This window comes from Xenopus laevis, chromosome 6L, assembly GCF_017654675.1.
Source record: "Xenopus laevis strain J_2021 chromosome 6L, Xenopus_laevis_v10.1, whole genome shotgun sequence".
NCBI classification, from domain to species: domain Eukaryota; kingdom Metazoa; phylum Chordata; class Amphibia; order Anura; family Pipidae; genus Xenopus; species Xenopus laevis.
The window spans coordinates 6,616,189-6,688,277 of record NC_054381.1 but is presented as its reverse complement, the minus strand read 5'-3'; the positions used below and the strand labels follow the sequence as shown (position 1 = coordinate 6,688,277).

Sequence of the window (72,089 nt, the reverse complement as noted above, 5' to 3'; positions counted from 1 at the left end):
TAGCACTTCTCTAATAAAAATTGTTTATTCTATTGGCCATTCTCCAATAAAGGTGTTTCCCATATTTCAAACATATTGCATATCCAGGTATGCTATCGCCTAGTCATTTTAAAACGAATTGTCAGAAATGGGACTTTGGACCACTTACATCAGTAGGCAACTATAGGTGTGGGAGCCGCAGATGTATAACATGCAAGTATATGAAGGTATCTAAGAAATTTAAGTCGACAGTAACAGGTAAAGAATTTGACATTAAAGGATACATTAAGGGGCCGATTCACTAAACTCGAGTGAAGGATTCGAATGAAAAAAATTCGAATTTCGAAGTATTTTTTTGGTACTTCGACCATCGAATTGGTTAAATTCGTTCGAATACGAACGAAATCGAACGAATCGAACGAAAAATCGTTCGACTATTCGACCATTCGATAGTCGAAGTACTTTCCCTTTAAAAAAAACTTCGACCCCCTACTTCGGCAGGTAAAACCTACCAAAGTCAATGTTAGCCTATGGGGAAGGTCCCCATAGGTTTGCTAACCTTTTTTTGATCGAAGGATTTTCCTTCGATCGCTGGATTAAAATCCTTCGAATCGTTCGATTCGAATGATTTAATCGTTCGATCGAACGAAAAATCGTTCGATCGATCGAACGAACGTTTAGCGCTAAATCCTTCGACTTCGATATTCAAAGTCGAAGGATTTCAATTCGAGGGTCGAATTTCGAAGTATTTTTTACTTCGAAATTCGACCCTTAGTGAATCTGCCCCTAACTGTAACACCATATTTGTGATCTATTTGATCACATGTTTGAAGTGCCAGGAACAATAAAATGGGGTGTACAAGTAGGAAATTGAAAGAAAGGGCAAGCGATCATATGAGTCCGATTAGAAATCCCAGAGCAGCAGAAAAAAGCTAAATCACTAAACATTTGACATCATGTAATGGAGGGGACATCGATTGCTTTTCCATCCAAGGGATAGAAAGAGTAAGATTAGGAAATCAGATGTATGGACTCCCGATTATAAAATAATTCAAGATATCAATCGGGCAGGTTTGATTTTTTTTGTGATCAAGGGCCGCATGGGCTAGTTAATGTGGTCTTCATCCCGTCTGTGCCTATACCCTTCATTGTAATCCCATTGATTGGCCCTAGGGCCGAACAATCAGATTAACCAATATCATCCTGCATTTGGTGGGCATCTCAGGTTAAGGTCATCTCGTTTGGTGACCTCGCCAAATGAGCAGATCTCATAGTTCATGGCCACCTTTACTGCCCACATTTAACAAAATTTGGCAAATTTATTGGCAAGTTTAAATGGCTGTAACAGTTTCAGCTACTATGCAAAAAGAAAAAAACATTTCATCAAACACAAAATTACACAACATCCCACACTGGCGTAATTTTCCTGAAAATCTAAAGAAGTGTCATTCATAGGAAAATATTAAAACATGGATAGAAATGTATGGAAATCCATAGATAAATTCATACAAAGTTCACTGAATATCTATTGGCATTACATAAACAAGTTAAAGAAAATCCTTAGAAACCCATAAAAAGTTCCCACTGGATATCAGAACATCTTCCTGTTGTAGTGTCTGAGGGAGACATCTCAGTGCATTGTGCCTGATCCTGAGCTTTGAGAAGGAGCCAGCGCTTCCGGATGGAACTGCTTTGAGACAACTATTGTTTCTCCCCTTCCCATTGTATTTTACCACGACCTAGGTCATGCTGCCTAACCCCACCTTGTGGTAGAAATGAGAATAGCACCCAAGCAGGGAAAAGCAGGGTTTTTCCTGCTTTGATGCTGTTCTCATACTTTAGCAATGCAAACAATCCTTCAGCAGAGGTATCAGGGAGCTGCTATTTGGTTAGCCACCATTGTTCTGTTGATAGGCTGCTGATGGGCTTCTGGGGAGTGAAAGGAACTGGGGTGATATGACTCCAACTTGCAGTACAGCAGTAAAGAGTGACTGAAGTTTATCAGAGCACAAGTCACATGTCTGGGGGCACCTGGGAAACTGTCAATTGGTCTAGCACAATGTCAAATTTAAAAATTAAATATAAAAAAAATCTGTTTGCTCTTTCAAAAAACAGATTTCAGTGCAGAATTCTGCTGGAGCAGCCCTATTAAGTGATGGGTTTTGAAGAAGAACCTGTTTTCCCACAACAGTATCCTTCTAAGAGAAAATGATGATGAATGTGTAATGATAAATACATGCGGAGCTATATTGTGTAGCAAAATAGTTTTCCAACTTACAGAGCCGGCAAGACTACAAACATGTCCCAAAGTAATAATATTTAATGATCATTCAACTTTTTTAAAAATTCGGCACCATTTCTAGAAAGTATGAAATTCCCATTTGTAAATAGGTCATGAATATAAAACCAGAACACATTTCACACAGTATGTGCATTTTAGAACAACAACATCATAACTTCTTGGGATGGGTGCATGGTTTGGCCAGGGAGTGATTGAAAGGAGAGAAACTTGGATCCATGCTCTGGGCTACTCATGTAGTCCTCCTCCAATGGGATGCCAAGGCTCAGCCATGTGATTCGGATATTGATCCAGGTGCCAAAAAATATAACCAGGACAATTTGTCCCTCCACTTAGAGGAACGAGTCATTCACGATCCTCTGGTTTGGATTGTTGTATGAAGAAAGAGAAGAGGAAAAGAGAAAGGGATGCTGAAATCTCTGTTCCCACAACAGGATCATTTGTCAGCAATTACTCACTTTATTCATTGTCTCTTACAATAATCTTCCATATAATTTCCCCTTGATCTACATGGCATTCTGGATGGCTCAGGCAGGTGTGATAACGTAATAGGAATATCTTGTTGATCCTGTTTTGCATCCACCCAAGTCATTAAAGGAAATAAACAATGAGATCTGACGTGGCTGTCAAACATGAAAGAGAATTTTGCCTCAATGTGCCAATGATGTTGCCTTGAGGGGTTGCACTTCTTCCTGTTTATACTTCACTTGAACAAGTATAGGACCAAGCTTAAACCATAAACCTACCATAGGTGTAGCTAGTGGCTTTACTGTGTTTCTTGATGACCTCTTTGCACTTCTTGGGATGTGCTTAGTATTTTTCTTATTAACGCCAGAGGTAAAATCAGAAGTTTCCCTTGAAATTTACATTTAGTAATTATGGGAATTCGCTCAAAAGGCAGGAGCGGTGGCACTAGCAGTCTGGATATCCAGGAAACCTGCTCTTGGATAAAGCCTCCGCCACCTTTAAGGCAAATTAATAGCGATGGGCGAAGTTTTTCGCCTCCCATTTGCAGCAAAATTCTACATTTCGCCATTTGCACGATATTTTTTCTTTTATAAAAATACCTTTGGCTACTGCTTTACTGCTTAATGACCTCTTAGGGATGCACCGAATCCACTATTTTGGATTCAGCCGAACCCCCGAATCCTTTGCTAACGATTTCACCGAAAACCAAACCGAATCTGAACCCTAATTTGAATATGCAAATTAGGGTGGGAAGGGGAAACCATTTCATTACTTCCTTGTTTTCTGACAAAAAGTCACGCGATTTCCCTCCCCGCCCCTAATTTGCATATGCAAATTACGATTCGGATTCCGTTCGGATGGGCAGAAGGATTCAGCTGGATACGAATCCTGCTGAAAAAGGCCAAATCCTGGCCGAATCCCGAACCGAATCCTGGATTCCTACTATAGCTGAATGCTTTGTATTCTCCCAATAATTTGGCAATCCCTTGGACTGGGGGTTACCCTGGTAAGAGACCATCTTTCAAAAATATTTTTGTATTTTTCACTACTCATATTCTTATTTATTTGTTTTTGACTTCTTTAAAAAAAAATGGAGCCACGCACCAGTACTTATATGACATCAGAAACTCACCTGTATTTGGGTCCCTTGAACTTGTAAAAGTCTTTTAGCTGATTAAAAGGGTTGTTCACCTTTAAATTATTTTAGGTGTTATTTATTAAAATCTGAATGTTAGATTAGATAAACCTCCTAACCGTTCTATTTTTAAATGGTTTACAGTAGGGATGCACCAAATAAAGGATTCGGTTCGGGATTCGGCCTTTTTTAGCAGGATTCAGATTCGGCCGAATCCTTCTTCCTGGGTGAACCGAATCCAATTCGAATTCTAATTTGCAAAATGTATTTCATACTTACCGTAATTATTGTTTCCTGGTTACTATGGGCAGCACTCATACCTCTGGGTTACCCACGCCCCCGCTTTTAATAGGACAGAAACAATTAAGCTAATTAAATTAACCCATGATTATATATACACCCCTCTCCCCCCAGTGTCTTCTAAATCCGAGCTTTAATTTTTGGGAGGGTTCAGCTTAAGTGCTGCCCATAGTAACCAGAAAACAAAAATTACGGTAAGTATGAAATAAATTTTTTGTTTTCCCTGGTCACTATGGCAGCACTCACACCTCTGGGTCAGTACCATAGCAGTCAGTGAGGGTGGGAGAAAAAATGAAATAAACATCCTAACTTGCATTTATTTTGCAGATGTTACTGCTTCTAATACTCTCTTGCCAAATAAAGTATTACCTGGTGAAAACACATTAACATAATAATGTCTCAAGAATGTGTTGGCTGAAGACCAGGATGCTGACTTGCAAACTTGCTCCAACGTGACTTCTGCCTGAAACGCCCAAGAAGCGCTCAATGCTTTGGTGGAGTTTTGCCTTTACCCCTTTTTGGAGTTTGACGTCCTGAAGACTGATAAGCCATGAGAATACATTTTACTATCCATCTACTTAGCGTAGATACTGCAGTGACTTGTCCTTTCCTGTTACCGTCAGGAACCACAAACATTCTGTTACATTTTCTCCACTCTTTTAATCTCTTTAAATATTCCGAAATGCATCTAACTAGATCTAGCGTGCTCCATATGTTTTCCTGTTCTGAAGCAGGTTCTGGAAAAAATACTGGCAAGATTGATTCTTGATTTATGTGGAAAGTCGACACCACTTTGGGCAGATACTCTGGAACTGTCCTTAACACCACCCGAAGAGGTTGCATAACTGTAAAAGGTGGTTCTGCTGAAAGCGCTTGTAGATCACTTACTCTCCTTGAGGAGGTGATTGCCGTAAGAAAAAGAGTTTTTAGCGTCAGATTAATATCAGACACTTCCTCTATAGGCTCAAAAGGTCTGTTTGTAAGCACCTGCAATACCAAAGTTAAAGGGATACCGTCATGGGAAAAAATTTTTTTTTAAATGAACCAGTTAATAGTGCTGCTCCAGCAGAATTCTGCACTGAAATCCATTTCTCAAAAGAGCAAACAGATTTTTTTATATTCAATTTTGAAATCTGGCATGGGGCTAGACATATTGTCAATTTCCCAGCTGTCCCTGGTCATGTGACTTGTGCCTGCACTTTAGGAGAGAAATGCTTTCTGGCAGGCTGCTGTTTTTCCTTCTCAATGTAACTGAATGTGTCTCAGTGAGACATGGATTTTTACTATTGAGTGCTGTTCTTAGATCTACCAGGCAGCTGTTATCTTGTGTTAGGGAGCTGCTATCTGGTTACCTTCCCATTGTTCTTTTGTTTGGCTGCTGGGGGGGAAAGGGAGGGGGGTGATATCACTCCAACTTGCAGTACAGCAGTAAAGAGTGATTGAAGTTTATCAGCGCACAAGTCACATGACTTGGGGCAGCTGGGAAATTGACAATATGTCTAGCCCCATGTCAGATTTCAAAATTGAATATAAAAAAATCTGTTTGCTCTTTTGAGAAATGTATTTCAGTGCAGAATTCTGCTGGAGCAGCACTATTAACTGATTCATTTTGAAAAAAATTTTTTTTTTCCCATGACAGTATCTCTTTAAATCCCATGTGCCTGAAAAAATCCTCTTTGGAGGCCTCAAATGCATTACTCCTGCCATAAATGTTGCTATATTTTCCTCCTTGGCCCACTGAACACCTGTTAATGCTGAGATAGCGGAGACTTGTAATTTCAATGTTCTTAGACTCAAGCCTTTATCAAATCCCAATTGAAGAAACTCTAGTACGAGTAATTTCCGTAGTTATTTCCTTTGAAGAAAGCCATTGAGAAAACACTTGCCAGACTCTATCATATGTTCTGTTTGTTGCAAATTTTCTGGCCGACATCATAGTATTTATCACTGAATCTGAAAACCCCTCGTTACTCAATCTGTTCCTTTCAATGTCCAAGCTTTCAGGCACAACCTTTTTGGGCATGGGGGTTGACTGGTCTCTGCGTCAATAAGTTTACTCTGTGGGGAAGTTGAAAGGGTTCTTCCACTATCATTGACTTTAGTAACGTGTACCAAAACCTCCTCGGCCAGTCTGGGATGATGGCTATCATTTCTGCTCTGTCTGCCTTGATTTTCCTCAATACTCGAGGAATTAGAGGTATGGGAGGAAATATGTATAGGAGACCCTTGCTCCATGATTGATGAATCCGTTGCTATTGCTTGGGGACAATGATATCTCAAAACAAACTTCTCTATTTTGCAATCGGCTGGAGTGACCATCAAATCCACTCTTGGCATGCCCCATCTCCTCACAATCTGAGCAAATACTTCCGGATGAAGCTCCCATTTGTGTCTGTCTATCACTGATCGACTGATAAAATCTGCTATTACATTCTTCCTCCCCGGAAGATGCAGAGCTGAAATATCCTGTAGATTCTCTTCTGCCCAAACCATGATGGGACGAAGCTCTTTCATGAGACTTGGACTGCGTGTTCCACCTTGTCTCCTTATATAAGCTACTGCTGAGACATTGTCTATCTTCACCAGCAATGATGTTCCCTTCAAACGATGCTCGCAAGGCTGAATCGCTTTCCATACTGCTCTCAATTCTAACACATTGGCTGGTAGTGTCTGTTCTCTGCCTGACCACCGACCCTGTAGATACACATCGTCCATGTGTGCTCCCCACCCGAAAGGGCTGGAGTCCGTGGTCAAACCTTTCCAACTGATTTCTTTTAACACGTCATTGTGCTAGCTTCTCCTCCTTTAACCACCATTTCATTTCCTCCATTACTTGAGTGTGAATCCATATCTTTTGATTCCAATCTTGAAATTTTGGATCCCATTGACTCAAAAACATCCCATTGACTCAAAAACATTCTCTGACATGCCATCTTGCCCACTTCAACATTGGAAAGGTTGAATTTAGGAGACCCAGAATACTGCTTATTTCTCTGGCTGAACATGTGGATCTTCTCATGAGATCTTTGACTGTCTATTTTATCTTGTTCTTTTTCTCTTCTGGCAGCACTACCACTGCTTGATTCATCAGAAATCTGGCTCTCAAATATATCAATATATCTGTGTAGGCAGCAACTGACTTTTCTCTAGATTGAACACCCAACCATGATCCTGTAAATACCGGATAACATAATCTCTCTGTTGTTCTAGTGTGTTGGGATTCTGTGACTTTATCAATATGTCGTCGAGATAATGAAAAATGTATATGCTATTCTGAGACAATATTCAAATCGTTTTCATTTTTAATTATTGTTGGCTTTGAGTTATTCAGCAGCTCTCCAGTTTGCAGTTTCAGCCGTCTGGTTGCTATGATCTAAGTTACCCTAGCAACCATGCATCGATGTGAATAAGAAACTGGTATATGAATGGGAGAGGCCCTGAATAGAAAAAGGAATAATAAGAAAATATCAATATAAATGTGTAGCATTACTGAGCATTTGTTTTTTAGATGGGGTCAGTGACCCCCATTTAAAGAAGGCAAATAGAGATGGTATGTGCCAAACTACACACAAACTGTATCAACCTATATGTTCCCAATGGGAGCACCAACGGCTCAGTTGACCACAGGGTGTCAGTATATGCCCAGAATACAGAAAGAAATACACGGCAGCCAAATGCAAAAGTAAAGGAATCTGGAACAATGGTGATCAAGTTACTTTCCATGATTAAAGTCATACTCATTGCTCTGGCCACCAAGATTAGCCAAAGACTATACAGGTAAACGTATTAATGGTTTTGTATGGGTCTGAGCTGTCAGTTCATTAAAATCTTGATTTGTGGTGCAAGTTCAACCTGCTCCATATACATAGATCTCAGTCTCTAAGCAGAAGGGCCACGAGGCTCCTTGTTTTCTGGTGGCCTTCACCTTCTTCAGGATCTAGCAGAATGGGTAGTAACTGAACAGTTAAAGAAAACCAGTGGCTTTGTAAGTGTTTATCTACCATGATTGGTTTCACTTTATTTAAAATGAAAGGAGCATTAAAGGAACAGTTCAGTATAACAATAAAAACTGGCTAAATAGATAGTGTAAAATAAAAAAAATTCTAATATAGTTAGTTAGGCAAAAATGTAATGTATAAAGGCTGGAGTGACTGGATGTGTAACATAATAGCCAGAACACTACTTCCTGCTTTTCAACTCTCTTGCTTTCCACTGACATGATGAGGGGCCACATGGGACATAACTGTTGCTTTTGAATCTGAGCTAAATGCTGAGGATCAATTACAAACTCACAGAACAATTATGTCCCATGTGGCCCCACCTTATAGTCACAGACTAACTCAGAGTTAGAGAGCTGAAAAGCAGGAAGTAGTGTTCTGGCTATTATGTTACACATCCAGTCACTCCAGCCTTTATATATTACATTTTTGGCTAACTAACTATATTAGAGACATTTTTTATTTTGCATAGCCTATATATTTGCCCAGTTTCTATTTTTACATTGCATTGTTCCTTTAAAGGCTTAGGTAACCCTAAATTTGTCCTAAAATGAACATAAAATTGACACTTTATTTATACTGTCGTGTTCTGGGGTATTATACATAGCATTAAAGGAGAAGGTAAGCTATGGAGGCATTTAATAGATAATATATTAACTAAAATAGTGCAAGCTAGAATGCTATATTTATGCTGTAGAATGTTTTACCATATCTGAGTATACAGCTTTAGAAGTTCTGTTTGTTTAGGATAGCAGCTGCCATATTAGCTTGGTGTGACATCACTTTCGGCCTGAGTCTCTCCCTGCTCACTTATATCTCTGGGCTCAGATTACAGCAGAGAGGGGGGGAGGGAAAAGGGAGGGGGAGAGGAGCAAACTGAGCATGCTCAAGCCCTAGCCCTGGAGGTTTAAGCTGAAAACAGTAAGTCTGATACAGAAGCCAATGAGTACACAATAGAAGGAAAGAAATGTGCTGTTTCTTTTGACAGAGGACTCAGAGCAGCATTACTTTGAGGGTTTACTGGTGTATTTATATAGACCTTTCTGATAAAGCTTACTTACTTTTAGCCTTTCCTTCTCCTTTAACACTGTATTTATCCTGTTGTGTGTTCTGGGGTTTATATATGAAATTCACCCTGGTATACATTGAATGAATCTGTATAAAATGTCTTATATTAGCTCTTCTAAACAAATAATTCACCCTTGGCCTATGGTCAACTGTAATATTTTAGATGCCAAACACCTACTGATCCACAGTGGAATACATTGCCATCCAAAGTAGTGTTGGAGTGGTAGGGCCCAGCAGGTTTTTTCCAGTGTTCTGGTGGGCCAGCAAAAACTCTACAAAAAACTCTATTTTTGTAATGTTTTCTTGTAACAGATTTGAGTTGCAAATTTATGCTGGTTACAAGACGGAGTTAATACTATGAAGGGAACAAAAAGCCCACCAGTTGGGAGTAATTAAGAAGATGCACTTCAATAAAGGCTAAATATTGTACATGAAGCAGTGGTTCAGGGCTGGACTGGGCTGATAGGACACTGGGTAAAAACCCGGTAGCCCCCAACCCTTGTGAGCCCTGACCGACCAATACCCAGACACTTCTTCTACCCACCCTCCCGTCTGATCTCGCCTTCCTCTGGCCCTGATCCAGAGAACAGGTAAGCGTGGGGGGCAGAGGACAGTTGCGACTGGAGAGGGAGGACCAGTGGAGGGTTTGCAACTGGGGAAGGGGGGCCCCAGAGGGGGGTTGGGGGCCCTTATGTCAGAAGCCCCAGTGGGCCTTGAACCCTTCAGTTCTATGCTGTGGTGGTTTGAAGCTACAGGGCACTTTTGCTATTCATAGTGATGGGCGAATTTCTACTGTTTCACTTCGCCGAAAAATTTGCAAATTTCCCATAAAATTTACGAAACGGTGAAAAATCAAAAGTTCACGAAATTCAAACGTTTTCACAGAATTTATTCTCCGGCGACAAAACGCGGAAATTCACCACAAATGTATTTATTTATTAGCTATGAACAGATGCAAGCACTACAGGCTTAAGGGTGTAAAATTTACTCCATTAAGGCACAATTCATAATCCAGTAGTTGCCCCCCTTTGCTCGTACAGTATATCTGGGGCAGGACACAATGCTCTGCACATAAGGGAATCCTGTATATAACATCTCTGGATGCACCTTATGCTCACATGCACTCTAATGGAGCACCTTATAAGTTTGCTGTAGCCAAGGTGTTTTCCAATGAGACCCCATGTCCAGGTCTTCTCTCCCTAATGGAACTTGTGCCAAGAGCATTCATTTTAAGGTGCAAGAAACTCATTGCCCTGCACCCCAGATGTGCAAATATCTTGTGTCTGACAGCACTGGGTGAATGGTACAGGTTCAATGTGGTGAATAAAAACATGGCGCCCCTCCATCAGTTCTTTGCACTTTGTTCCCCCACCCCTATATCCACACTACAAATTCCTGTACTGTGCATTGTTATTTGAACAATTACTGCAGTGCAAAGTATTACTGACATGGTGAGGTGTCTGTATTCCGAGAGAGGGAAAGTACAAGGCAGACAGTAATGAGAATTAGCACTCACACCTGCACCCATGTAAAACAATAAATATTTAATCAACGCAAAAGAACAAACATTTTGGGTTCAGTGGATCCTTAAATAAACACAGCATGGGTTTAATTTATGTTCCTATTATAAAGAAACAAATAACACACCCAGATCAGCAAACCTGGCACTTACTCCCCGGCACTGTCAGTTCCCTGGCTCCGAGTCTGGCAATGGGCTGCGGATACCGATCTTTAGCGGCCACAGGGGTTTGTGCACCTGTCCCTGTTGGGAGGGACAGAAAGGCGATTCCCCCAAAAACATTTCTATGTAAACAGCCCAGTTATTTGATAGTCTGTGTGGTTTGAAACCTTAACTCTCTGAATCCAAAGCGAGTGTGGGAGCTGCTAATTGAGTGTTGCATGTGAATTAAGTGTTAAGCAGTGTTAAAAACCTTAAGGTGTTGGTGTTTGCTGTGCATGCTGGGAGTGCTTGGTGCAAGAAGGGAGTAAGTGCAAATAACTGACTGAGTTATCTGACTGAGACAAACAGCTTTTTCTTTTCTCTATTTGGGGTAAACTGGTAGATACATTAAGTGCATTTATTTTCTTTTTTGCTGGTAGCAAGCAGCATTTTTTCCCCTCTTTGTGCTAATTAAGGGAGGGGAGTTAATCAAGTTAATTCTGATCAGGTTTTGTGGTTTGAAACATTTAACTCTGTGAATTCAAAGCAAGTGTGGGAGTTGCATGTGAATTAAGTGTTAATCGTGGTTTTAAGGCGTTTGTGAGGAATTGCATTTGGGAGACTGTAAGTACCAGTGTAAATATGAGTGCAAGTGGGTTTTTTGTTATTACTCAGTGTGTGTCACATGTATGTGGTGTTGGAGCAGCAGTTCCAGGCAAGATTTACATGTGAGAGATGTGGGTTTTCATCTTGGAATCTGAACTGCAGACTCTAAGTGGGGAACTTGCAGCAATGAGGGGCAAACGTGGGGGAGGAAAGGAGGTCACAGAGCAACCACTGGCAGGGGCTAGTGGAGTGGGGGGAAAAGGAGGAGGGGTAAGTCTGTTTGTTAGGCAGGATTTAAAAGCTTATATAAAGGAGGAGGTTATGTTAGAAAATTAGACTTATGGGTAGAGTTCTTCAATTGTAAAGAGTCCAGCAAATTAATTGTAGGCTATAGACCCCCTAATGTAAGTGACGAGGAGGAGGCAAAGCTCCTGATGCAAATAGAAAAGGCTGCTAGTTGGGGGAAAGTAATGATAATGGGGGATTTTAATTACCCAGATATTGACTGGAGCAACAGTACTGCCAGATCAGTTAATGTAATGGGAACAAGTTTATAAACTGTTACACAACAATTTTATGGCACAGGTTGTTGAGGAACCAACCAGAAAAAAATGCTATTCTTGATTTAGTGATCTCTAATGAGCCAGAAGGTATAGTGAATGTGCAAATAATTGAACCCCTGGGTAATAGTGACCATAATGTAATTTAATTTAATTTGTCTGGTGCAAAAATCAAATATACACTGGGGCAACAAAACCATGAATTTCAGAAAAGCTAATGTTAGTGCCTTGGGGGCTGCCCTTCAGAGAACTGATTGGGGCATTAAGTTTTCAGCTAAAAACACAGAAATGAAATGGATGTCATTTAAAATGATATTAAATCATTTCTTTTCTTCAAGATACAAGATTTCTTTATTTGTCAATACAGACCATATACAGTTATACAGCGCGTTAAAATCACATTTCACTCAGCCCCCCATGGTGCATTTACATAAAGAAAAGAGCATTTTAGGATACATATAAGGTGACAGGAGCAGGGAACATTTACAATATTATTGTGTTAAGGACTGTAATTGCTTGTGGGAAGAAGCTTTTCCAGTGTCTATTGGTTTTAGTTTGAATACTGTGGAACCTTCTTCCAGATGGCAAGAGAGAGATCAGAGAATGAGATGGATGGGATATGTCTTCTGCTAAGATCTTTGCTCGGCGTATAATGTGTTTCCGGTAGAGTTGGGAGATGGGTGGGAGAGGTTCTCCTATGATCCTTTCTGCAGTTTTCACAATCCGTTGCAGTTTCCAAACCATAGCGTGATGTGGCTGCAGACACTCTCGATGTTGCCTCGATAGAATGTTGTGAGAATCGATGGGGAAGACTGTCTTTCTTTAGCTTCTGTAGAAAGTGGAGGTGTTTCTTTGTGATACAGTTAGTGTTTAGGGTCCAGGAGAGGTTGTCTGCCATATGTACTCCTAGGAACATCACACTGTTGACTATCTCAACTGGGGAGCCATCGATGAACAGTGGTAGGTGGGTAGCAGAGTTTTTTTTTAAGTCAATGACCATTTCTTTAGTCTTTTCGACATTAGGGTCAGGTTGTTGTTCTGGCACCAGTCTGCCAGATGTCTCACTTCTTTCCTGTATGCAGACTCATCATTTTTCCTAACAAGACCTACTACTGTTGTATCATCTGCAAACTTGATGATGTGATTTGCACTGTACTGGGCAGTACAATCATGTTTCAGCAGGGTAAATACTAGTGGGCTAAGCACACATCCTTGGGGTGAACCTATGCTCGGTTTTAGAACCCCTGAGGTGTGATCTCCTATTGAGACATATTGAGGTCTATCAGTCAGAAAGTCTAGGATCCAATTACAGAGGGGAGTGTTAATGCCTAGTAGTTCCAGCTTCTTTACGAGTTTCTGCGGTATAACAGTGTTGAATGCTGAGCTGAAATCAATCAATAGCATTCTGACATATGTGTCCTTTTCGTCAAGGTGAGAGAAGGTGAGATGAAGGGCAGTTGAAATTGCATCTGTGGAGCGATTTGGGCGGTAGGCAAACTGCAGCGAGTCTGGTTCTGTGGGATTTTTGTTTTCATATTTTTAAGCACTTTGAGATGATAGGAGTGAGTGCTATAGGCCGATAGTCGTTGAGGCAAGACACGGTAGACTTTTTTGGCACAGGGTTGATTTTGGTGGTTTTTAGGCATGCGGGAACAACAGCTGAGCTCAGGGATGAATTGCCGTAGCACCTGACCTGGGATGTTGTCAGGTCCTGCTGCCTTCTGTGGGTTTATTCTGCGGAGGGTCATCTGGACTTCCTCGCTGGTAAAACAGAGAGCCTGGTCATTCTGGAAGGAGGTCATTTTCCTTGTGGGTTTCCTGTTTTCGGTTTAAAAATGTGCAAAGAAGTTGTTCAGTTCATTCGGCAAGGTTGCCTCTTTGCTGCTTATTTGATGTAAAAATTTGTATCCTGTAAAGGCTTTAATGCCTTGCCACATACATCGTTTGTCTCTAGACCAGTGATCCCCAACCAGTAGCTCGTGAGTAACATGTTGCCCCCCAACCCCTAGGATCTTGCTCTCAGTGTCCTCAAAGCAGGACCTTATTTTTCAATTCCAGGCTTGGAGGCAAGTTTTGGTTGTATAAAAACCAGGTGTACTGCCAAACAGATTTTCCTATAGGCTGCCAGTCTACATAGGGGCTACCATTTGTCAATCACAGTTATTATTTTACACCACCCAGGAACATTTTTTATGCTTGTGTTGCTCCCCAACTCTTTTTACATCTGAATGTTGCTCACGGGTGAAAAAGGTTGGGGACCCCTGCTCTAGACAGTAGAAAGTGGTTGTTAATCCTCTTTGCATATGCTTGGTTTGCCTCTTTAATGGTCTGTGATAGATTAACTCTAGCTTCTGTGTATGCCTCTCTGTTTTATGACTTGAAAGCGAGATCTTTACTGGATTGTGAAGCTTTGTGGTTTGTGATTTGCCCGGATTATGACATTTTTGGTGACAGCAACATCTTCAATGCACTTCCCGATGTAGCCAGTCACTGAGTCTGTGTACTCGTCCAAGTCTGTTTCAAGTTCAAAGGGAGCGGCATCTCTGAACATCTCTGTGCATTCAAAAGGCTGCTCTGATGTTTTTCTGCTTAGGAATAAAATTAGAAACCTTTCTCAAATCTTTCCTAAGCAGAAGAACATCAGAGCAGCCTCTTTCTTTCTCCTGACAACTTCCTTGACTACTTGCTGGTCAGACTGGTGGGAAACTGACCAGCAGGTGGCGCTGTTGTAACAAAATTCATTCATAGTAACAGTACAAGTATCACTTAATATCTTGGAATAAAAAGAAAATACATAAAGAATGTCAATTGCAAAAGTTCTTAGAATATCATCAATTTTACATTCATTTATTTTAAAGGTTTACTTATCCTTTAAGGGATAACATTCAGCATTTTGTCCTAGTGAATGACATTATGAGCAACAATCAGCATGACTTTATGAAGGATAGGTCAATATGGTGTACATCTTTGGTAAATTGATGGTGCTCATTTTTTTGGCCCTCATGCCGAGTTCTGTACATTTTCATTTGCCAAGAGCAAACAAACTGGAGTGAGATACAATTTCTTAATCCTTCATAAAATCTCCTTTTTCAACACATACAGTAGATCGCATATCAGTCAGATGGAGCTGAAAGGGAGTTTCTTCCCTTGTCTTTAGAGATGTAAAGATCATTTTGGACTCTTGGTGGCAATTAGTTGATCTTTTTATACCGGTCTGTATATAAGAGCAGTTAGATATCTAGTGGGACCAAGATCCCTCACTAATGGAGGTATGCGCTTATGTTCTGATTGGCTTTTCCATGGCCACGTTAATCAGTTCTGTGCCACTGCCAAGAATGAGCCGGGATGATTCAATGGAAACAATTATGGAAATCTACAACATGGGGGCAAATGGTGACTTCTTATTTAAGGTCATCAAAGATGAGAATTACATCAAATTGGTGAGTATGCAACTTTTATAAATTTTTTTAGAATCTGTTATTAGTAAAGCACTGACAATCTATTGGATCAGTCCTTATTTATATGAAATTAACTAGGACTGATATTGGATTAAACTGAATTCCAGCACTTTTTGCAGGATCCTGTGTATTTAGTTGAGCCCAATCCAAATGGACTTTTTAAGATCTGCATGGTTCTTATCAACTCTTTTCAAGGTTACAGATATTTCTGTTCCATGAATGTGGTTCCATGAATAGCCATGACTTCAAATATGTGTTTGTAGGGTTTTTTATGCATTATCTCTAAATCTCATCCTAAATTACCTTCTGCTTGGGCCCCCGGTAAAGACTCTGTGATTTCATCTTCAGAGTCACACCATAGCTAGATGAACATGTTGTGTCAAGTCCAAAATCATCCTGTTTTCCATTTTATGATGATCCATGTTGCTCAATGAGGGGCCCACACATGCCATTTCAATGTTTTTTGGAGCTATATGTATTGTTGCTCGTCCTTCAGCTTTATGTGGAGTATTCTTTGGATAAAGTCTTTCCATGAGCTAAGGGTTGAGGGAGCTTGGAACTAAAACCCAAGATCTATCTCTGTAAATGGTTCATGTATTGTGACTGTGGCAATTTCTTCCCCTCCTGGATGGCAAAGTCACACGGACTGCAAAGATCAGACTATGCAAATGGCTCCCATTAAAATGCAGGAAAGGAAATATTTCTCATTAAAAAAAAAAAAAACATAAAAATGTTTGTCTTACTCTGCAAACTTCCTTCATTTTATTATGCAATCTATATTTAAACAATATGAGTAATATTCTAATGGCATGACTGGCTGTAGGCTGAACCAATCTGACAACACATCTATTGTAACCAGTTTATGCCAGAGCACTGATGTTATTAGTATTATTATTATTGTTTATTAGGAGCAGCAGCATCTTTAATGTCAATGTGTTAGTTGTATTGATAGGGAATAAGTGTAAACTAGTTGTGGGACTGCTACGGGGTTATTTATTAAAGTTAGAATGCTAAAAACTTGAAAAATTCAAGTTTTTTATCTATAAATCCAAATTTATAGTTGAAATTTTTTTTTCCCAAGGCTGTAAGAAGTCAGAATCTGAAAACCCACCATCTCAGACCTATCAAGTAAATAGGAGAGGTCCCTGTCCTATTTGGAAATTTCTGTGGTCTGCTCTGGAATTAGCTCAAAAATCCAACTATTTCGGGCTTTTCTGGCAAAAATCCGAAACATTTGGGCTTATCAGGAAAAAGCCTGAAAAAACTGTACAATTCAGGAAAAAAATCTCACAACTTTGGTTTTTGCTCGAGTTTATCGAGTTTAGCCCAGATCTGATTAAATTGTGCTTTATTATTAATAAATGAGATCAAACTGTGGATTCTAGTTTGGTCGGACTTTTTAAAAAATCTGAAAAATTCGGATTTTGATAAATAGCCTCCCCTAGAGTCAAGTGGGAGAGCTTGGAGTAGTCCCACTGGTTATGTCAGTACTCATTGGGAGCAGCTTGGCAAGCTCAGGACAGGCAGGATCATATCAATATCCCAATAACTAATGGCACAGAGGGATACATTTTTATGATAACTCTCAAGGGTGGAAGAATGAGTTAGGCTGAGAGTAAGTCCCAAGAGTCTACAGTGGGTTTGGATGGAGAACATCCAGTGAATGCCTAGAGACAGGGAAAGGTGCTGGGATAGTGAATGCGAGTTCTGAGCCAGGCTACATTCCTACTGCAATATTTATTGCAAATCATATAAACCATATTCCCTGTATGAGCTACTGTGAGAGGAACTAGGCCACCATACACAGTATCAGGGGTGCTAGGAATTTTAATACACCATTTGGAAGCAATCTCTCTGGGCAAATGAATCAATCTGCTGGTACAGGTATGGGACCTGTTATACAGAATGCTTGGGATCTGGGGCTGGATAATGGATCTTTCTGTAATTTGGATCTTTTTATCTTAAGTCTATTAGAAAATTATATAAGCATTAAATAAACCCAATAGGCTGGTTTTGCTTCCATTAAGGATTGATTATATCTTAGTTGGGATCAAGTACAAGCTACTGTTTTATTATTACAGAGAAAAGGGAAATGGGTTTTAAAAATTTGGATTATCTGGATAAAATGGAGTCTATGGGAGACGGCCTGATTCAGAGCTTTCTGGATAATTGGATTCTGGATAATGGATCCTATATCTGTACCTCCCATTGATGTGTGAGTAGAAGATACATGGCAAGAGTAACGGATGCATTTGCTAAGGCTTCTCTCAACACTCTCGTTCATCCTCATCAATGAGAGGATTAGTAGAATTTGGACTTGGTCTCCTTCTCTGAGTCGGAAGGGTTTATCTCTGTCAGGCAGAAAGCATTACTCTATAGCAACATCTCCTGACTGTCAGTAGTAAATGATGGTGTCAAGAGAGAAGAGTCAGATAAAGAAAGATTACCCCGATCCCAGATGAAGGCCTGGGAGAAACTATTTAAGAAAATACAAGTATAGAGTATTTTGGTTCTTTTCTATTCTTATGAAATTGACTTTTACCTCTTTCTGTCCCTTTTCTTCTCTTGCAGGAAGGTCCCGATGGTCAGAAAAAAATACGAATCACAGTTCAGGAGACCAACTGTAAAAAGCTCAATAAAGAGAAGAGCAGAAAATGTGACTTTAAACCTAATGGGGTAAGTGGAAGAGACATGAAAATGAAGTCACTGGTTTGGTTAAAGTACAATTTTTTGAGTGTTCTTGAGTTACTAGGAACATAGACGTCCAATCAGTAGCATCGGGTACTATTTGTTTAAAGGGAGACTAGACCCCTGAGCATTTTAGGTTTCTATAACAATAAATTACTTAAAGGAGAAGGAAAGGTTAAAACTAAGTAAGCCTTATCAGAAATGTCCATCTAAATATACCAGTAAACCCCCAAAGTAATGTTGCTCTGAGTCCCCTGTCAAAAGAAACACTGCATTTCTTTCCCTCTTTTGTGTACACATGGGCTTCTGTATCAGACTTCCTGCCTTCAGCTTAAACCTCATTGCCCTGGGCAAGAGCATGCTCAGTTTGCTCCTCTTCCCCACCCCCTCCCTTCTCTGCTGTAATCTGAGCCCAGAGCAGGGAGAGACTCAGACAGGAAGTGATGTCACACCATGTTAATACTGCAGCTCCTATCCTAAACAAACAGAGAGTTTCTAGAGCTTTTTACTCAGGTATGGTAAAACATTCTACAGAATAAATATAGCATTCTAGCTTGCACTATTGCAGCTAATCTATTGGCAAAAAAATGCCTCCGTAGCTTTCCTTCTCCTTTAAAACATACAGAATGCCAAACGATGTTTCATTTAAATATAGGTTTTCATAAAAACACAGTAGTATGTGCTATTAAATAATCCTACATAGAAAATTGCCATTTTAAGTACTGAGGGTCCCTCTTTTGCCTTGTACAATCCACTGTGCTCACACACAAACCAAGGACACATAAGTATGCTGGGTCATATCAGCCAATGAATGGACAGAGCTCTGTCTTTTACTCCCACACTACTTCCTGTTACAGTTAAAGCATCATTATTTCCTGTCAGGTGATCTCTTAGGAAGCACATAGACCATGTTAAAATGGCGGCTCAGGGTACAAGATGTAAAAGGGATTTTCTGATAGATTTACACCAATTTGGTAAGATTCTTTAAGAGGGCACTTATTACGCTTTAAATGATCTGTTGGTTAAGTATTCATTCTGAAGGTATAGTGTTCCTTTAAGCGCATTAGTAGGCATTGGTCTGTGCCATTTCTGTAATTATTTGGATTGAAGTGGGTTGTCATGAGAGAAGCAGTTGTTCAACAGACAACTGCAAGAAATCTAGTGATTAGTGAAATCTAGATTTGATCACAAAATTGTGTAGGAGGGTTCAGATCTCATACAAGAGCATCCCCAGGAGCACAATGTATATATAAGTCTGGTGGCACAGGTGTGGATCATAGATAAGTGCTTTTCCCCACCAAGTCTCTCTGCTGGCATGTACTATACTCCCTCTATTGTAAAGCCAATGCTACCTGCACTCAAGCAGAAGAAAGGCCAAGATCCCCATGTGTGCAAAGTGAGCGGCCATTGTCTTCATGATGTCACCTGGCCCCGCCCACTGTCCTTAACTGTATTTCATTTATTCTCCTGCAGCAGAAGAACATTTGTACAGCTTCCATCAATGGCCAAAATACATCATTTTCACTTCTCTGCAGAGATCCAGAGGTAATGTGTTGTGTTAAACCATGAACATTTATTAAAAACATTGCCCCCCCCCAGGTATCCCAAGATCTATTCCCTCTTCTGCTCAATATTATGTCTCATTACCTGCACAAAGGACAGGGCCTTCCTCTAGGTATCACTATTGCTTAGTTTAGTTCCACGTATTTGGTCTTCATAGTGGGATCTCTTTTTGGTTTCATTTAATTGTATTTGTGGCACACGTACAGCTACTGCACTAAGGGGCAGAGATTTATACAGGAAACTCTGAGTATCACTCATGTATTATAAGGATAATGTACCCCCTACTGTAAATGATAAGGATATTAGAAGTCACTGAGGGGTTGTTCTGTGACCATATAAAGGCACAAGGCTGCAGGCTGAGTTATACAGGGAACTCTGAGTATCACTCATGTATTATAAGGGATAATGTACCCCCTACTGTAAATGATAAGGATATTAGAAGTCACTGAGGGGTTGTTCTGTGACCATATAAAGGCACAAGGCTGCAGGCTGAGTTATACAGGGAACTCTGAGTATCACTCATGTATTATAAGGGATAATGTACCCCCTACTGTAAATTATAAGGATATTAGAAGTCACTGAGGGGTTGTTCTGTGACCATATAAAGGCACAAGGCTGCAGGCTGAGTTATACAGGGAACTCTGAGTATCACTCATGTATTATAAGGAATAATGTACCCCCTACTGTAAATGATAAGGATATTAGAAGTCACTGAGGGGTTGTTCTGTGACCATATAAAGGCACAAGGCTACAGGCTAAGTTATACAGGGAACTCTGAGTATCACTCATGTATTATAAGGATAATGTACCCCCTACTGTAAATGATAAGGATATTAGAAGTCACTGAGGGGTTGTTCTGTGACCATATAAAGGCACAAGGCTGCAGGCTGAGTTATACAGGGAACTCTGAGTATCACTCATGTATTATAAGGGATAATGTACCCCCTACTGTAAATGATAAGGATATTAGAAGTCACTGAGGGGTTGTTCTGTGACCATATAAAGGCACAAGGCTGCAGGCTGAGTTATACAGGGAACTCTGAGTATCACTCATGTATTATAAGGGATAATGTACCCCCTACTGTAAATGATAAGGATATTAGAAGTCACTGAGGGGTTGTTCTGTGACCATATAAAGGCACAAGGCTGCAGGCTGAGTTATACAGGGAACTCTGAGTATCACTCATGTATTATAAGGGATAATGTACCCCCTACTGTAAATTATAAGGATATTAGAAGTCACTGAGGGGTTGTTCTGTGACCATATAAAGGCACAGGGCTGCTGGCTGAGTTATACAGGGAACTCTGAGTATCACTCATGTATTATAAGGGATAATGTACCCCCTACTGTAAATGATAAGGATATTAGAAGTCACTGAGGGGTTGTTCTGTGACCATATAAAGGCACAAGGCTGCAGGCTGAGTTATACAGGGAACTCTGAGTATCACTCATGTATTATATAGTGAATAAAGTACCCCCTCTTGTAAAATATAAGGATATTATAAGTTACCGAGGAGTTTCATGACCATATAAAAACACGAGGCCGAAGGCCGAGTGTTTTTATACAGGTCATGGAAATCCGAGGTAACTTCTAATATCCTTATATTTTGCAACTGGGGGTACTTTATTTTTTATAATACACAAGTTTCAGTCAGTCATGTGACAGAAATGACATCAGAACTCACCGTTTATAAGGATATAATTTACAAGATATTCATAGCTTTTGTGTATTATAAGGGATAATGTACCCCTACTGTAAATGATAAGGATATTAGAAGTCACTGAGGGGTTGTTCTGTGACCATATAAAGACACAAGGCTGCAGGCTGAGTTATACAGGGAACTCTTGAGTATCACTCATGTATTATAAGGGATAATGTACCCCCTACTGTAAATGATAAGGATATTAGAAGTCACTGAGGGGTTGTTCTGTGACCATATAAAGGCACAAGGCTGCAGGCTGAGTTATACAGGGAACTCTGAGTATCACTCATGTATTATAAGGCATAATGTACCCCCTACTGTAAATGATAAGGATATTAGAAGTCATTGTGTTACTAGATTTGGCAACAAAAATGCAGGAAGTGTTATACAGGTAATGGAATTCTAAGGTAATGTCTCATTTTCTCAAATTTTACAGCAGATAGTTCATAATTGTATTATTACTACAAGTTTCAATAATCAAATGACATGTGACATCACTAAGTGTTGATTCAGAGATATGACATGATTAAGCAGAATTTATATTTTACAGGTAGCATTTAAGTGTTCTATTGTTGTAACTGTGTCTAAATCAGACACCCTGATGTAACAATCTTGTGCAATAGGAAAAATACTTGTTTTATTGGCAGCACCTAAAAGAAACTATCAAAATATTTCTCACTTTTTCCCTATTAGCATAAGTGGAAAAGCAAGGTTAATGATGTTCCTAACAATAGCGCCGTGCCAAAAAAATACATTTTTACTCAAGAAGGAGACGCTGGCAACAACCAAGGTCACGGCATTAAATTCAAGGAGACTGGTCATGGGCAACTGGTGGTCTATGATGAAGATGTTGCAAAGAGGGAAGCCACCAGCCTTTCCTTGCCAGAAATAGAGCTCGTTATATTGGATGATGGCAGTGGATTCATAATTAAAACCTCTGATTATGAGCCACAACTCAGCTCATTGTTTTATGTGAGCAAAACCACAGTAAAACCAAAGAGCAGAGGGAACCTTCTTGGGAGGTTATTGTGTATTGAATGTATATTTAACTTCTGAACAAGGAACTGATCATATCCATTTGGTGGTGGTTCTCCTAGGCTACAGTTGATCATTAGTCATTAATACTAGAGTAGGGAGTCAGCTTGAAGGCCCCTCATCTTATTATCTGAAGCTTTTGCACATCTCCGTATGCTCCAGCTTTTGCTTCTTACTTACAGCTATTCTGCATTAAACATTGGGTCTTGAGTTCAAATGCAGCCAAGGACAGGTACCGAAAACGCACAACCGGCTGTATGGACCAGTTGTTACTAAAATCATGGATAGGGGGTTTCATATTACAAACTGGAGACTATTAAACACGCACCCTTTCTCATAATGTAGCCTCTAGTTCACCAATAAACATAAACTGATGCTTAATAAACAAATAAAAACAATATTGTGAGTTTTCTGTACAGAACACATAAAAACCCAAATTGATATACAACGCTCGGTGTATATGAAACTGCATCACAGATACACTTTGGTTAAACCATAAGAATTTAAGTTTGGCAGCAACTATCACATTAAACCAGTGGCCAGGTGTCTTGTCCCAGAGCAGAGCTACGTTCCTGGAAGTCAGTGGAAGACTCTTGAGTTTATTACAATTCTAAGAAATGTGGTCAATAAGTAATTAAGGTCTAAGTACCTCTTGCGTAATAGTTTCAAGAACCTGAATCTCCCCGGCAGCTCTCAGGGGCCAGTAGGTAAGTCACATATAAATGAGTTGTTAAACTTCTGAAGAGGGTTTTAATGTAAACTCTTCAAATGGATGAATGTTAAATGTTTTGCCATTTAAAGTAATTATTTTTATCTCCTAGTTTTTGAGATATTAGCAGTTTTAAAATACTAAAATAATCATTTTAGAACAATGGTACCACCTGCTGGTCATTTTGGTTAATGAGCTGCAGTCGGCGGAAAATGGATTCCGGAGAAAACGAACATGTTGTGATGTGGCTCTGCTTAGAACTGAACAAAGAAAGGTCACATGACTCTTTTCAAAAACTTAATTTTCAGCAACATCACAAGTATCAAGAAATAATTTGTGTTTTGTCTGGTGGAATGAGTAGCGGGAGCACTGTCTTTTCAAATTCATTAAAAATTGCTAATATCTCAAAAAACTATACAGAAAAATGATGTACATTGCAAAGGGCTTAGAAGAGTTCAATAACCATTCCTCTGTTTTGAGGGTTTACATTTGCTTTAGTTTCATGAAACAAAATGGACCCCATTTGGGCGAAGAGGTCACCTTTCAAACATAAGAAGGGAGATGCCGGTCTAGCCAGTCAAAAGCTGCAGGTTGGGCACCAATTTAATTTATGTTGGGTCAACCATCCCATTCGTCTCCAAATTCCCTCATGTAAGAATAATTTCAACATTGCGAAAACCCGGATAATCTTCTAACTCTTACATAATTACTGGTTACTGTCTGAAAACTCCCAGATCCGTGAAATGAATCCTTACTTCTGGAAGGAAATGCCATGTGGGATTAGCCCGTTGGCAGATACTCCCATAATACACTGCTGAGCACAAACAAACAAGCATTTGGCCAGTGCACCTCGTTATATTATTATTATTGTTATTCAATTACTCTTTGTGCTGTCTGTGCTGCCCTAATATAACCACACGATGTCTCAACAAATGTCCAATAAGCCAACATGTTTGCAATTGACCCTATAAACATACAGTTGAGGATCATTCATTGCTCTGCTTTAAACTGTAGAGTAGACATTGGAGTATGACTTCTGGCCAAGTCAGCAGCCTAACTGGCCCATTCATTGCTCTGCTTTAAGCTGTAGAGTAGACATTGGAGTATGACTTCTGGCCAAGTCAGCAGCCTAACTGGCCCATGTATGAAGCCAAAATCTCAGCTTCTCTGACCTACAGAGTGGTCAGATATCATTTATGAATGTGGTCCCCTCTCAGTGGGTATGCTCAAGGCACCTATGTGATCCAGCCTTAGAGGCTAAATAATTGGATCATCCAGGTTTGGCCCTCCACCTGGTTAGACATACAGTGGACACGATAAATGAGAAGATCTAATAGTGTAGCAAAGGTAGCCCAAAGGTGACACCATGATACCATTATAACTAGAAGACAGTGCTTCATATTTGATCTGATTATACTGTATGTAGGTTCTATTTTAGTAATGACAATCTCTGTGTTTCTTGACAAACTGGAATACAGTTACAATGTACCCTATCGATGTCTCACTTCTGCCCACTCCATCTATGTAATGGCTACTGAGGGCCCTACAACGCTTGAATGACCTTCTAAGCTTTCTAGAAACAAGGCTGACTTGTATGAAAAATATATTTAGGTATTAAAAAAACAGATGTTTGATTTCATTGGTCCAGAGTGAAGTGATATTACATGTTCAAGTGTCAGATAATATTACATATGAAGATGTGATTCAAAGAAGTCTGTGGAGCCTTTGAACACACAGGGGACCATAGAAATCCCATGGAGGGTTACCTACAGCCTGTAGACCTCTGGTTGGACAACCCTGGCCTAGAACATGGAAATTAAATATCTGGTTACTGTGGTTTGTAGGGAACAATGTGCAGTTTATTCAGTTCATTGGCCAGTGGGAACGATAAAGAACAATTGCTACGTCTCCTCTCACAGTTCCTTGCGAGATAACCGTCTCATCGTTGGCACAGAGGCAATGCTATGTGTACATATGGGTGTGTAAGAATATCTTCAGCAGCCTTAGTGGTTCTTTTGTTTGTACATTATGCACAAATGTATGTGGAGTATTTAGATGGCAGTGATGTAATGAATGATCCCTTAAAGGAGTTCTATCAGGAAATAAACTGTGTCAAAGCACACAATCGCCCATGCCAAGATACGCCGCTAATAACACGTTGTCACTTGACCAACAATGCACTCATATTTTAAGTCAAGTAAACAAATCTTCCCTAACATTGTAGGAAAGCTGTCTGTCTAACAGTGCCTCTATAGACAGTGCTGGGCACTGTAGGGCATGGAAACCTGATGCCATGGAAAGCATCCAGGCCAGGTCTAAGGGTTCTACCTACTCCCTTTGTCTGGGTGGCTATTAGAGTGTGGAGCAGCTTAGGGCAGGAGCTTACAGGACAAAGAAGAATTCAGCTAAAAAACTAAAAAGGTCACAGTCAGAAGTCAAGAGGAAAGCAAACCAGCAGGACATTCAGTGATGGAGATGTGGTGCTCCCTACTGCTGCTATTTAGAGGTGCCATGCTCATACACTCTGAACCCCTGATTGGATTAACATTGAGCTCCCCAAATTCTGAAGCCATTAAAAAGGCAATAGACATCTACAATGCAAGACGCAACACCAGCTTCCTCTTCAGTCTTCTCACAACTGACCCGCAGTATCAACAGGTAGGTTGCTATAGGGGAAATAATAACATGCCAGAGTGTTGAGCAATGGCAGGGGTATAGACATTAGACAAAGACAGAATTACCAGTAGGAAAGTTTACTCAACATGTTCCTTCAGAAGTGGGTGTTGGGGAGGAGCTCAGGAATCAAGAATATTGTAGTGAATGGAATATTCTTGATAGTTTCCTCCCAACTATAGTACCATTTTAATAATAAGGCAGATGATATGGCAATATACTGTAGCCCCTACCCCGGTGATCAGAAGTCTTGAAGGTTCATGGTATATCTAGTATAGGTCAATCTAAAAACAACTGGACTTGCTGAGTAATCAATGAAGACGTTTCACTACTCATCCGAGCAGCTTCTTCAGTTCAACTGACTGGTGTGGGAAGTTTTCGGCATACAAACTCTTCCACTAATCCATTTACAATGGCACATTGTAACTCTTCAAAGAGGTGACATCTCGGATGAGTAGTGAAACGTCTTCATTGATTACTCAGCAAGTCCAGTTGTTTTTAGATTGACCTATACTAGATATAACATGACCTGGATAAATGAAAATCTTCATAGTCACAAGGTTCATGTTAGTTTCTCCTACCTGGTGGATAGCTAAATAGGGTATCTAGGGTTAGGTGCAAACCCAGTGCACCTAAAGAAAACATTAGTGGATGGGGCGTTGAACACTGGGATGTCTGTGTATGTGTACAGTTTTATAATTCATGTCGGCCTTCTGAATGGTGTGAGCAACATTACATCTTAATCCGGCCAATGGACTGAATGTTATATGCTACCAGCTCACCAGGTAGTACAGTGACTTACTCTGCCTACATTTACACAGTTCAACACAAGGATAGGCTAAGTTTCAATATCTTAAGGACCTACCTTTGTGTTGAATCCAACATTTTCTCACATTTTGGTAGTGATCTGTTGATATGGTCATTTCCTCACTTTTGACTAGGGATGCAACAAATCCACTTTTTGGGATTCGGCCGAATTCCCGAATCCTTTTCTGAAAGATTCGTCTGGATACCAAACCAAATATGAATCCTAATTTACATATGCAAATTAGTGGGGAAAAGGAAAAAGTGGGGTAAAAAAATTTTACTTCCATGTTTTGAGACAAAAAGTCACCTAATTTACATATGCAAATTAAGATTTGGTTCGGCCAGGCACAAGGATTCGGCTGAATCCAAATCATCCAAAAAGGCCAAATCCTGGCTCGATCCCAAACCAAATCCTGGATTCTGTGCATCCCTACTTTAGATCTTCAGGTAACAATGTACAATGCCCACATGGGAAGCGGGCTAAGAAGACTTTTTCATGATAATGTTTTCAAAAGGGGCTATTATAGGACTCCATAATGAGTAGGGGCAAGGCACAAAGTTCAAAGATTTGCAAAATACTGTGAATAATGCAACCTCAACCTAGTACATAAGGAGTGGCACAAGGACAAAATGTGTCTGCTCCCCCCATGTCATATGGAGCACCTGAGACTGTAAGGCACAAGGCTGGTGTTAAGGACAGGACTCCCATGCACTCAATAACACTCAATATTATCCACTGTTACTATAGGCACCATCTCTCCCTACTCAGCGCCGTTTCTGTATCCATTGCCGCCTGAGGCGGCTCCAGTAATGCCGCCCCCCCAGCCCGATTCGATTTCCGGGGGGGAGGCAGCAACGCTAGTGCGGAGAGCGCAATTGCGCTCTCTCGCCCTAGTAAAGCCGAATTTCCGGTTCAAAAACCGGAAATTCGGCTCTTAAAGGCACCAGGAGCGGCTTTTTGCCGCCCCTGGAAACCTAGTTGGCGATGCCGCCTGAGGCGAGCGCCTCAGCTCGCCTCATAGGCGGATCGCCCCTGTCCCTACTATACCTGCTATCCCTCAGTCACACTCCCTTCCCAGAGACTATTATCCACTGTTACTATAGACACATCTCTCCCTACTATACCTGCTATCCCACAGTCACACTCCCTTCCCAGAGACTATTATCCACTGTTACTATAGGCACCATCTCTCCCTACTATACCTGCTATCCCACAGTCACACTCCCTTCCCAGAGACTATTATCCCACTATTACTATAGACACCATCTCTCCCTACTATACCTGCTATCCCTCAATCACACTCCCTTCCAAGAGACTATTATCCCACTGTTACTATAGGCACCATCTCTCCCTACTATACCTGCTATCCCACAGTCACACTCCCTTCCCAGAGACTATTATCCCACTTTTACTATAGACACCATCTCTCCCTACTATACCTGCTATCCCACAGTCACACTCCCTTCCCAGAGACTATTATCCACTGTTACTATAGACACCATCTCTCCCTACTATACCTGCTATCCCACAGTCACACTCCCTTCCCAGAGACTATTATCCACTGTTACTATAGACACATCTCTCCCTACTATACCTGCTATCCCACAGTCACACTCCCTTCCCAGAGACTATTATCCCACTTTTACTATAGGCACCATCTCTCCCTACTATACCTGCTATCCCACAGTCACACTCCCTTCCCAGAGACTATTATCCACTGTTACTATAGGCACCATCTCTCCCTACTATACCTGCTATCCCACAGTCACACTCCCTTCCCAGAGACTATTATCCACTGTTACTATAGGCACCATCTCTCCCTACTATACCTGCTATCCCACAGTCACACTCTCTTCCCAGAGACTATTATCCACTGTTACTATAGACACCATCTCTCCCTACTATACCTGCTATCCCACAGTCACACTCCCTTCCCAGAGACTATTATCCCACTGTTACTATAGACACCATCTCTCCCTACTATACCTGCTATCCCACAGTCACACTCCCTTCCCAGAGACTATTATCCACTGTTACTATAGACACCATCTCTCCCTACTATACCTGCTATCCCACAGTCACACTCCCTTCCCAGAGACTATTATCCCACTATTACTATAGGCACCATCTATCCTTACTATACCTCATATCCCAGATGCAATGTATTTACATACTGAATTGTAACTGGTAGACTAATGCTAAAGAAACTGTATTCCTCTGTAGATTGTACCTCTGCGTGGACCTTAAACTTTGAATAGGTGTTACGTTCTGCCACAGGTTTATAAAGTCTAATTATTTAGTTACTCAGGTGCAATGCAAAGCTAGGAGAATAAGAGAAGGGGAATAAGAAGGGATAATAGGGATAATAGGGAAATTACAAGGAATTCAATGCGCATGTAACTGAGTCCAGTAAGGCAGGACCCACATTGCATAAGTTCTCTAGCAGAGCTTAAAGTCAAAAACAAAAGGAGGATTCAACTAGAATTTTATCTGAAAAATCCAGAATTTGACTTTAACCTTTTCTGTTGGACTTGGCTGGATTTTGATAGAGCGAAGTATATGGGAATAGCTATGGAAAGGGCAATGTTTTGTATTATCTGAAAGTATTAGCAAGCCAGACAAATGAGCTTATGTCTCAATAGCAGCTGATAAACACCCAGCGGAACGTAGACTTGGTTTCTTTAATATCAAATGACAAAGGTTAATGAGAGCATTATTACGTGCAGGATAAACTGGGCATTCAGTGCGGCTGTGTTTACTCAGGTAGGAACGAGAGGCCCAAAAAAAAAGAGTCGAGAGGATTGGAATCTAAGAAATGGCAGCTACACAAATACAGAACAATGGTTGGTCTGGGTGTGACACTCTGGATGAAATATGACCAGGCTTAAGTTAAATAAACACGCAGTATATATCTGGAATGGGATTTGAGAAGCTCAAGGGCTTCAAAGCCTTAATGATGTTTTTTGGTAACGTGTTCAGTCCAATGCAGATGTTATATCACGGCAGCTCCCATGTCACCTATTTAACTCTCCCCCAGTATTCCTGTTGGGCCTTTGCATGTCCATGTTTTCCATAATCATGGAGCAGGTTGGACACATAAAGGATCAAACTTTATCCTGACTATTTGCCTGTTTCACATTTCAACCTTTTGACCGGTGGTTGTTGGATAAGTTTGGTGCAAGTCCAACATTTGCTGGGGGTCCCAAAGCTTGAACTTCTGTTGGAGTTCCTCAAGGCTCTGTCCTGGGACCATTACTATTCTCCCTCTATACTTCCTCCCTTGGCAAATTAATAAATTCGTATGGTTTCCACTACCACCTCTATGCTGACGATACTCAAATCTATCTCTCATCTCCTGATCTCAATCCAGAACTCCTAACTCGCGTCTCCTCCTGCCTGTCCGCTATCTCTACCTGGATGTCGCAACGCTACCTTAAATTAAACCTCTCTAAAACTGAAATGGTTCTCTTTCCTCCAAGAAACACCAGTAGCATCCCCGAAGTATCCATCATAGTTAACAATTCCACTATCACCCCCTCTCCCCAGGCCCGGTGCCTTGGGGTTATCCTAGATTCTGCCCTGTCATTCACTCCTCATATCCAGTCACTTATTAAATCATGTCACTTCCACCTAAGGAACATATCCAAAATACGATCATTTATCACCCAAGACGCTGCCAAAATTCTTATTCACTCTCTCATCATATCGCGTCTAGACTACTGTAACTCTCTTTTAATTGGCCTCCCCCTCCAGAGACTGTCACCTCTCCAGTCCATAATGAACACTGCTGCGAGGCTCATACACCTCAGCAACCGCTCATCCTCTGCCTCGCCATTCTGTCAATCCCTGCACTGGCTTCCGTTGCCTTTCAGAATCAAATTCAAATTAATGACACTGACTTTCAAAGCACTTCACAACTCTGCTCCACCCTACATCTCTGAACTCATCTCTATATACTCACCCACTCGCTTACTTCGCTCCTCTACTGACCTGCTACTCAACTCTTCTCTCATTACCTCCTCACACACTCGCATTCAAGACTTTGGAAGGGCTGCACCCCTCCTCTGGAACTCTCTCCCACGGTCTGTCCGACTTTCTCCCAACCTTTCTGCTTTCAAAAAATCTCTGAAAACGCACTTCTTTCGAGAAGCCTACCCTCACTCTGCTTAACTACCAAACGCAACACCACATACAGTACCACATTTCTCACCCACTTACTTCGATCTTGCCCACTCCCACACCTTGTGTATTACTCCCTTCCCTTTAGACTGTATGCCTATGCATAGGGCCTTCCTCACCTCTTTGTACCTGTATTGATTGTGATGTTTGTTACTCCATATATTCTATGTATGTAATTCATCTGATGTAGTTGTATAATCACAGTTACTTTACAGTGCTACGCAATATGTTGGCGCTATATAAATACATGTTAATAATAATAATAATAATAGACAAACTTTCAAGAATATCTAGAATATCAAAAAATTGTTCACCCTCAAATATTGCCCTAATTGACCTCGTTTGGCTGGGTCCTCTGAAGCAAGGATCTAGGTCCCTCAGGGGTGCAGCTGCACAGTTTGCAAATCACTTTTTAAAATTTTCCATTTAATTTGCATGGTTGATCAATGATCATTTCTACTTTTTGCTGGATTTGAAACTCCATAAGGGCATTATGTCATAAATAGACAGCAAACTGTGAGAGTATTGGAGCCATGTTAGATTACCTACAGAGGCCAATGCTCAGAGACGGAGATGTTTAGAAAAGTGTATAAGAGCAGGTGTCCCCAACTTTTTTTACCCATGAGTCACATTCAAATGTACAAACAGATAGTGAGCAACACAAGCATGAAACAAGTTCTGGGGGATGGGGTGCTAAATAAGGGCTGTGATTGGCTATTTGGTAGCCCCTGTGTGGATTTGCAGCCTACATGAGGCTTGGCTGCAAACTTGAATTTTAGACAACCAAAACTTTCCTCCAAGCCTGGAATTGAAATATAATCACCTGCTTTGAGGCCACTGGGAGCAACATCCAAGGGGTTGGAGAGCAACATGTTGCTTGCGAGCCATTGGTTGGGGGATCACTGTGCTAGAGTAAAGCAGTTCCTTTCCCTCAGCTCTCAGGACAACCCCAACATGCCAAATTCACATTTGAGATGCCACCTGAATATTCAGTTGTTCCCATGGTCCCTTTAATGTCTGCACAATGTTCCTGGGGCCTCATGTGTAACAGCCCCCAAAATGCCACTAACCTAAATGCAGCTCACTCTCTGCAGATTATTTTACCCACAAAGTGAAGTCCAAGCCCTGAAAAAATCATGAAAATTCTATCTAAAAAACATAATTAATGTATTCTCTTTTTTTTCAGTTTGGTGTCCCTGATGGAATTAAATTGCACTTTATGATAAAAGAGACTAATTGCCAGAATACTAAACAACAAAGTCTTGAACAATGTGCCTATAAAGAGAATGGGGTAAGTAAAGCCAATTTGTTGTCTCTTAATCAGATCAATATAATTAATATAGAAAACAAGAGTAGGGTAATGTCCTGCTAAGCAGATCAAAGATAAGTTCTCTGTCCTCCATTCGTTTGTACTACAATTTGTAGACTCATTTAAAGTCCATCCAAGTCATGTCCAGCACCAGTAACATTGGCACCTCCACACAATCCTCTACAATCCTGCAAATCTCTGTCCTGTTTCTCACTCCTTCATCCCCAATGACCATTTACTCTCCTTTCCACAAATCCATGTTCATTCCACCCAACACTCCTTTCCTGATGTCCATTGTCTTTGCCTTCCTCTGGATCAACTGGCAGGTTAAAAAAAGTCAAAAGGTTGGACTTGATGGACGTGTGTCTTTTTTCAACCTAACTTACTATGTTACTGTGTTACTATGTCTTTACTCCTATGCCCCATAGCTCCATGTTCTTTCTTCTCCTTGCACCTAGTCCTCAACCCTCTCTAGTTTACTTCATCACCATGCCTCCCTAACAAAACATGACATTTCTTCTGCCTCCTCCAACCTTCTTCTGCCTCATATTCCTCTTACAGCACCAGGTCACATTTCCATAGCTCTCCTGCTGCTCTATTTCCTCTCCCTGGAACTGGATTCCAAAACATTACCTCTACTTTGATTCATCTCTCATAGTCCCTTTCCATATTCCCACTACTTTACTATTAATTTATTGCATGCTTTCTCTGCCTTTTCTACCTACACGTCCGTAATCCCTCCTCATCCCACCCATTACTTCTCCATGGTGCACTCTGTCTCCTCCTCCTCCCAGCTCCGCCATGTTCTTTCACCCACCCAACACTTACCTAATATCCATTCTGTCTCCCTCACCTCCCTGCACCACAATGCTCACCCTCACCCACTCCTTACCTGATACTCCATCTCCTAATTTTTAGCAAGAAGGTACATATTTGCTCCATGTAGTATGGTGAAAAGTCAATTCCTTCCCTGGACCTGTGCCAAATAACCAGTCACATGACTTCTAAAGACAATCTATATAATCATATTAAATGATGGTATTATAAAAACCACAGCATGGAAGGCAAATACTTTGTACAACCGTACCCGGGACAGACACATTAATGATTTTCTAATAATTTAGAATAATTTTGGTTTTATTATTTGACAGGTGGTAAAAAACTGCACATTAACCTCCAGAAAAAGAGATATTAAAGTCTCCTGCAACACATTAACTTCTCTGGTTTGTCACCATTTTCTTATATTTTTTATTGTTTTTTCCGTTCCTTGTGTACTTGTCTAGCGATGCATCACTACTTACAATAGGAAGGCAAATACATAATATTAAAAGCTCATATAAAAACACTTCTTAATGTTCACAAATAGTGATGGGCGAATTTGTGCCCTTTCGCTTCGCCGAAAAATTCGCGAAACAGCGCCGGCGTCTAGTTTCTGATGTGAAAATTTGCGCCTGCCAAATAAATTCGCCCATCACTATTCACAAATGAGAGGTACAATAGGTTCTTTAAAGTGGACCTGTCGCCCAGACATAAAAATCTGTATAATGAAAGTCCTTTTCAAATTAAACACAAAATCTAATTTCTATTTTTTATTAAAGCGTTCATAGTTGTAATCTCATTTAAACATCTCAGCTGTCAATCAAATATTGTCTGCCCCTCCTCTCTGCCCTGGGCCAGGTTCCCAAGGGGCTTCATCTTTACTAGGGACAATAATGAGAACATTTGGGAGCAGATTGATGGCCCCCTGGGGGTTTGTCCTTCATTTCAACCATTGACTGTTGACTATAAAGGATATTGGAATCCATTTCTTTTTGACTATTAAACATCATTTTTGGTGAAGGGGACTTTGTAGGATAATTTATATGTAGAGCAGAGATTAGTTTAGCTCTATTATTTATTATTATTATTATTATTAATAAATAATGTCTTTGAGTCGTGATCACTGACAGTGTTATCACACAGGGCTCTAACTAAACTGTTATGTTTCTTTTACTGCAAAATTGTACCAATATATGTAAATCAAACATTATATAATTACTTCCACAGAACCCCCCTTTAAAAGAAAATCAATTAGAAAACAAAGTAAAGGAAAACAACATAAGCGCCCCCCAGCAGGAGGCACCCAGAGATCTCATCATTCAAGTGAGAACAAATGTTTCCAGCAACAGAATTCGCCAAAAATCAACCAAAGTCCATATGAATTCTATGTCGTGCTTGTCCTGCATCTTTGGGATGACTGGAAATGCAGGAAAATGAACATAGTATTCCCCTGTACTAAGCACTAGTGATGGGTGATTACATTTGCCAGACGCAAATTTGCGGCAAATTTCCGCGTTTCGCAGCAGACGATTAAATTCACAAAACTGCAGAGAAAATTTGCCGGTGAAAAATCTGCCACGTCCAAGAAATTTTGTCACACGTCAAAATTATTCGGACGCCCTTTGACTTCAATGCATTTCACAAACAAATTTCGCAGGAGATTCTCAAATTTTTCGGTGATACGGGTCAAAGTTTGCTCATAGTCTGTACAGAGAGATCCCATAAAACTATGGCAGCATAGGTATTCCCTGTACTAAGCACAATTCAGCAGGAACAGTCCCTAAGTTTGCTCATAGTCTGTACAGAGAGATCCCATAAAACTATGGCAGCATAGGTATTCCCTGTACTAAGCACAATTCAGCAGGAACAGTCCCTAAGTTTGCTCATAGTCTGTACAGAGAGATCCCATAAAACTATGGCAGCATAGGTATTTCCCTGTACTAAGCACAATTCAGCAGGAACAGCCCCTAAGTTTGCTCATAGTCTGTACAGAGAGATCCCATAAAACTATGGCAGCATAGGTATTCCCTGTACTAAGCACAATTCAGCAGGAACAGTCCCTAAGTTTGCTCATAGTCTGTACAGAGAGATCCCATAAAACTATGGCAGCATAGGTATTCTTTATTGTCTGAAAGTTAAATCTGATCCATTAATATCTTTCAACTATAATAAAGTTTGGCAATGGAAATTTCAGTGTTCCATTTATTTTAACAAATTCAATTAAAAAAATTAAAAAACAATGTAGCACGAAAGTGGAAGATATTCCTCCCACTGACTTTTATAGTAGTTCAGCAGATTTTAGATGGAGAATTTTTCAAATTCTTTAGATTGTTTTCAAATGAAAGAAAAAATGAAAATATTATTTTCAAAAATTCAAGCTTGAATTCCAACATGCCAACATGGCCCCTTACTGTACATGTTCCAAGGAAAGGCGGAGGAAATAAAAGCTGTTTAGGTAGTAATTAGTGATGGCAAATGTCTTCCCTTTCATCATATTTTACGTACATTGAAGTCAATGGGCGCCTTTAATTGACGCCGGCGTCGGAATTGTCGCTGGCATCAAAAATATTTTGAGCCCGGTGAAATGTCACCGACAAATTTTCAAGGCAATTTTGGGAATAATTTCGCTGGTGGTGAAATGTGGAAATTTGCAGAGAATTCGCATCTGCCAAATAAATTTGTCCGTCACTAGTAGTAATACAATGTCACAGTAAGAATATGTATTTCAATGACATTTTAACAACTTTGACCAAAATAAACCAAGTAGTAAACATGAATGATTGAATTCTTCCTTCTTCATTGTCACATTTCTTTGCTATTTAGATAAAAGTCTTTGGAGAAGTTCTTCATAAATACAATGAAATCAACATTAAAAATTGCATCAAAGTGGGAAGGTAAGGAGGCCTATTTATCAACAGTCTCATTTTAGTGGTTTTTGAAATCAGGACTAAACTCATTTTCTCTAAAACCACAAATGTCACAAAAATATGAATACCACTAAATACCACAAAAATTATTTTTTTTTGGACAATTCCAAGATAAAAAAATCTGAAAACCTCTAAAAAGTCTGAACTGATTCAAAAAGGTCCAGTTCCCACTGACTTCTATATGAACTCGACAACTTTTAACTGGTGAAATTTTGCATCGGAGGTTTTTGTGGTTTTTACACTTAAGGGCAGATTTATCAAGGGTCGAATTTCGAGGTGATCAACTCGAAATTCGAATAAAAAAAGACCAACCGAAATGTATTAAAAAAATCAAATTTTTTCAACTTCGAGTGAATAGGCTGTATTCAATCGTTCCAAACAAATTTCAGATCATATTCAATCAAATTCAATTTGAAGTATTTTCAAAAAAAAAACTTTGATTTTTCAAAGTCCACCAAATGACTCCAAATGGGTTCTAGGTAGTCCCCCATAGGCTAAAGCAGCAATTCAGCAGGTTTTAGATGGCAAATAGTCGAATTTTTAAAGAGACAGTACATACATTTCTATGTTCAAATTTTTGAATTTTTTTCAGATTCAAATCGAATTTGGACTATTCCCTAATCGAAGAACACTTAGGGGGTTATTTACTAAACTCTGAATGCAAAAATCATGAAAAGTTTGTGATTTTTTTTATAAAATCTGACTTTTAAAAAATCACAAATTTTTCGAAATTTATTAAACCGAGGATGAAAAAGTCTAAATCTGAAAATCCGGCATCCCAAATTCTAAAAAAAATAATGAAAATCAAGAAACTCGGATTGAAAATTCCATAAAAATTGTGAAAATCTGATTTTTTTTCCCACAAAGCAAATTTTCAGGAAACTGTAATAATAAATATGGGTAAAAAGCCCGAGCGGATTTGATCAGCGTTTGTATATGAAAATATTGAGATAAATTTGGACTTTGATAAATAACCCCTTAAAATTAGCTCGAAATTCAAATAAAAAAAACTACATTTTTCAATTCGAACCTTGATAAATCTGCCCCTTTGTAAATCTCAAATTTTTAGAGCTTTTGAGAAAAATAGGAAAACCACACATTTTTAAAGATTCCTGGAAAAAATTGAGATTTGAGTAATTTTGTAAATTTAGTAAAATCGATAAAGTTTAAAAAACTAGGGAAATGTTGGACAAATTCTATAAATTTGACCATTTTGACTCTGTTGGAAATATCCCTCAGTACTATTAGCTGTGTGGTTGGGAAAGGGACAGGATCCCAACAGTTAAAAAGGAAGCGAGTGCCATAAAACAAATGATTTACACATTGTGCCAACAATATAGGAATGAATGTTCCAGGGCACCAAACAAACACACCGGAACTGCAGGTTCCTCGAACATGAAACCAAAGAAGCTACAATGCAGAGCTGGGCAAAATTTCTCTTTGCATTGAGTGCAATTACTTTGATTAGTGGAGCCCCCCTAACCCAGGACCCCCATGTCCAACAGCAGGAGCAGAACAGTATCGAGAAGATCATTTCTTCCAAGAATAAACTTGAAGGAAACTTTGCTTTGAGGCTCCGAGATATTCAGAATAATCATCGACCGGTGAGTACTTGGTAGTTTATTGTGAGGTTTGGGATATTTCACCTGATGGCAAGTTCAAAAATGAAAAAAACATATAAAAGTTGTACTGCCATCCCAAATGTTTTATTTCTATTGTACAGGTTTAGGACCAATTATCCGTAAACCTGTTATCCTAAAGTGCGGGACAGTTTTCTCCCACAGAAAATCAATTCAAAAATTTAAAAAAAATCTAAAAAGTAAATGATTTCGTTTTTCTGTGTAATAATAAAACAGTAGCTTGTACTTGATCCCAACTAAGATATAATTAATCCTTATTGGAAGCAGAACCAGCCTATTGGGTTTATTTATGGGCAGATTTATCAAGGGTCAAATTTCGAATTTAAAAAAATTCGAAATTCGAAATATAAAAGACCAACCGAAATTTATTTTAAAAAATCAAAGGTTTTTTTGTCCAAATAGGTCCATTTTTTAACGAATTCGAATCATATGAATCGAAGTAACAGCGAATTCGATCAACTTTGATTCAAAGTCCACCAATTGACTCCACATAGGTTCTAGGAGGTCCCCCATAGACTAAAACAGCAATTTGGCAGGTTTAAGATGGCGAATGGTTGAAGTCAAATTTTTAAAGAGACCGTACATGATAAATTTCAATATTCGAATTTTCGCATTTTTTTTCAAATTCAAATCGAATTTGGACTATTCCCTAGTCGGAGTACACAAAAAGTAGCTTCAAATTCTAAATTTTTTTAATTCAAATTTTCACTTTAACCTTTGATAAATCTGCACCTTAATGTTAAAATGATATTTTAGTAGACAAAGTATGGAGATCTGAAATATGGAAAGACCCCCTTATCCGGAAAACCCAAGGTCATAACAGAAAACAGGTCCCATACTCCTAAATCTAATTTTCTGTTAATAAATATATCCAGTTTTAAAATAAAAACGCTGTAAAAGTTCTGTGAAGTTTTTCCTTTGCCCTGGTAACTTGCCCTACTACTTATCTCTAGGGATGCACCGAATCCATATTTTTGCACCCCCACTTACCTCAATCACTCTGCTAATTAAAAGGAAAAGTTTATTGAAAGCAGGTACTACCCCACATGTGGGGATCATGTATTAAAGGACAATAGACATAAATCAATTTGATTTAAATTACATATCATTATTTTATAAACTAAGGGGTGATTTACCAATGTTTGAATTAGAATTTTTGAAACAATTCACATTTTTTTGCACTAAAACTTGTATTATATTTTCAAAAACTTAAATGATTTAGTATTTATTAAGCACAGAAAACAACTTGAATGTAGAACTTTGGCATATTAAAGCTTGCGAGTTCATGTAGAAGTCAACGGCAAAATTCAAGCTAATTCTTTAATACAAGTTTTTTTGAGTTCTTTTTGAGCTTATAAGCTAACAAATTTGAGTTTTTTCATGATCATATTCAATCAAGGTTTTACTATTTGGATTTTTTAATAAATAAACTAACATTCAAGTTTTTTAACTTGTGAGCAAACTATTTTGGACGCGCGTCTGAAAAGTCGCTTGCGTCAGTTTTGATGATGTCAGAAAAATCAATGGGCAACCAAATAGTGTTGATACGCGTGACTTTTCGGACGCGCTTCCAAAATTATTTTCACTCTGGCGAATTTTTGCAGGAGTTTCAAGAATTTATTTGTCGGCAGGGAAAAGTGGAAATTCGCCGTGAATTCGCGCCATCACTACTTGTGAGTTTATCCAAAGTAGAAAAAACTCTAAAAACCTCACAAATTTGATTTTAGATTTTTGACTACTTCTGTAGACCATTTCACCCTGATTTTGCTAGCCAAAACCACCCATCAAATCTTAAGACTGGAGGGCCAACGTGACCCACCAGCCTTCTCACTTTGTATGCAAGTTCTTAAAGTAATACCAGGAGAAGACTCACAGTTGTGCAGGAGAAGGAGGCACCTTCTGATAACATTCATGAACAGTCAACATGGCAGCCAAGAACAGGGAGCTGAAGTCTTGCTTTCAACACCCAGTTCCGCTTAAACACCAATTTTGAACTTCATATATTTAACAGTTTAACACTACCACTCGGGGTCATGCTACAAGAAGATATTTGTGGCAGTGAGAAGGAGTATTCGTTGATAGAGCCCATTCTACCACAAGAAACAATAACCAAAGCTAAGAAGGCCTTGAAGTCCAAAAATGAAGCAAAGAGACCCCTTGAATAAGGCAATTTCAGCAAGTCAAGGGAAGGAAACATCATGGATGTCTTTTAATTTTGGGCGAATCTGATTTGTTTATTTTAGTTCTAGTGTGTGATTTAGATATAGTCAATCCCACATTGAAAAGATCTTTCATTGGCCTCCTAACACCTCCATTGATTTTATAAGAGATCAGAATTGAGGCTTATGATACATAGTAGTGATGGGCTAATAAATTCAGTGGCGCGGATTTGCAGTCAAAACATTTTGGACGCGTGTCGGAAAAATCGGTCACATCAAAACCGTTGCGCGTCAATATTATTTGGATGCCCATTGACTTTAACGTCAGTGTCAAAATTGACGCAGGCATCAAAATTCGTGTTTCTCAAATTTTTTGTCACTTCACGAATTTTGCTGGAAATTTGCAAATTTATCGGCAAATCTGAATGGGACAAATTTGCCCATCACTTGTACATAGTAGTCATAGCGAGCCATACAGGTCCCTACTGCCCACTCTTCTGAAGGCAACTTCTAGGAACACAGAGGTCAAGGTTCCTCAGTGATAAATTCCTACCAGAGAAAACTTTTTCTAGACAAATAAATATGAAGCAACACGTCTACAGGAATGTGTGTGTTTTGAGCTTGTCAGTCATAAGAATTGTGTGTCCTGCACATTATGTACATTAGTTCCAGCATTCATACCCCTCGTTTCCTTATTAGCTTCCTTGTTTGGAAAAGCTTCAGCATTTCCTTTCTCTATATAAAAATATAACAATGGGTCAGGCACTCCTTTATCACACTGCCAACTTGTTACTGAGCAAATGTAGAAAAGAGGAGGAGAAATAAAGAGATTTGTTCATATTATATGTGCACATAACGTATTGGTTTATTATTACAGAGAAAAAGGAAATAGTTTTTTATTATTTGATTAAAATCGAGTCTAAGGGAGATTCCCGTAATTCAGAACTTTCTCGATAACAGATCCTGTGCATGTATATATAATTCTAAGAATTCTTTAATATATATATATATATATATATATATATATATATATATATATATATATATATATATATATATATATATATATATATATATATATATATATATTCTGAGAACTGAAATTGTCTAAATAGTGTAAATTTTGTGGGTCCATATCTCAAGCCAAAGGATCTGTATAGACATTTGACCACTATCCCTTGTTGATCTGCTGTTGGCCACTGACCCAAAAAGTTCCAATCCCCAGCAGCCTTGTTCCATAAAGTTGCACAAAAACATTTAGGGGGTTATTTACTAAACTCTGAATGCAAAAATCACAAAAAATATTGTGATTTTTTTTTTTTTAAAATCGGACTTTTAAAAAAATCATAAATTTTTTGGAATTTATTAAACCCTGAGGATGGAAAAGTCTGAATCAGAAAATCCAGCATCTCAGACCTGTCGAGGTTGCATATAAGTTAATGGGAGAAGTCCCAATGATTTTTTGATGTGCGCTGGGTTTTGTGCAATACCCCAAAGTTTTCTAAGTTTTCAGGTGAAAATTCGTTAAGAATCGTGAAAATCTAATGAAAAAATCTGAAAATCTTGAGAAAATCTGTTTTTTTTCCCGCAAAGCAAAATTCCGGGAAAATGTAATGATAAATAAGCGAAAGTGAGAGTTTGTAGCAGAAAATACTGAGATAAATTCATACTTTGATAAATAACCAGAAAATAGCTTGAACATTGAATACGCTCCTTCCATTGACTTCCATAGTGGCTCGCCAGGTCTTTCTTGTCAAATTTATTTTTTTTTGTGAATTTTTGCAATTTTTTTGTTGTATTAATAAACAACAAGTTTTGAAAATTTGGATTTAATAAAAAAAATAGATTGTGGAGTTTTTTGCCACTTTTTTCTTCAATTGTGGAAAAACTGAATGTCAAGGTTTCCTGAATTCAGAAAACAACATGAAATTAGATATTCTTATAAAAAATAGGTGAATGCATATTTTTTACACATTATTTATAAATTTGGTAATTGTAAAATGATTGTGCTTTTGTCTAAAGCTAGAGAATATTCTTTACTGTGAAGCAGTGGTACTGGCAGATTTATTCGTTTCAAGAAAGGGTCGGATGCCTTTCTTAGCAAGTAGAAGAATTTGGATCTTCATACATTAAAGTGGTGGTTCCCCTTTATGTTTTTACTCTTATTTATTATTAAATTTTCCCGAAAATTTGCTTTATGGGGAAAAATCAAATTTTCAATTTTTTTTCGGATTTTTCATCCAATTTTCAAAATTCTTTTGGATTTTTCACCCGAAAACGTTGAAAACGTATTTTGCACTAAACCCAGCGCACAACAAAAAATCATTGGGACGTCTCCCATTGACTTATATGCAACCTAGACAGGTCTGAGATGCCAGATTTTCAGATTCTGACTTTTCTATCCTCTGGGTTTAATAAATTCCAAAAAAAATTGTGATTTTCAGTCAGATTTTATTTTAAAAAAATTACTAATTTTGTTGTGATTTTTGCATTCGAAGTTTAATAGATAAATCCCTAAGTATGTTAATGAATGGATTATTGTGAGCATTTTTTTCAATTGGCCTTCATTTTTTCTTTTCTATATTTTTTTAATTATTTGCCTTCTTCTTCTGACTCATTCCAGCTTTCAAATAGGGGTTCCCTGACCCCATCTAGAAAATGACTGCTCTGTTAGGCTAGAAATGTATTGTTGCTGCTACTTTTGATTCCTCATCTTTCTATTCAGACTCTCTCCTATTCATATTCCAGTATTATATTTAAATCAATGCTGGTTGCTAGGAAAATATGGACCCTAGCAACTAGATGGCTGAAATTGTAATCTGGAGAGCTGCTGAATAAAAAGCTAAATAACTCAAAAACCACAAATAATAAAAAATGAAAACCGAGTGCAAATTGTCTCAGAATATCCCTCTCTATGTCATACTAAACATTAAATTAAAGGTGAACAATCCCTTTGTCTCCTAGAAAATCATATAAACATTAAATAAACCCAATAGGCTGGTTTTGCTTCCAATAAGGATTAATTATATCTTAGTTGGGATCAAGTACAGGTATGGGATCTGTTATCCGGAAACCCATTATCCAGAAAGCTTAAAATTACAGAATGCTGTCTCTCATAGAATCCATTTTATCCAAATAATCCAAATTTTAAAAACTGATTTCCTTTTTCTGTTTAATAATAAAACAGTACCTTGTACTTGATCCCAACTAAGATTTAATTAATCCTTATTGGAGACAAAACCAGCCTATTGGGTTTATTTAATGTTTATATGATTTTTAAGTAGAGGAGAATTCTTTCTTTGCTTTTCTTACCCCTCGGTGCAGATTCAGGGCATTGGAGTTAACGGGTGCCATCTCCTGGGTCTACTTCAGCAATTTTCGTGAACCGGAAGATTGCTCCAACTGCGAATGCGCTGATACGCCGCTCTCATTCTGAAGAATTTCGAAGAGAAGAAGATGTCGCCCGTGAACTCCGATGCCTGAATCTGCACCGAGGGGTAAGTAAAGACTTAGGGGCATTTACCAGGGGTAACAGCTGGGCCTGGGGAGAGGGGGGAGGGGGTCTATTTAGGGTTAGCGGGTAGGGTTTTTTCTACTTTAGGGTTTGGTTCTGCTTTAAGGTATGAATATCCAAATTACAGAAAGATCCCTTATCCGGAAAACCCCAGGTCCCGAACATTCTGGATAACAGATCCCATATCTGTACAAGCTACTGTTTTATTATTACAGTGAAAAAATAAATCAGTTTTAAACATTTGGATTATTTGGATAAAATGGAGTCTATGGAAGACGGCCTTCCTGGCTAACGGATTTTCAGATAATGGATCCCATACCTGTAGAGCGGATCCAGCGACTGGTCTAGAAATGTTCATTCCCTTTAAACTGGAGACAGCTTCACATGAGGTTCTGTTTCCCACCTCCTTTTGGATCAGCTCAATAGATACAGGATTTATTTCAGCAAAATATGATATAACTTCTGTATTTATTCCAAAGGCAGCAATGATGTAACAATATGAAAATGTCAGGTTGGAATATTGGGAAATAGATGAAGATGCATTTATATTTCCATTATAGGTTAAAAAATGCATCGTGGTGATTGAGCAAAGATCTGAATCCGAGTCCATCACGGAGTCCGTCACTTGCAGAACCATTAAACGAAAGGTAAGTGCGGCCTCATATATATATATATATATATATATATATATATAATACACAAAAGCCATGAATATCTTGTAAATTATATCCTTATAAACGGTGAGTAGTGATGTCATCAGTTATAAACGGTGAGTAGTGATGTCATTTCTGTCACATGGCTCACTAAAACTTGTGTATTATAATAAATAAAGTACCCCCAGTTGTAAAATATAAGGATATTAGAAGTTACCTCGGAGTTCCATGACCTGTATAAAAACACTCGGCCTTCGGCCTCGTACTTTTATATGGTCATGAAACTCCTCGGTAACTTATAATATCCTTATATTTTACAACTGGGGGTACTTTATTAGTGGTGCTTGCGAAGCAAAGCATCACTACTGTTATCTTGCAAACTTATTTTTATTCTTCTTCCGTATGAAAGTTTGGCGCGTAACTAGTCCCGCACCGTTTGTCCTAGACCCATGAATGAGGTGTCAAATCGTGCGGCTTAATCGGGAATGGGGTGGTATGACTTTTCTAAGGGGTGGGTGGTTAATTGCCCCTTGCGGGGGCAATTAACCACCCCGAAAAGTCCCATAGATTAACATTGAGGCCAACTTTTGACGGATTCTAGCGCAGAGAGGGAATCTTGTAGAAACGTTAAATTTACCACATTTGAAGAGGTTTGCGACCTGTGTCAGATGATACCCCACACGAGGGTATAAGTTTTACCCCCGGGGCAGGAGAGGTCCCCAAATTTGCCCCATTGACTTATAATGGGGAATTTATCGAATAATTAGTTTGTCGCAGACCCATGAATGAGTTGTCAAACCGTTCAGCTTATTCGGGAATGGGGTGTTGTGACTTTTCTGTCCTATTTTGGGGACCCAAAAAAGTGAGCGGAGCCGCAAACAACCAATCAGATTTTCCCTATTGACTTCAATGAGAAAATGTAAACAGCTGTAATTCTCACAGTAATAAAGCCAGAGCTCCCAAACTTGGCACCGTGGGTCACTGGGTGACTGCGGCCAAAATTTACAAAAAGTGGGCGGAGTCTACAACAGCCAATCAAATTTCAGCCATTCAATTAAATAGGAAAATTTTAAACTGCTGCCGCTCTTAGACGGTTAATGGCAGGGTCCTCAAAGTTGGCACAGTTGGTCACTGGGGGACTGGGATTAAAATTAAGAAAAGTGGGTGGAGCCAAAACCAACCAATCAGATTTCTTTGATTGGTTTTAATGAGAACAATTAAGAAGGCTGCCATTCTCTCAGTATTGATGTCAGGGACCTTGAATATCACAAATGTGGTCGCTGGGGGTTTCCACTTCAAGTTTAGAAAAAGTGGGCGGAGCCACCAACAACCAATCAAATTTCATTCATTGATTTTCAATAGAAAAAAATAGAAATGCTGCCATTTTTACACATTAAATGACAGCATTCCCAAACTTTGGTATGTTAGTCACTGAGTGACTGTGGTTCACAATTAGGAAAAAAAGGGGCGGGGCAACAACAGCCAATCAGATTTGGGCCTGAGTTTTGCCACGGCAAGCACCACTCACATTTTCTTCAGGAAATGTACCTCTCTAGTTCACTATATTATTCTGCTCTATCAGTGGTAGATTTATAAGGGTTACAAAGATAACATCAGATTATTGGGGCGATTTATGATGATCCTGGGACAGACGTGAGAGAGAGCTTTCCCTTTAGTGATCAAGCTGTTGATGCCACCCATGCGCTTGGTCAAATCAGTCTAATCTTGTGGTTAAAGGAAAACTATACCCCAGAACAATTGTTGTCTTTATAAAAATACGTTGAATACAACAGCTCATATGTAAAACTCTGCTTCATGTAAGTAAACCATTTTCATAATAATATACTTTATTAGTAGTATTTGCCATTGGTTTCTCCTAAATAGAAAACTGCCATTTTAAAAAATAAGGGCCACCCCTGGGATCGTAGGATTCACGGTGCACCCAAACAAACAAACCATCCTTGTTGCTTAAATATTCATTTCCTTTAATGAAGTGGAATCCCAGTTGAACTATATCAGAAAAGAATTCCCATATAGTGATGGACGAATTTGTCCTTTTGCCGGAAAATTATTGAATTTCCTGTGAAATTCACGAAAAGTCAGAAAAATTCGCGAAATTATTATGAATTTTGACGCCCGAGTCAATTCTGACACTGGCGTTAAAGTCAATGGGCATCCGAATAATGATGACGCGCAACCATTTTGATGCAATCGATTCTTCCGATGCGCATTCTAAATTTTTTGACGGCGGTGAATTTTCACCGCCAAATTTTTCCGGCAGTTTAGAAATTCTACATGAATTCACTTCTGGCAAATTTATTCGCCCATCACTATTCCCATATCCAGGACGCTGATAAAGTACAAGCCATATTTCTTCTTTACAGACAAGGGGCCAATCTGATGCCGTTACTCTAAAAGGAGACAACTCTGAAGTGGGAATGGAGAGGAAAATGATGGAAATCCGGGTTCAGCCCCAATGTTTGGAATGTGTATTTACTTTCCTGCCGGGGGATCCCGTACAATGACCATCATCATCATCATCATCAGCTTCTGAAGATCATGGACTTTTTCTGTGTCTCCCAGATAAACAACTGAAGATCTTGTAACACTCTTAATAAATACTTCTATATTATTATCCTGTGTCCGTCTAATTCATGGGAAATCGTGTGCCATGAAAATCCAGAAAAGCTCCTACTAGTTATGGTTCACAAAAATAACATTTTTAAAGGGATTGTTCACCTTTAAGATAATGGCCAATTCTAAGCAACTTTTCACTTGGTCTTACTTATTTATTTTTTAAATTTTTTTTAATGAATTCCTCTCTTTTCCCTCTTGACTCTTTCCAACTTTCAAATGGGGGTCACTGACCCCATTTAAAAAACAAATGCTCTGTAAAGCTACAACTTTATTGTTATTGCTACTTTTTATTACTCATCTTTCTATTCAGGCCTCTCCTATTCATATTCTAGTCTCTTATTCTTATCAGTGCATGGTCGCTAGGGGAATTTGGACGCTAGCAACCAGGTTGCAGAAATTGCAAACTGGAGAGCTGCTGAATAAAAAGCTAAATAACTCAAAAACCACAAATAATAAAAAATGAAATTGTCTCAGAATATCTCTCTCTACATCATACTAACAGTTCATTTAAAGGTGAACAACCCCTTTAATAATACCTTATCTCTACATGGAGACAAATGAACTGGCAAGCGCTCTTTCCTTTCCACTTCTCTATTTCTAGTTATAATTAATTTATATTTTAACGTATACATTAAACATGTCCATAAGGCAAGTGAAAATACAGGAGCACTTGCCCTTAAAGGGGTTGTTCACCTTTAAGTTAACTTTTGGGGGCAGATTTATCAAGGGTCGAAGTGAACTCGAGGGAAAGTAAAAAATTTTGAAATTCGAAGTAATTTTTTGGATAGTTCGACCATTGAATAGGATACTACGACTTCGAATTAGATTTGAAGTAAAATCGTTTGAATATTCGACATTCGATAATCAAAGTACTGTCTCTTTAAAAAAACTTTGTTTTAAATACTTCGCAAAATTAAACCTGCCGAAGTGCTATGTCAGCCTATGGGGACCTTCTAGAGCATTTTTCTATGTTTTTGGAAGTCAAAGTAAAATCATTCGATCGATTGCTGAAATCCGGTCAAATTTCGAAAGTATTTTTAACTTCGAAATTCGACCCTTGAAAAATCTGCCCCTTAGTGTAGAGAAGGATATTCTGAGACAATTTGCAATTTTTTTTATTATTTGTGGTTTCTGAGTTATTTAGCTTTTTATTCAGCAGCTCTCCAGTTATCAATTTCAGCCATCTGGTTGCTAGGGTCCAAATTCCCCTAGCAACCATGCATTTATTTGAATAAGAGACTGGAATATGAATAGGAGAGGCCTGGATTGAAGGATCAGTAATAAAAAGTAGCAATAACAATACATTTGTAGCCTTACAGAGCATTTGTTTTTTTAGATGGGGTCAGTGACCCCCATTTGAAAGCTGGAAAGAAAAGAAGAAGACAAATAATTCAAAAACGATAAAAAATAAATAATGAAGACCAATTGAAAAGTTGTTTAGAATTAGCCATTCTCTTATAAACGTTAACGTAAAGGTGCTCATTCACTCTTACTGTCTCTGAGTCTGAGTCACAGGACTAACAGAAGTGTCCGTCTCAGTGTGGCATTGAGTTCCTCTGAAGGGTTAAGCAGGAAGGCACATGAGCATCTATTGACTTTAACCTGTTAGTTGAACGTGAGGATTAAGCACGGGAGATTAATTGGCGAGACGGAACGGAGAGGGAAAACTGTTCCAGGTTTGTTACTCACTCCCTTGTGCAATGAGCAGTGTGGCACCATGAGAAACTGGCTACGAGTCTCTATCATTGCGGCTACTTGCGCTGCTTTGTTTCTCTGCGCCCCCCGACGCCTGGATAGCCAATCCCTGCGGGATCAGGACGTCGCTGTGGAAAGACTGATTGATTTTCTGAATAACGGACAGAATGGCAACTTTATATTCAAACTTCGCAGCATCGAGTCGGTAAGTTCTGTGTCTGCTATAAAAAGAATCTTTATTTAAATATCTTTTAAAGGGTAAGTTTGCCTCGGACATGTTCAAAGCAACTTTGCAGTTGGTCTTCCTTTTTTTTTTATTTATTATGGTTTTTACACTAATAATCTTTCCTCCTCTGCCTCTCTGTCCTATACCAAAAACTCAACTGCTCGAGGCTTAAACGTCGCTGTTGTTTGTATTTCTATTCAGTGGCTCTGCAATTCATCTTCCATTCGGACTTCCTAACTGTTTCCTGGTTGCTAGGGTAATATAAGGGGTTGTTCATCTTCTTTTTTCAGTTCAGTTGGTTTCAAATAGTTCACCAGAAATAAAGACATTTTCCAATTAGTTTCTATTTTCTATGTGTGACTGTTTTTATAATATTGAAGTGTAAAGTGTAATTTTTCACCTTCTAAAGCAGCTCTGGGAGTGGGGGTCGCCGACCCTGTAAACTGTTCTAAATTTAGTTGATACACTTCTTGTCCCTGCTGAGCAGAATCCCTGGGTTTCATTACAGGCGGCTGTTGGACTTGATACAATAGTTACTAATACTCCAGAGATGCTGCTGAGAAATGGATCAACGAAATGTTGTAAAATTGTAACAGAATCTGCACCTGAATTACTGAGCTGTCAGACTCAAACACCAGAGACAGGGACATTCAATTTTAACTTAGATTTTGGAAGGACAGTATATAAATAAAAACGGAAAGTAATTGAAAAAGGTCTTTATTTCTGGTGAACAACAATTGAATTGAAAAATGTGGAAGCTGAACAACCCCTTTATAAGACGTTAAAGGAAAAGGCTTCTTCACTTGCCATAACCCTAAAGATCTGTATCTCCAAAGATGCCCCAGTAGCTCCCCATCTTCTTTTCTGCTGATTCACTGCACATGCTCTGTGCTGCTGTCACTTACTGAGCTTAGGGACCCACTCACAATATACAATATATATATATATATACAATAAACAAAGGCCTAGTACAATGCTGATAACAGAGGGACCCTTGCTTTCTGCTAATGTTTTGCAGTTTTCCCACGAACCCTACGTTTAGCTTTTCAGCAGCAGCCTAGAGCTCACTGAGCATGTGCAGGGCCACTGACACTCAAAAGATGGGGAACTGCTCAGGGCAACTATAAAGACCTGGATCATTTCTGTTATTAGGCTGCTGAACCTCTGGGCTGGTACAGGTATGGGATCAGTTATCCGGAAACCCGTTAGCCAAAAAGTTCCGAATTACGGAATTAACATATCCCATAGACTCCATTATACGCTTTTTTACGCTTTTAGTTCTTTCATTTCAGCATCTGACAGCAAATAGTATAATCTAGAATCTGATTCCGGCACTTGCTCTAAAGCTGATTTCTTTCTACTTTATTTTTAATTTTTTTGCTTTCCAGGGACGCCCCAACAAAGGTCTGCGGATAAAAGTAACTCTTCAGGAAACCCTGTGTTTGATCTCCGAAGCTCCCCACAACAAGGACTGTCCTTTAGATCCAGATGGTGTAAGTCAGTTGTTTTGCATTAGGCTGAATTATATTAAATAGATAATAATCAAATAAGTGTATGGAGCCTCTGAGCAGTCTGGGGAGCATTAAACATTTTTTTTAGGGGGCCTCTAGAACTTTAGATATATTAGGGAGCTTAATAAAAGGCAGAGCAGCATTATGGGAGTATTGGTATTTGGCCAGTTGTCCAAAAAACCCATTTATAAAAGTATTTACAATCAGGACAAAATAGTTGCTTTACTAAAGAGAGTCCTGTAAGAATGGATTAGGAATTGGTGGCATCAAGGGTCACTGAAATCCTAGAAGTCCCGCAAAATGTTCCTAGGGATGTGCCGAATCCACTATTTTGGATTCGGCCGAATCCCTGAATCCATCTTGGAAGATTCGGCCGAATACCGAACCGAATCCGAATCCTAATTTACATATGCAAATTAGGGGCGGGAAAGAAAAAAGTGGAAAAAAATTGGTTTGCTTCCTTGTTTTGTTACACACTCGCGTGAAATCCCACCCTCCCCACAATTTGCATATGCAAATTAGGATTCGGTTTGGCCAGGCACAAGGATTCGGCCGAATCCGAATCCTGCTGAAAAAGGCAGAATGTTGGCCGAATCCTGAACCGAATCCTGGATTCGGTGCATCCCTAATGTTCACCCTTTGTAGTTGAATAGATAACAAATTTCATTAATGGGATCCCTAGACCCAACATGTGAGTCCAACAAGAACATTGGTGTCCTTAATGCCTGAACCATATGGCTGGAGGAATAATTAATGAGACTTTGGCTTCACCAGGTACAATATAACATTCAAATCTCACATCATCTCGGGCACCAGTGCTTTACAGACAGATTATGGCGGCGTTTTTGGGGTAATTGAGAATAGTTCTTCTCCATATTTCAAGGGACCCAGATTAATATTAGGAATTAATTTGTCAACCCAGGAACAGATTTAGTCTTTACTCACCATAGAGCTCTAATATCTTCACAGGTTCCAATTAGACTTTATTCTCCTATGTTTATGGTTATTTTTAGGTAGGCGCTTCCACTAAAACCCCAAATTAGTGTCTCATGGGCCCGACACTAACTGACAGTTTGGAGAATCTTCATTAAGAGCCACAGAATGTTGTGAATCTGTTTCATAGTAATTAAGCATTTTTATTAAAAACAATTCTGTATTTCTTACTGCTTCCTAGGAGGTAAAAGTCTGTCTGCTGCATATGGAACAAAAGTCTGTTAAATCTGCCAAGTGCTCCAATAACGTGAGTAATCAGCATGTGACTTGTTATGTGGGGTCTTCTTTGTATTCTATGTGCTGGAAATCTTAGGCTACTTCATGTAATGGTGTATGTGCAACATACTGTCACAGCTACAAAGCAATTATATACAGGATGCAGAATTATGAGTATTACTCATTTATTATAAGGGATAATGTACCCCCTACTGTAAATGATAAGGATATTAGAAGTCACTGAGGGGTTGTTCTGTGACCATATAAAGGCACAAGGCTGCAGGCTGAGTTATACAGGGAACTCTGAGTATCACTCATGTATTATAAGGGATAATGTACCCCCTACTGTAAATGATAAGGATATTAGAAGTCACTGAGGGGTTGTTCTGTGACCATATAAAGACACAAGGCTGCAGGCTGAGTTATACAGGGAACTCTGAGTATCACTCATGTATTATAAGGGATAATGTACCCCCTACTGTAAATGATAAGGATATTAGAAGTCACTGAGGGGTTGTTCTGTGACCATATAAAGGCACAAGGCTGCAGGCTGAGTTATACAGGGAACTCTGAGTATCACTCATGTATTATAAGGGATAATGTACCCCCTACTGTAAATGATAAGGATATTAGAAGTCACTGAGGGGTTGTTCTGTGACCATATAAAGGCACAAGGCTGCAGGCTGAGTTATACAGGGAACTCTGAGTATCACTCATGTATTATAAGGGATAATGTACCCCCTACTAGAAATTATAAGGAAATTATGGACTAGATGTAGAGGTGGATGAAAGTGAAACCCACGGGAGGCTGGTGTGCAGTACATTACTCGTGGTTCCAGATCAGTGGCAGAAGATTGAGTTTTAGGAAATACTTTTCGTTTGTATCCATTGTTTGATGAATTAATAATTTCTCTTTTCAACTAAAATTGCCTCAATAGGAGGAAAGTTGGAAAACAATGCTAACTATACAGATACAGACAATAACATGTATTTAGCTTCGGTGTAAGGGCTCAGTGGGATTTACAGTATTCTTGATAACTTTGGGTTATTTTGCTTCTTCTGCTGTGATTCACGTTAGTAATAACCTCCTATTTCTTTACAGGTCAAGGACAGAAACAATGAAGCCGGAGTTCAAAAAAGAGCATTAAATAGCACAACTCTGGGCAAGGACTCTGGGGGCTCTGGGCAAATATCGTCCTGTCTGGAGTGTATCTTTGGTCTATTTAATGCATAATTCATCCACAGGATAAACTCGTGATCCTTATAATCAATTACAAAAAGGAAAATGTATTTCTTTATATAATAAAGGATTTAATCAGCAGCTAACTCTCTGTTGTGTTTACTGAAATACAGGTTATTGACTGCGAGATACATAGAAACAAAAAGTAAAAGGAAAGCACCTCCCATTGATAAAGGAGTAGGTGGTGTACAGAAAAGTAATACAAATAATGAAGAAAAAAGAATGACCAATAAAACTGAATATCTGGAGAACTTGTCTTATAAAACATAACCTTTAATATGCCAAATAAAATCCACACTGTGGTGGAGATGACACTTCCCATCCACTTATTGCTCAAATGCCAAAAATAAAAGTCAAGCCACAAAGTTCTTCTGAGAATTGAAAAAGAGTTCGGATACCCCCTACTGTAAATGATAAGGATATTAGAAGTCACTGAGTAATTCTGTGACCATATAAAGGCACAAGGCTGCAGGCTGAGTTATACAGGGAACTCTGAGTATCACTCATGTATTATAAGGGATAATGTACCCCCTACTGTAAATGATAAGGATATTAGAAGTCACTGAGGGGTTGTTCTGTGACCATATAAAGGCACAAGGCTGCAGGCTGAGTTATACAGGGAACTCTGAGTATCACTCATGTATTATAAGGGATAACATTGCCTGCTCTACTCCCTTTCAACCAGATCACAAGACAACACTGGCTATTCAGCATAGTGCCTAGTCACGGGAGAAGACTCACACAAAGATCCCAAACATTGCTCCTCCCTGCCTATGATTGAGACGCCCAAAAGAAGAAAACTGCTCTCTCAATATAAGGCTAGAAATATTTCACAATTCATAGCGAATAGAAAAGCCAAACGTTGAACATAAACTCTGCACATCTACAATGTAAAGTATAAATGAGGAATGCAGAAAAACAGGTACATCAATGTAATGTTGAATGCAGTTTAACTAGTGAAGAGGCAGGAATTGCTCAATTTTGCATTCCTGGGACCAATCTGGCAGGTACAGTATGTGCCATTAAAATATACAAGATTTGTGTAATACAAGGCCTTGTATCTGGGTTCTGCCTGACAGGAACATCCAATAAGAATCAGTTTCATGAAGCTTGAAATTATATAATGCCCACATATTTAATTAACGTTTAGGGGCCCATTCACTGAGTTCGAGTGAAGGAATAGAGGGAAAAAAACTTTGAATTTCGAAGTGTTTTTTTCGCTACTTTGACCATCGAATTGGCTACCTCGACCTTCGACTACGACTTTGACTTCGAATCAAACGATTTGAACTAAAAATCGTTCGACTATTCGACCATTCGATAGTCGAAGTAAGAAAAGTCTCTTTAAGAAAAAACTTCGACCCCTTAGTTCGCCACCTAAAAGCTACCGAAGTCCAAGGTCCCCATAGGCTTTACAAGTTTTTTCTGATCCAAGGATAATCCTTCGATCGATGGATTAAAATCCTTCGAACGATTATTCCTTCGAACGAATTGCGCAAAGTCCTTCGACTTCGATATTCGAAGGATTTTAATTCGCCAATCGAATATCGAGGGCTAATAAACCCTCGATATTCGACCCTTAATACATCTGCCCCTAAATGTGCCGAAGGTGACTGTAAAAGGGACATGACGAGACTTTGGCTGAATTACGGTCAATATATTTGTACAATATAAAGAAAACACCATCAGTTTCCTAAAACGTTCCTGACAAACTGGAGACAACTTTAGATTAATTTTGTTTGGTGGAACATCTATAAATGATGAAGAAATCATGAAAGTCTATAAATTACACAACGAAAGCCACTGCTAGGCTGGTTTAAGTACAAGTACCATTTCTTTGTTGGGAATTTTTAGAAATTTAAAAAATTGTGGTCCAAAAATGGGTAGTCCTTGGTAAGTGGTATTCATTCAATGATATTCTCATGCTGGCTTCTGTTGGTGGTTGCCAGGCAGCTCCAAACGTTTCCCTCCAATACAGCTCCACCGCCTGTTGTCTCTGGAGACCTTTGTAGCACCAGATAAATCATAAGTGGCATCTGAGATGACGTACTGTGAGAACCCAGCAAGCAAAGCTTCTTGACATTGTGGTGTCCTGATCTAGTTGTCTAACAGGTCATCGTCCTCCATAGACTAAGAGCTAGATACTTTACATTTCCTGAGTTAGGTTTTCTGGTGGAAGAGTTCAGGGTAATTCCACTAAATGTGTCGCCAGATATTAGGGACCCATTGGTACAAAACTGTGTTGGGTAACACCCAATAACTGGAGGTGGTGACATTGGACCTCATTTATCATTGGGCACTTGGGGGGGGGGATCTAGTCACTGATGTTTGGCTTTTCCACCTTGTTACTTTGATATCACCTGGTTTAAACAATTTCTCTTGTAAAATTGCCAATACATATGTTCAATGTAAATAAAATACACAAACATATTATATAAAGGGAGATGGAAAAAAGGCCGATACAAAAGTTAAAGGGGTTTACAATCTAAAAGGGGAAGGGGTCAGGAACACAAGGTGTGGGTATGGTCTTGTTTACGACTGTTTAGCAGTTAGTTGTCAGTGACAGATTGGGGTAATAACAGATAGAAGGGGATTCTACAGATGAGGTTTGCTTCTAGAGCAGTGACCCCCAACCAGTGGATCACCAACCCCTTGGATGTTGCCTCAAAGCTGGTGCTTTTTTTTGAATTCCTGGCTTGGAGGCAAGTTTTGTTACGTATGGCAAACCCAAACACCAGGGGAGTGACTGGATTCCTGTCTAGGAGTGCTGTTCTGTCTCTTCAGCCACCTTTGACTTTGGGCCTGGCCCTCAGCTACTCTGGTGCCACCAGGATTTACCAAATAAGAATCCAGAAATTCCCAAAGGGGCAGACAAGGGAGCCAAACATATATACTCTGGGGAGTAGCGGGCAAGGAAGGAGCTGGACGTAGTCAGACAGGTTGGGTCAGAACCAGATAACAGAAGCAGAATCGTGAGGCAAACTCAAGGTCAGGAACAGGCCTGGGTCAGAACCAGGAAATCACACGGGTACAAGAGTAGGTAGAGGGAGTCAGAAAAAACAACAATTGCAGGGAACGGAGCACTTAAGACCAAGCGTGTTTGGCCTATAACAGACAGTGAGTGCAGAGCAGGGGGTTATATAACCAGACTAATGGTCACCCTGATCACATGTGGCCAGATTAACAACAACTGAGTTCACATGCCTACCAGGAAATACAAGGATGCCTGTAAGATTGAACCAGGACCTTAGCAGTCGGCTTGTATAGAACTACAGTATAAGAGCTTGTACAGGTCACAGGTTCAACTCCAGGCAGGGTGTTACACTGGTGTTACACTATAGGCTGCCAGTCCACATAGCGGCTATCAATAGGCAATCACAGCCCATAATTGGCACCCCTAGGAATATTTTGCATGCTTATGTTGCTCTCCAACATTTATTTAAATTTGAATATGGCTCATGGGGGAAAAAGGTTGAGGATCGTTGCTCTAGAGAATGGCACATATGAAGGAATAGTAAGAGAGGTATTGGGTGGTCAATCGTTAGTATTACATATATTTATACCTAATATACCCTGTATTCAAACTATATTCATATTGATTTATAATAGTCCAGCTTTTTCTGCCCACTAACTCTGTGCTTTTGTGGTTGTGTTAATGCAAGAAAAGCGTGCCAACTCAGTGATTCATGACGGCTTCTCTGGCATGCCCCTTCCCTTAAGAGAGAGCGCGTCTCCTGATTCTGGTGATTGTTCTTCTGTAATATAAACTGGGCACAGTCCACGGATGTTTGTACAGTTGTTTCTCTTCAACTATAACAGGGGCAGCACCTGCCTCATTTACCCACCTTTAGAGCTGCCGTTGTTTCAGTTGAAGAACATTGTAACATTGTAAGGGCAAAAGGATGGCACCTGGTGTGATCTCCACTCATCTCATCCTGGTTTGCTTGGCTGGCATGAGTAGCTCAGCACCTCTGGGTGTAGAGAAGAACGATCAACTGAGAAGCAAAATAGCCAAATTAATAGAATTCTATAACAACCAGTCTAGCACTGACTTTCTGTTTAAGCTTCTGAAGGTTGGAGATGGGACCATTTCAGACCAGCAGGTACAGTACTGTTGTGTATTTATCTAATGAAATTGTTTAATATGAATATAAAGGCTTGTTTTTAGGTTTGTCTCCTGATGGCTATTATGGGTAATCCTCAAATGACCATAACATGTTCAGAAGTCTTCTATTTATTTGTAATGATGTTAAGTTTGTAAGTTAATAGATATATATTTATATAGAGTGGGTGGTGTTATCTGTTCAATATGAAGTTGAGGCAATAGCATAGGGCAGATAAAGAGAATGTATTATTTCTGGGCATGTTCCCCAGTATGAACATGTTCCCTAACTCATTCCTTGCATTTCCATACAGTACTACCAAGGAATAAGTTAGGGAGCAGGTTGAAACTATAAACAAGGATACTCCTGCTCCTATAGGTAGGCATTTTTCAACATGTACAGCTGGTAACTACCTACCTGAAAGCACAGGTCATAGAAAAGATCATTCCTCTAGTGAGAGGAGGGGACCAATTGACAATGTTTAATCATATAGGGGCAAATTCACTAAAGGACGAATCGCCTAACGCTAGCGTTAATTCGCTAGTGTAGCGCATTTTCGTTAATTCGTCGATTCACTAACGGACACTGGCGTAAATTCGCTAGTGTTACTTCGCACCCTTACGCCTGGCGAATTTGCGCAACGGACGAAACTACGCAAATTCGCTGACGCGTGCATTTTTCTGAACACTATCTTTTACGCCAGACTTCCTTCGTCACCTCAGACCAGGCGAAATGCAATAGAGTAGATAGGGATTGCTTCAAAAAAAGTCAAAAAAATTTCTAAGTCGCAAAAAACGCTGGCGTTTTTTCTTTTTTTATGGGTGATAGGCTGAAAAAGATAGAACATTTTTTTGGGGCTCCCCTCCTTCCCCCCTACATTTCCTAACTCATGGCACCTTAACTATACAGTGGGCACATGTTGCCACATATACCTCCATTGTAACTTCAATTTGGCGCCGTATGCATATTAAGCATCGATAGCGTAATTTCGCTTTGCTTGGCGAATTAACGCTAGTGCAACTTCGCAACCTTACGCTTCCCCTGAGCGCAACTTCAGATTTTAGTGAATTTGTGTAGTGCTGGCGAAAATACGCCTGGCGAAGTGCGGTGAAGCGGACGCTGGCGCAACTACGAATCTTAGTGAATTTGCCCCATAGAGTGGTCTTTTGGATCTTCACCTTACAGACTAAAATACCCATTGGGTTAAATAAGAAATTGTGAGTTTTTCTCCAAAAAATAACAAAAATGTAATTAAAAGTTCAAACCATTTATTTAGGACATACAGGTGAAGGCCTGATGCGTTTCGTGCCTGTTGGGGCACTTACTCATAAGAAGTGGGGTGTGGACTGTTTTTGGTGATTTTCTGTAATAGGTGTCTGTTTTAAACTTTTGTTATAATTGTCTGTAAATTATCATGTGATCATTAGGAGCCATGATTTTAACTGTGTTGCGTAGTTAAACACCAGCCTATGATTAAGGACCAGTTAAGGTCTGAAACGCATCAGGCCTTATATGTATAAAATGATTTCAATCCGTATGGAATAAAAGTGAAGTTTTACACACTCCTGGATGTGCACCAGGTTCTGTGGTCTGGTGATGAGAAGTTCTTCATTGTAGCACTCCTCCTAATTGGGGACCAATGGTGTTGCCTTATTATGGGGCCATGGCTGGATCAGCGGTTATTGTGAGTCCTTACTCTGCAGAGATAATTGTATAAAAGCATGAGGAGCCAGGAGAATGTTGTTAGGGTAGCAAGTAGCAAGATACAGAGGGTGTTAGAAGAAGGTTAAGAAAAAGGGGTAACAGAAGATAAGAAGTCTATGAAGGGGAAGATGTCTCACACAAACATATGAGAAGTCCATTGATCACTATTATCTTTAGCCAATCAGAGCATTTCAGCCAGGGATACTGTAACCTGCAATTCCATTAGTTGAACCAACGTTCGTGGTCACCAAGCCATGTTTTTGTAGCCCCTGCCCACAACAAGGTTTCCAGCAGGATCACACTATACATGACCCTCTCTTTCAGCTAACCCTCATGTTACTGTATGGACGAGAACTATAGTTATTAAACTACACCTCTCACACTGTAATTAATCAGGATAATGGAGACGAGAGGTTCTTAACCGTGAGCGCAGGTTATTTTTTTAACACACAGAGATGCTACTGGCATAGTATAATGTGATAATCAAGGTAGATTTGTTGCAATAATATTAAATCACAGAGCAGATGTACATTGACACCACTGTGGGAACAGATTTGACAGGTATAAAGCTCCCCATAGACGCGACGATTCTTCTTGCCGAACGACCGATTTTAGGGAAGCCCGACCGATCCTTCGAAATTATCGTGCGGTTAGTGGGATTGGAACGATCGTACATCTTACGATTTTTCGGCCGACATCTGTCAGGAAATTGATCGCCCAGGTCAAAAAATCTTTGTTGGTCCCAGTGCAATGTATCTATGTTTGCAGGGCCAAGCAGGCAGCTCCCCTTTGTTTTCCTGGAAAATTGGTCTTTTTAGCTGATGGTCAATTCGTACGATCGTTCTGAGAAGATCATGGTCTCACGATCAGGATCTGATCTTTTAAACATCTATAGCCAGCTTAAGGTTCACCTTGTGGTGAAACCCATTAGTGGTCTGGACTCCCTCCAGCAGAAACCTACGGGAGAAGCTTTTAGTCTGACATCCTTTCCTTCCAAATCATGGTTCCTTCACTTTCTAAGAGAGACACCTCCAATCTGTCAGTCCTATGATGTCCTCACTATGAAGAACCCCCTGCATTGCATCCAATGACCTTTCTAGTCTAAAGGGGAGGAACCTCTGGTACGTGGTCCTCATTATGGGAAAACAGTCCACTGCTATTTGTCTATAATGTCCTCTAATGTACTTGTAAAGTCTAATCATGTCCCCTTGCAACTGTCAGCCTTTCCACAGTTTAATTCTTCATTTCCTTTATGTTTTAATTTCATTATGTTTTCCAAGGTTTCCAAGCAGCATCCATCTTGTTCAGGAGACCAAAGTGAAACAGCCACCTTCTTTATTAAATACATCCACAAAATGGTCACTACCTCCCTGGGCCAATGGGGAAAGCTCTCTCACCCAAAGCTATAAGTGACTTTCTATGGGACTTCCTTTACCATTAGTAGGTGATTTCTCAAACCAGTAGGGGACTTAACCCAATGGGGTTTTATTTGTAATAGGATTATGGAACTGATGGGGTTGGATTTGGGAGAAGATAAAAAGACACAGAACAAGACAGAATGAGAGTTGGTAACACATTTACAGAAAGGCTGTTTTGTGCATCAGACAGAAAACAAACACTGGAAGGCAATTACAATCAGTGGAAGAATGTCAGTAGTTGCTACATTGAGCTTGATAAATATTGCACACAATGTTATAACTGCCAACATGTCTACATTATAGAAGCCCAATCTAAGCAAATCCAACCTCTCCCCATTTCTAAGTGGTACTTTCTGAATGGAGTGTTTCTGCCGAACCTGTTTGGAACCCACCCCAAGGGCTGTCACATGATGTGAAGCCAAAAAAGAGCTGATGTTCTTCTAAGTTAGAATCTGTGCATTTAATTAACGTTACAGCCCTGCAATTGGTCAGTCTGTACCTAAATGGAATTTATATTAAGCCTGTGTGGGTCCGTTCCAGTACTCTTCCTGCAAACGGAACTCAATGGAAGAGACACGTTGTATTGTTTAGCAGAGTATCTAATGTTTTGTTGGAGTCCAAGCAAGTGAAATAGATCAACACAGATAACAACTTAGGGGCCCATTCATTAAGTTCGAGTGAAGGAATAGAGGAAAAATAGTTCGATTTTCGAATGTTTTTTTTGGCTACTTCGACCATCGAATTGGCTACTTCGACCTTCGACTACGACCGTCGACTTCGAATCGATAGTCGAAGTACTGTCTCTTTAAGAAAAAACTTCGACCCCCTAGTTCGCCACCTAAAAGCTCAAGTCAATGTTAGGGAAGGTCCCCATAGGCTTTCCAAGTTTTTTCATGATCGAAGGATATTCCTTCTATCGATGCATTAAAATCCTTCGAATCGTTCGATCGAACGAATTGCGCAAAATCCTTCGACTTCGATATTCGAAGTCGAAAGATTTTAATTCGCCAGTCGAATATCGAGGGTTAATTAACCCTCGATATTCGACCCTTAATACATCTGCACCTTAGTGTTCATACAGGGAAATCCTTCTGAATTGGCTGCACTGGAGACTATAGAGGCCGAGAAAGATTATGTTACACTCTGAAGTGTAAAGAAGCTTTGGTATAAAATCTAAATCGTTTTTTTTCAAAAGTCTCTCCAAAACTAGCAGACAATGGCCGTGCTTTCATGATCAGATGCATAATGTAATCTGTTATATCATGGCTATGGCACACCCGCAATAATCTTCTGCAGGTAATTTATCTCCTGTAAATCTTTTCCCACCTGTGAGTAAGTGAATCGCCAGTAGTAAACCTTATGTAGTGCTTTGTTTTTACAAAGTCGCCTGAAGTTTCCTTGTGTCAAGGGTGACCAACCTCCTGGTGTGTCATTATCCCTTATAATACACGAGTGATACTCAGAGTTCCCTGTATAACTCAGCCTGCAGCCTTGTGCCTTTATATGGTCACAGAACAACCCCTCAGTGACTTCTAATATCCTTATCATTTACAGTAGGGGCTACATTATCCCTTATAATACATGAGTGATACTCAGAGTTCCCTGTATAACTCAGCCTGCAGCCTTGTGCCTTTATATGGTCACAGAACAACCCCTCAGTGACTTCTAATATCCTTATCATTTACAGTAGGGGCTACATTATCCCTTATAATACATGAGTGATACTCAGAGTTCCCTGTATAACTCAGCCTGCAGCCTTGTGCCTTTATATGGTCACAGAACAACCCCTCAGTGACTTCTAATATCCTTATCATTTACAGTAGGGGGTACATTATCCCTTATAATACATGAGTGATACTCAGAGTTCCCTGTATAACTCAGCCTGCAGCCTTGTGCCTTTATATGGTCACAGAACAACCCCTCAGTGACTTCTAATATCCTTATCATTTACAGTAGGGGGTACATTATCCCTTATAATACATGAGTGATACTCAGAGTTCCCTGTATAACTCAGCCTGCAGCATTGTGCCTTTAATTGGTCACAGAACCAATCACTAATTATACAGATTTCATTTAAATAATTTTTTTTTCTAGAGGGGCAATGGGAAAGCCATTGCCTGTAGATTTCTAGACAAGCAGGAAACATGATCAGTGATTTGTAAGATTCTGTTTTGCAGCTTGTTAATACAATTGACATTTAGTCTGGTTCCCCCCAGGATGGATCTACAGATGCACAAACTGTCAGTTTTGTTCTGCAAGAGACTGACTGCTTCAAATTGCAGGAACATACCAACCCTGACAACTGTGTCTTTAAAGCTGATGGAGTAAGTATTTCATTGTGGATTTGCAATCTTTGGTATGATTTACTACCAGCTGCCCAGTAAGACACTTTCTCTGGCTGTTTTAATCTGATTAGTTTATTTTTATTTTTTTGTATCTGTCCAATGGGACTCCTAATAGAAGATGCAGCATGATACCCCAGTGCAGGGTTTTCCCTTGTTTCTATAAAGGTGCCAGACTCTACTTGCAGATGTCCTGTCCTAGACAACTCTCCTTATCTACTCAGCAACCCACTCTCTCAGTCTTATCCAATGAGCTGGTCACGGGCCATGATGGGAGCGAGCATCACACATCATTAGAAGGTTCTGAGATAACCCAAGTCATTAGTATTCCGCTCTGTGAAGCCATAACTCACATTGAGTAAAGTGGCTGGTGTCACTGGCTGCAGCTAGTTGCCCAACTGGTTGTCTTTTTGACAACACATGGACTGGATGGAGCATTAGTAGTGATAGCTGGAGACCATTCATGTACCGACATCAAGCCATGACCCCTGTGTAATTCTACTCATAAGTAAGAGCCACATTAGGTGACTATATCCTATATATCTGGCCTAACTATTAGAGAACTGTTAGAGACTATCTATCTATCTATCTATCTATAGATACAATGAACAAATTACGGAAAGTCTGTCTTCCATAGACTCCATTTTATCCAAATAATCTAAACTTTTTAAAATGATTTCCTTTTTCTGTGTAATAATAAAACAGTACCTTGCACTTGATCCCAACTAAGATATAATTAATCCTTATTGGAGGCAAAACCAGCCTATTGGGTTTATTTAATGCTTACATGATTTTCTAGTAGATTTAAGGCATGAAGATCCAAATTACAAAAAGAACCAGGTCCCGGGCATTCTGGAGAACAGGTCCCATACCTGTATAAATAATTAATAGATGCCACCCTTTCAAATAAAACGCACAAGAGGTGGAATGCTTTTTTTAAAAGAAATGTTTAATTTCCGCCATGCAGATACCTTTGTGAAAAGTAAGAGTTACCCCAACATTTTCCCACAAGCCTTTCCCCAGGGGAATTCTATGGTTCTGCACATCAATAGAGATTGTATATCCTACTAGTTCCAAAAAATCCTCTCCAAATCGTGAATGTTCAAACTCTCTTGCCCTGTGATGTCACTTCTGCTAATGAGCATCTGCGGGAGTCACTCATCTCCTGCGTATGTGCATTTGCATATCACATTGCACCGTCAAAAACATGGCAGTCGCACAAATGCATGCACATTATGTCCCACTTGCCGTCCCGCTCGCGTCACGGCAAGATTGCTGCGCGTGCTGACAGCACAATTGACTCCAAAATTCAAAGTAAAGAGTGCTTTCTGTTTGGATTCTTTATACTTCTGAGTCTGCTCAAGCTATTTCCTGTATCCCGTGTTGGTTTTTGACTATTGCCTGGTTTTCGACTTCTGATTCTTGCCGCCTGCCACTGACCCTTGCCTGGACACAACTTTGACCTTGCCTGATCCTTTTGTACCGCGCTTCCAACCTCCTTGGCCGTGGGTAAGATCCCTGCCTGCTCAGCAGCAGAAAGTCCTGGGCCCCAAAAGGGCATTGGTGAACACCAGAGTTAAGGTGGCCGATGTCGCCAAACGAGCGGATCTCTCTCCGATATGCCCACCTTGAGGTGGGCAATCTCGGGCTGATCTGATCGTGGGCGCTAGGGCCCAACGATCGGATCCTAACGAACGGGAACGGGCGGTCGGATCGTGGGACCACATCAACAAAAAGATGTGGCCGCGATCCAACGGGATTTTTAGTCCCATCCGATCGAGATCTGGCCAACTTTCGGCCAGATCTCGATCGGGGAAGCCCATCGGGGCCACATACATGGATCAATAAGTGGCCGACTCGGTCTGTCGGCAGCTTTTATCGGCCTGTGTATGGCCACCTTTAGTAGGGCTCTCTTGCTACACCTAAGGAGTAGGTCCTGGCAGTTATGGGCTTCTCTACACTACAGTGCTATAACACCAACCTAAAGAACAAAGAAAGGTGAATACATTGGAGCCAATGTTAGGCAGATGCCCATGGCCCCTTCTATACAGTCTAAGCACCGGCATCTTCATAACATTTCCCAAGGCTTCCTGACAGCTGTATAGACTTGCACGCTACAGTAAAAAGGACTAGTGATGGGCGAATCTCCCCCGTTGAAAAATATATATCGAAAAATCGTGAAAACTGAAAGTTCGCAAAACATTTGTGAAATTCTGCCGTTGTCACGAAAAATTCATGAAATTCGGACGTTTTCAAGCAAAATCGAGCAATTTGAACCTTTTCACAAAAAAATCTAGCATTTCGAACGTTTTCATGAAAAAAACGTGAAAATCGGAAATTGCCGCAGGCAAATTTTCACCGGGCGAATTTTCGGGAGAGATTCACAAATTTATTTGCCAGTGGCGAAACACGGGATTTCGCCGCAAATTCGTGCCTGGCGAATTTATTCGCCCATCACTAAACAGGATAATTATATTGAAGTGCAAGCCCAGGAGCCAAGGGAACCTATCTAGGGTTCCTTAGGCCTGAGGTGCCTGCTTTCTTCTCTTCCAAATCTTTTTGAGTTTGTAAACATCTGGAAAAAATCAATTGCTAGCATAATTATTAGAATTAGGATTTTGCTGCCAATATTTTTCTCGGGAATTAGAGTTCAGAAAACTTGAATGACACAAATCGATTGTATGGATTAGTCATCAAGTTCCTTTACTTATTACAGGAGGTAAAACAATGCAGCGTATCCATTTCTGCAGGGGAGCAGGAGTTGAGGTGCGAGTCTCCATCCGCTTTAATGCACGTCCAGGTGAGAGTCAAGTAGGTTGAAAAAAGACACAAATCCGCTGTATTTACAAAACCGTTCCATTTCCAGTATAAGCTGATCCAGAGGAAGATGTCTTATGCACAAATATATAATAAATGAATAAAACATTGTTGATAAAGGGATACGATTGAAAGGATGAAACTTAACGTAACTGTCCTTGGCAAGTCTAGAACGTATTGTATCTATAGGGGCCAATGCTCCCTCTCTCCCGGAAATCTTAGCAGAATTCTAGAGTTGCCACCCATTTCATCTTATAATAAAGCCTCTCTGTATGTTATAGTTACATCCAATGGGAAATGGTGTTTCATCACAGCTTGTCACATGCAAAGTAAGGAGTCACCCCATCCAGGAATAATGAGACAGATCTGAATATCCTTGTATCCCCCATCCGCAACTCCATTTTATTATATTCCATGAGATTGGGAACGTGCCAGACTGTTATTTAAAGAGCAGCAAGGCTGGTGGCAAATCTGAACCCATCCCAGCAAAGACTGGAAACAGGTGGAATGGGTCAGTCTAACTGATTGTGGAGTATCTAAGAATATGATATAGTAGAGGGAATACAGTAAAGTAGAATCCTATAGTAAAGATATAATGAATCCTTATTGGCAGCTAAACCCGCCGATTGGGTTTATTTAATGTTTACATGATTTTCTAGTACACTTAGGGGGTTATTTACTAAACTCCAAATACAAAAATCACAAAAAATTAATTGATTATTTTTATAAAATCGGACTTTTAAAAAAATCACGAATTTTTCGGAATTAATTAAACCCAGAGGATGGAAAAGTCCGAATCTGAAAATCCGGCATCTCGGACCTGTCGAGGTTGCATATAAGTCAATGGGAGAAGTCCCAAAGATTTTTGATGTGCGCTGGGTTTTTGGCAATCACCGAAGTTTTCTGGCAAAATTCGGAATTTTCTGGGAAAAAATCCCAAAAAATCATGAAAATCGGATGAAAAATCCGAAATATATTGTTTCTGATTTTTTCCCGCAAAGAAATTTTCGAGAAAGTGTATTAATAAATATGCCCATAAAAACCCCGTGCGGATTCGGTCAGAGTTTTTTTCAGAAAATATTGAGATAAATTTGGACTTTGATAAATAACCCCCATAATGTATTAAGATCCAAATTACAGAAAGATTCATTATACACAAGCCCATATCTAGACTAATATGCCCAACTGCTATATCATTTAGCTTTCCCGTAAGTGCAGGAATCACAAGGCAAGTTATAAAATGAGAACACACGTCTTATTTTGGCTTTTAATTGTGACCACCTTCTAATCTCTCTCCTTACAGACAAAGCAATGGGATCAATATTCAGAAGCCTTAAGTAAAAGACTGAAAAGTGCCGAGTGCCTGGAATGTATATTTTCTCAGGTTCCGAAATAACACGTATAAGACGTGATGCAAGTCTTTGTCACCAGCTGCTATAACAATGTCTACAGCTGAGATGTGTTTGTCCTCCTGCTAAATTAACAACTAGTTGGATTCTGAAATAAAATTACATTTATCTTACTATGTTTGATCTTCCTTCTATTAGCCCTATAGTATCCGACATTTCTCCAGGTGTTTTCTTGTAGGAACGTTCGGGTACAAATCATGCGACTGAGAACTGGCACATTTCTTGGTGGAACAAGGGGCAGAAATCCCTGTTTTTTAAGAAGATTATAAAAAATGGGCTTTTACAACATTGACTTGGGGTCCAAAGACATGAGAGCAATTCTTAGCAAATTTGGTGTCCTCTACCCACCAACAAAAGCTGATCTACTGTAGCTTCCCTCTAGATTCTCTATCCACTTCCAGAAACTCCATTTCCCTCTATCCTTTTCCACCATCTCTTTCCACATTGTTCCCTGTTTCCCAAACCCATCGTGTATCTATATGTCCCCTTCTGCACAGCTTGTAGAACCCCAATCTGGAAGAAGGTAGGGGGAAGGTATATACAGTAAGGGCCACATTAGAAATCACGGGACCGTACAACAACTTTTCCGGGGCCCAGCCCCCAAGCCCCACCCAGATCCCATCCACCCCACACCACCATTAAACGACCACACAGACATCAGCACTAAAAATTGTAAAACCCCTCAAACAAAAGTTATAATTGGTGGTCAAGGCCCCCCATTGAGTTAAAAGTTCAGCTCTTTTCGCCACTTTGGGAGTTTTCGCAGCTTTGGGAAGTTAAGTTTGGCTCTTTTCGTCACTTCGGGAAGTTAAATTCGGCTCTTTTCATCACTTCAGGCCTGGGCCCGGTACAGTTGTACCCCCTGTGCCCCTGATGGCGGCCCTGTATACAGTGGCTGTAGTTAATGATTATTTAGAATGAATAAGAAGTCCAAGGTTCTGTAGAACTTCCAATATGTTTATGTCTCACCACAAACTAATGGCTTTGTGCCAAAATTATGTTAATGAATGCAAAATATTTGCAACAATAAATTCAAGTAATTTAGAATGCTATGGGCCCTGGAGAGTGCTCTAACCATATATAATAAATATGGGAATATATGGGTCAGTGTATCAGCAGATGTAAATAAATCAGGAAGAGCAAGTATTATCATTAGCATTGTTACTGCACAACACATTCCAGTAAATGTTCATCAATATCATTTAACTATGATGATCCAAATTATGGAAAATCCTTTGTCCACAAAATACCAGGCCCTGAGGATTCTGAATATTATGTCCTATGCCTGTATATAAATGTATAAAGCAGGGGTCCCCAACCGCCGGGTTGCGGCCCAGAACCGGGCCGCAGACATTCTTAAACCGGGCCACCGAGCCTAACCCTGAGAAAAAAACTGTAAAAAAAATAAAAATAAAAAATGGAAAGTAATTGAAAAAAAGTCTTTATTTCTGGGGAACAATCTGTGAACAATTGATCTGAAAAAAGTGTTTGGAAGGTGAACAATCTCCTTGAAACGGATATAACTCATAAAGCATAGTTTCATCTGGAAAGGATAATGTCAACTAAGACAATAACGTCAAACAAAGATTTTTTGTATTTTACGATGTGATAATTAGGAAGGTGACACTGACATTGTGGTAGATTTTTATGGGGTGACATATAATAATGTGCTATATAAAATAATGGTTATTATTGGGAGCTCTATGTATGGCGTATCCTGTAACTGGACTAAACCCCCATATGTAGAAAAAGGCACAAAAAGTTTGCCCAGGAGCAGTAACCAATAAGAGGTATGCTTTTAAACAGGTGACCAGTAAATGCTACCTGCTGATTGGTTGCTATGGGTTACTGCTCCTGGGCAAACTTAGTGTCTTATATAACATATCCCCTTAAAGCAGGTGTCCCCAACCTTTTTTGGAACGGGGACCGGTGGCAATTTTTTTTTCAAGAACCGGGGGTGGGGTCGGTGGGGACAGGGTCGGCGGGGGTCGGGCGGGGCCGGAGCAGGGTTGACTAGGTTTGGCAGCAAATTTGGACGCACCGGCATCCAATTTTGGTGTGCCAGCATCCACATTCGGGCACGCTGGCATCCAATTCGGCGCGCCTCGTTTTTGCGCACTGGGCTCGACGCCCCAGTGCGGGAGTGTCTGCGGCCCTGTAGCTTAGAGGACAATATGACAATATTTCATGACAAGAAGTTCCATAACCATATAAAGGTTCTTATTATATTTTTTTTCATAGACTTACATGGTTCCTCAAAATATTTTCCCCTTTTCCTCAACCCCTTCCTCATCTTGTTCCATATTGAATTCTTGGACTTGAAGTCGCTCTGCATTCTGTGTAGGATTCCCTATGGAAGCAAATGGTGTTTCACTACAGACACAAGAGGTGATCAGGGCCCTGCTCTATAAATATAAATTACAATCATACCATTATACAATTATGGATCCTGGAAATAAATGCTACATGTGCTATTTAATACATTCTAATCATGTTGTAAATTTTCAGAATTTTATTGGCCTAATTAAATCTATTTATGAGCAAATGTAAATGAAAGAGGTACAGTGTGTCTTACAAAAAGGCAGAATTGTACATAGAACCAACCAGTCACAGGGCACTTTGGTAAATTGAATCTTTGCTACTTTCATTACATTACCTCCAGGCACAAGTATTCAAAGCAACTTTTGTGACCCTTGTAAATTATTTTCCTTTAAAGGCTGCTTTTCCACAACAGAATTTTAATTTGCTGGTTTCCAGGTTTCTTATCCTTATCATTTACAGTAGGGGGTACATTATCCCTTATAATACAAGAGTGATACTCAGAGTTCCCTGTATAACTCAGCCTGCAGCCTTGTGTCTTTATATGGTCACAGAACAACCCCTCAGTGACATCTAATATCCTTATCATTTACAGTAGGGGGTACATTATCCCTTATAATACATGAGTGATACTCAGAGTTCCCTGTATAACTCACCCTGCAGCCTTGTGCCTTTATGTGGCCATAGAACCCCTCAGTGACTTCTAATATCCTTATCATTAATAGTAGGGGGTACATTATCCCATATAATACATGAGTGATACTCAGAGTTCCCTGTATAACTCAGCCTGCAGCCTTGTGCCTTTATATGGTTCAGAACAACCCCTCAGTGACTTCTAATATCCTTATCATTTACAGTAGGGGGTACATTATCCCTTATAATACATGAGTGATACTCAGAGTTCCCTGTATAACTCACCCTGCAGCCTTGTGCCTTTATATGGTCACAGAACAACCCCTCAGTGACTTCTAATATCCTTATCATTTACAGTAGGGGGTACATTATCCCTTATAATACATGAGTGATACTCAGAGTTCCCTGTATAACTCACCCTGCAGCCTTGTGCCTTTATGTGGCCATAGAACCCCTCAGTGACTTCTAATATCCTTATCATTAATAGTAGGGGGTACATTATCCCTTATAATACATGAGTGATACTCAGAGTTCCCTGTATAACTCAGCCTGCAGCCTTGTGCCTTTATATGGTCACAGAACAACCCCTCAGTGACTTCTAATATCCTTATCATTTACAGTAGGGGGTACATTATCCCTTATAATACATGAGTGATACTCAGAGTTCCCTGTATAACTCAGCCTGCAGCCTTGTGCCTTTATATGGTCACAGAACAACCCCTCAGTGACTTCTAATATCCTTATCATTTACAGTAGGGGGTACATTATCCCTTATAATACATGAGTGATACTCAGAGTTCCCTGTATAACTCAGCCTGCAGCCTTGTGCCTTTATATGGTAACAGAACAACCCCTCAGTGACTTCTAATATCCTTTGTATATGGTCAATATGTATATCTGTAGTTAGAGAGTTAGATGAGATGAGAATCCCCCAAACATAAATACCAGACAATACAGGGGCTAATGAATGGTTTTGTGCTGTAATTCTATTCTGATGACTGGCAGAATCTTTAGGTAAAAGAGTCAGGTGAAATTTATTGCAATGCAATTATACAAATATGGATTCCAGGGAACATAATCACACCTCAATTTATGTGAATATGTATGTAAATGTAATGAATGAGGAAGAGCAGGGATTATAATTGGTAGGGATTTTACATGGCACATTACAGAGATTGCTGATCATTGATATAAATATTTATCATTGGGAATATAAATCCAAAAGACACAGCCGAGTGCAGACAGAGACAATGGAGAGCTCAAAGACCATCCGCACAACATCTTCCCAGGGACTTGGGGTTAAGAAAGTCTCAAACAACTCACTGGCCCAGGTTGTTCCAGATCAGACAGACACCAAGGTGAGCAGAACTTAAAATAATTTTAAAATGTTCTAAAGTGGCTTATTTAGGATAGGGAGAAGGACCACTCCTCAAAGGCATGAAGGCAATTGGTTTTACTCTGAGAATTCTACACAGAAATCTATGTTTGTCCCTTTCCTCCTTATTTCCTCTCTTCTCAAGTCCACTCCTTTCTACTTCTTTCTTCAATCCTCACCTCCTTGTTTCTCTTCTCCTGAGCTCTCCTCTCTAAGATTCTCTTCTCTCCACTCTTCCCTTCTCCTCTACATTCCTCTCTTTGCTTCTGTTTTCATCTCTTCTCTCATTTTGTGTCTTCTCCCTGCTCTTCTTTCTCTTCACCTTCTCCTGACATCTTCTCCTCTCTTCTCCTATCCTTTCTTACTTTCTTTTCTGTTTTCCTCTCATCACTTCTTCTTTCTACATTTCTCTTCTGTTTCGCTTCTTGTTTCCTCTGTTTTCTACAGTTTTGTTCTCTTCTCAGTATTCCTCTTCTTGCTTCTGTTCTTATTTCTTTCCTTTTTTCTGTTTTGTTGAGGGTTCTCTGTTATTTATCTTCTAGTATATCACAAGAATTGATCATCCCAATCTCTGCCTGCTCACTTGGATCTTATTAAATGGCAATCCAGAAAACCACAATCCACAAAACCGGATTAGCTCGAGAAAATGTCCTCAAACATTCTAAAGCAAATTTCCACCAATTGTGAGCACAGGGGATATTTCAGCTCAGGGTTCATGCTCCTTGATAAGAATGATTTGTTATGTACAGTAGCTGTTATCTCAAGGACATTATCATTGTTATCTTTATTAAGGACACCTTGATATCAGACATTAAAGGTAACATGGGGTCCAGCAAAGGAGAGGGAACGATCAATGGAAGCCATAACCAAGATGGAGATTTATTGATGGAGCCTGGGAGTATGAAGAAAGCTAAAAAGTTGGATCATGAACTGATAGTGAAGACTTTAATGGATACACCAAAATACAAGTATCTACAGTCTCTCACAAATGACTCTAAGGTGAGTCCAAGTATGACACAAGCCCTGGCTGAACAAACTGCTGTATATATACAGTATATGGTGACCGTGTCCATTTCAGTTAGTTATTCTGCTAAAGTGAGGCAGCTATCAGTGAGAGCTGACATAGACTGACTATGGAATTGTTCAGGTACATCAATATATGGCACTGGTTTTAATTAATATTATCTTTATAAAGGGCCCCTATAGATCTGCTTCGGATCCTGTGTTTCAATGATGGGTGAGAACTAGTATGGGTTTTGGAGAAATGCTCAATACATCAGCTCAAAGCTTAACTTTTCTCAGGACATTTATTCTATATTTAGAGTAGTATAATCCACTGGCACATTCTATAAGTTGCAGTAACATCCGTACCTGTTACGTATTATAAGAACAGGTTTGTGTAGATCAGTTTGGGATCTTCCAAGTTTTCTAACCTTGTTTTACCTGTTTGACTCTGTCTCACTGGCGCTACCATTCCTGCTCACACTTTCTCATTCCTCCTCTTTTGTTTTAGGTGCCAGCTGCAGAAACCAATGACCGA

General features: G+C 39.6%; 2 protein-coding genes across 2 annotated transcripts; both read left to right on the top strand.

Annotated features, from left to right (window-relative positions):
• Positions 1 to 25,691: 25,691 nt before the first annotated feature.
• Positions 25,692 to 34,455, top strand: LOC121394782 (cathelicidin-6-like). The gene is made up of 4 exons (XM_041566786.1): positions 25,692 to 25,888; positions 32,077 to 32,181; positions 33,351 to 33,422; positions 34,246 to 34,455. The coding sequence occupies exons 1-4, from the start codon at positions 25,700 to 25,702 to the stop codon at positions 34,453 to 34,455; spliced, it is 576 nt and encodes a 191-aa protein (XP_041422720.1). The 5' UTR covers positions 25,692 to 25,699.
• Positions 34,456 to 56,331: 21,876 nt separating this feature from the next.
• On the top strand, positions 56,332 to 66,335 carry LOC121394781 (cathelicidin antimicrobial peptide-like). The gene is made up of 4 exons (XM_041566785.1): positions 56,332 to 56,532; positions 61,871 to 61,978; positions 64,713 to 64,796; positions 66,117 to 66,335. Exons 1-4 carry the CDS (start codon positions 56,332 to 56,334, stop codon positions 66,207 to 66,209), a joined length of 486 nt encoding a protein of 161 aa, XP_041422719.1. The 3' UTR covers positions 66,210 to 66,335.
• The last annotated feature ends 5,754 nt before the right edge of the window (positions 66,336 to 72,089 follow it).

Coding starts and splice junctions, on each gene's coding strand:
- LOC121394782 (XM_041566786.1), top strand. CDS start 25,700: ATGGAGATGTGGTGCTCCCTACTGCTGCTATTTAGAGGTGCCATGCTC. Junction 25,889..32,076: donor CTGACCCGCAGTATCAACAG/GTAGGTTGCTAT, acceptor CTTTTTTTTCAG/TTTGGTGTCCCTGATGGAAT. Junction 32,182..33,350: donor GTGCCTATAAAGAGAATGGG/GTAAGTAAAGCC, acceptor ATTATTTGACAG/GTGGTAAAAAACTGCACATT.
- LOC121394781 (XM_041566785.1), top strand. CDS start 56,332: ATGGCACCTGGTGTGATCTCCACTCATCTCATCCTGGTTTGCTTGGCT. Junction 56,533..61,870: donor GGACCATTTCAGACCAGCAG/GTACAGTACTGT, acceptor GGTTCCCCCCAG/GATGGATCTACAGATGCACA. Junction 64,797..66,116: donor CCGCTTTAATGCACGTCCAG/GTGAGAGTCAAG, acceptor CTCTCCTTACAG/ACAAAGCAATGGGATCAATA.